We start from the raw sequence: 71,811 nt of genomic DNA, 5'->3' as shown, positions 1-71,811 counted from the left end.
CTACTATTTTCATGTTAATTAATATAATTGAATAATAGCATGTTCCAAACATTTTAAAATTAGCAATCTAAACCATGAAATTTGGGTAAGTTCAACGTGATACGCTGCCTAAGTGGCCTCTTTCATGGAAAATTTATTTGGGTTTAATGGTAAAGTTTATTAGATTGTATATAGTTCGTCTTAATCCATGCAAAATAATAATCGCCCAAAGGAAGTTTACTATTTTGGCGGATTAGTGACGGTATAAGGTAATTAATATATGTAAAATAATTTTAGGAGTTACTTATGCATTCAATAGTCGGCCCTAAGGAAGGCTTATTGTTTTGCCAAGCCTAATTTTGTTTTACATATGTCGATTAGCCTTATGTGTTTAGAGGAAACCACTTACACGTTAAATGCTTGTCCAAAGACTTGAATTATAACGGTGTGTTAGGTTTCTCATTAAGGTCCCCTACTAAAGTTTTATAAATGTTTTCTATCTTGTCATTTGTCTACTTGATTATTAATTTTCATTTAGACTGATGAATGCATGATAATATTCAAGTTTATTATTGTCAATGCATTATAGTAGATGACATATATAGTAATGTGAGATATCTTTTGTGTTATGCTTCAGTGAATACATCTTCTATATCTGCCAATTTAACTAGTATTCCAGTTCTTACTGGTTCCAACTTTACAAAATGGAAAGAGCATGTTCTAATCGTTCTTGGATGTATGGATTTGGATTATGCATTACGTGTTGATGAGCCTGCTAACCTTAAGGCTGATAGTGGAGCTGAGGAAAAGGCTACCTACGAAAAGTGGGAGCGCTCCAATCGCCTTAGTCTTAGTATAATGAAGCACTCTATTTCTGAAACTTTTCGTGGTGCAATGCCTAAGGAAGAAAATGCCAAGAAATTCCTAAGCCAAGTTGCAGCCCGATTTGTTGCATCGGAAAAGGTGGAGGGCACGCTTCTTAGCAAACTTGTCACCATGCGGTATACTGGCAAAGGAAATGTTAGAGAGTACATTATGGAAATATCTAATCTTGTTGCCAAAATGAGGGCACTAAAGTTGGAGTTCTCTGATGATCTCCTTGTGCACCTCATTCTTATTTCTCTTCCTGCACAATTTGGTCCCTTTAAGATCAATTATAATACTCAAAGGGAGAAATGGACTCTTAATGAGCTCATTGCTCAGTGTGTGCAAGAAGAGGAAAGGCTGAAACAAGAGAAGACAGAAAGTGCTCACTTGGCCACTTCCTCTATTGGCAATTCAGGCACTAAGAAAAGAAAATGGAATAATAAGGGTAAAGGAACTGCAGATAATGCGACACCACAGGTGAATGCGAAAGATAAACAGGTTCAGGCTACTTTCTGTTACTTTTGTAAGAAACCTGCAGGTCACATTAAGAAAGAATGTCCAAAGTATATAAAGTGGAAAGCAAAGCAAGCAGGTAATGAATTTAGTTTTGTTTGTTCTGAATTAAATCTTGCCGAAGTACCTTCTAATTCTTGGTGGATAGATACGGGAGCAACTATTCACATTAGTGTTTCCATGCAGGGTTGTCTAAGGAGCCGCAAGCCAAGTGATACCGAAAGGTTCATTTACATGGGTGATGGCAATAAGGCATGTGTTGAGGCCATTGGAGTCTTTAGATTAAAATTAGAGTCTGGTTTTTATTTGGATTTAGATGAGACTGTTTATGTACCGTCTTTTAGACGGAATTTAATTTCTATTTCCTGTTTGGACAAATCCGGTTATACTTGTTCAGTTGGAAAAGGAATATTTAGTCTCTTTCAAAATTCAAATCTTATCGGACTGTGCTCTTTGATTGATAATCTATACAAGTTAGACTTGGATGCCTCTCACTTTAAGGTTAAATGAAACTTTGCATGTTAATAACTATGGTAACGGTTTAGATTAATTAATGAGAACTCCTCTACATTGTGGCACAAGCGTTTGGGTTATATCTCTAAACAGAGAATTGAAAGGCTTGTGTCAAATGGAGTTCTTAGTGCCCTTGATTTTTCAGACTTTAAAGTTTGTATTGAATGTATAAAGGGAAAACAAACAAATATAAGGAAGTTTGGTGCCAGCAGGAGTTCAAGTGTCTTAGACTTGATATATACCGATATTTGTGGTCCATTTCCTACGGCTTCTTGGAATGGTCAACGGTATTTTATCACGTTTACAGATAACTATTCTCGTTATAGGTATCTATACTTAATTCATGAAAAATCACAGTCACTGGATGTATTTAAGGCCTATAAAGCTGAAGTTGAAAATCAACATTCTAAGAAAATTAAAGCTATCAGATCCGACCGTGGAGGTGAATACTATGGTAGGTATGATGGAAAAGGCCAACATCCAGGACCATTTGCAAGATACTTGGAGGAATGTGGCATCGTTCCTCAATACACCATGCCAGGGACTCCACGTCAAAATGGTGTATCTGAGAGACGAAATCGGACTCTAAAGGACATGGTTAGGAGTATGATTTGTCATTCTACCTTACCAGAGTCTCTTTGGGGTGACGCCTTAAAGACTGCAGTATATATCCTTAACCGAGTACCTAGTAAAGCAGTAACTAAAACCCCATATGAATTATGGACTGGAAAGAAACCCAGTATAAGGCATTTACATATTTGGGGTTGTCCAGCTGAGGCTAGGCCATATAGGCCTAATGAAAGAAAACTGGACTCAAGAACAGTTAGTTGCTACTTTATTGGTTATTCGGAAAGGTCAAGGGGTTTCAAGTTTTATTGCCCCTCTTCCAATACCCTAATTGAGACGGATAATGCCAAATTTATTGAGGATGTTGAGGATAGTGGGAGCACACAACAAAGGAATATTGCTTTTGAAGAAGAGCATGTTGATATTCCTTTAATGGATATCCACAGAGATGAGTTGATCACACCTGTCATTAGGCAGGATGCGGTTGTAGATCAACCAAATATTCCTGAGTTAGCCCCTGCTATTATAGAAGAACCTCAACAAATTCAATTGGAAGTGCCAATAAGGAGATCAACTAGGGAGCGGAGAGCAGCTATTAATTCAGATGAATATATAGTCTATCTCCAAGAGCATGAGTTTGATATAGGAATGGAAAATGATCCTACTACTTTCATTCAAGCCAAACAAAGTGCTCACTTCTTAGATTGGATGAATGCCATGATAGAGGAGTTAAAGTCCATGAAAGACAATGACGTTTGGGATCTTGTCGAGTTGCCTAATGGAGTCAAACCCATTGCTAACAAATGGATTTTCAAAACCAAAAGAGACTCAAAAGGTAGCATTGACAGATATAAAGCACGTCTTGTTGCAAAAGGCTTTACTCAAAAGGCAGGCATTGACTATAAAGAGACTTTCTCTCCAGTTTCATCGAAAGACTCTTTTAGACTTATTATGGCACTTGTAGCTCATTATGATTTAGAGTTACACCAGATGGATGTTAAGACAGCTTTTCTGAATGGTGACATTCAGGAGACTATCTATATGAGGCAACCTCATGGTTTTGAGTCCAAAGGCTCTGAACATTTGGTTTGTAAATTAAAGAAATCCATCTATGGCTTAAAGCAGGCATCTCGTCAGTGGTATTTAAAGTTTGATCACATCATTTCCTCTTTTGGTTTTAAGGAAAATGATGTGGATCAATGTGTTTATCACAAGATCAGTGGGAGTAAATTTATTTTTCTAGTGCTATATGTTGATGACATCCTATTAGCGAGCAGTGACATAGGCCTTTTGCATGAAACCAAGCGATTTCTTTCAAGGAATTTTGAGATGAAAGATCTTGGTGAAGCATCTTTTTGTGCTAGGCATTGAAATTCATCGTGATAGATCACGCGTGGCATTCTAGGCTTATCACAAAAGGCTTATGTTGAAAGGGTGCTAAGTAGGTTTGGCATGCAAAACTATGCACTAGGTGATGCCCCCATTGCTAAGGGTGATAAATTGAGTTTGCTTCAATGTCCAAAGAACGATTTAGAGAAAGAACAAATGCAAGATATTCCTTATGCATCAATAGTAGGGAGTCTTATGTATGCTCAAGTTTGTGCTGGCCCGGATATTGCGTCGACGAGTTGGAATGCTAGGCGATACTTAAGTAATCCAGGGAATGGATCATTGGAAAGCAGCTAAAAAGGTGATGCGGTATTTGCAAAGGACAAAAGATTTTATGCTCACATACCGAAAAACCGATCATTTTGAGTTGATTGGGTATTCGGATTCGGATTTTGCTGGTTGTTTGGATAGTAGAAAATCCACGCCCTGGTTATGTTTTCATGTTAGCCGGAGGTCTTCAGATCATGGAAAAGTGTCAAACAAACACTAATAGCCTCCTCCACTATGGAAGCAGAATTTATTGCTTGTTTTGAAGCATCAAATCAAGTAAAGTGGTATAGAAATTTCACTTCTGGGCTTCAGGCAATGGGTTTCATTGAGAAACCATTAACGGTTTATTGTGATAATAAAGCCGCAGAACTTTATTCCAAGAACAACAAGAGTTCGTCAAAGTCTAGGCACATTGACATCAAGTTTCTTGTCGTGAAAGAGAGGGTTAAAGATCATCATATGACAATTGAGTATGTTAATACAAATCTTCAGATAGCTGATCCGCTAACTAAGGGCTTACCACCTAAGGCATTTAAGGAGCATGTAGCTCGTATGGGGGTGGTTAGTCCTTCTGATGTTTCCTTTTAGTGGGAGTTTGTATTAATTTTTTGTTTACTATTGATGATTATTTTTTGAAATAAAGTTATCTACTTATTCATTTATGGTTGCACATATAAAGTTTGATTAAGTAGAATAAAGAAATCATTATAAATCATAAGGTTGGACCAGTTGAAAATGAACATGTTCAGGGATCACATTACATGTTATTTTCATGCTACACATCCATACTTAATCTATGTCGTTGGAGATATTAGTATTGTGACCACAGATGGGTCTAGTCATGCTAAATGTGGCAAAGGCCGCTGTGATCCTATATTTTTATTTTCAATGGACCAGATTGTGTTTTTTGAGACGTCACTCATTATTTCGACAATAAAATTTTAGAGCTCTTAAGGTCAACATTGTTTAATATCAGGTTATGACCTATGTGGTACAAGTGGGAGATTGTTAGAACTTTTCTCTTTAAGGTGTACCTACATAGATCATACACATTACACAACTGTTAATTGTCGAACTACGTCCGAGTGACATTGAGAAGACTCACTAAACTGTGATCTTAAAGTAACATGACTGAGTCATTTACATGTCTCAAACCACACGTGTCAAGTCATGACACGTGTATAAAGTGAGTATGGGCTTAACGATATGTGCAGATTCTTTTTGGGCTTAAGCGTATTTCTATTATCATGATGGGCTATAATAGAAATACACCCATAATATATAAGTTGAGGTCCCCACCCCAAACCCGATTCTGATTCTCATAAGTTTTCCATCCACTGTGAGAGAACACAAGAATGGAAGACAACAACGTTCCGCTGCTGCTTATAAGACTTGCTTGATAACGCTATGGCTTCAGGTATGTCCTATTATTATTTAGTTTTCTTTATTGATTGACATGTATTCTGGGTATTAGAGAAATCCTCACAATTGGTCATAAATGGTGTTTAGTAACAGTTATAATCGTTACTTATATTTTTAGTAACACTTATATCCGTTACCTCTGGGGTGTTACACTCATTTAGGCAAAATTTAGTAACGGATATATTCGTTACGTATATTAATTGAGTAACGGATATATCCGTTACGTATATTAATTTAGTAACAGTTATATTCGTTGGTATTTATTTGTAACAGATAGTCAACTGTTGAATGTCCGCACAAATATTTCATTTCTAACGGATATAAGTGTTAGTGATGCTTGGGGCCCTTTCATTACTAACATCTAGCGTAACAGATATAACCGTTACTAAAAAACATTCTAGTGCAAAAAAAAATAAAAAATCTGGAGCCAAAACGTTTCCACCCTGTACAGAGCTACATCACATCAAATTATCCACCATCCATCTTACATACGAAAATAGTACATTACATTACAACTCAAGTAACAAGTGAATAAAAAAGAACCCTTACTCGGTTAACATTATATATAATTAAAGCCACCAATCTAAATCCCAATTTACAGACCAAAAACTTGTAAAAATTAATTAACCTAATCGTATCCATCCAAAGTTACAATAAGAATTGTAAGACAACATAACAGAAACTGAAATACACTAACAAGTTGACACAACTACCAGCTCGACAATTGAGAATATGCCAAGTACTAGTCAGAAGTAGCACCACCTTCTGCACCCTTACATCGTTGAATGTGTATACCTATTTTTACCAAAAAAAAATCGTCTTAATCTAATACTTCCCACATAAAAGAAGATACCACAAAAAGTTGAAGCCTAGAATGTAGTTTAATACTGCAAAATGACGTAACGGGCATATTATTACCTCAATGAAGGCACTAGGATGTGGACAGTTTCGTTTCCCTGATAATCTCAAAGTGTATTATGCAGCAATGCCGCAATATCAAGTGTACTGCTCGTATTGCTTTGAGAACATCTATGTCTGCATTCAAATTCCTATGTGCCAAAGAAGTGTCTAACCATCATAAAGTAATCAGTTGATTACTAACAAATAAAGATACAAGCAAGCAATTAAACTCATGCACCTAAGAAACAACCGAAATTCAGATGTCTAAACTTGTATTGTGAAAAATAAATTCCCTTGTCCGATCACGTAGTAAAGTTAACCTACACATAACCAAATCAATTTACTTGATTCACCCTCCCTAAAAGATCACATGGATTCAGCATGCATACCATGAGTCTGCCATGGTAGAAAATAAATTGGACAAAATGGTTCTCTTACCAAGGCTTAAAACAGAATCCAAAAAGCACTACCTCAATATTATCACACAATTCTTATAACACCTTAACAACACCTCATCCTTTACCACTATGATTTCCCATAACGTATTAGAAAGGTAGACCAACTACCACTCAAACACCATAGTGCTAATGAGTCATCTATTTTGCAAGTGAATTAAATGCAAAAAACAATATTTAAACACTACCAACAACCCATTTCCTTCATAAGAACAAATTTAGTCTGTAATAATTTCTTTCAGCAAGACAAGTAATTTCTTTTTTCTATTATATTAGAAAAAAGAGCACACAAAGAATTAACCTTCAAGGGTATTAAAAGAACTTCGCTACACACCCAAGATTTAAGCTAGAACAATACCTGAAGGTGAACTTGGATTTCATTCTTCTGAATCTGATGACTCGAAACTAAATTTTTGCCTTGCAGTCATATCAAAGAAATAATCATTGTTTCCCACACCCTTTAAAACAGAAGAAAATCAGTCAGTGTGACAATTCTTCATCTTTTTAAGGAATGATATAAACACTACTTCACTCTCCATTGAGAATATGTAGTAGGACAGAAAAAGGAAGGCTAAATATGAAATGAAATATAACTCGTACTTAAACCACCATGGATAGATCTCCGTGCGAGTGGTTATAACTTGAGATGGTGTAAAGTAATGAAACTTTTAGTGTCAATATACCCATGTGTTATTGCTCTGGCCTAACATGTTAATTAGGTATAAACAAAGATATCAATATTAGGGTGCAAGAATAAACATATGTTATTGTTCCGTAGTGTTATCACCTTTTACACAAGTTATCACATGCTAATAACACTTCAAAAAGGAAAAACATAAACACACACAGTGAATAAGGGAGTGATCAATCAAAAAGCAAGGAAATAAAGTTATAAAATATTCCATTCATTCTTGAAGGTTGGTAGACCTAATGACCACTTCCACATACAAATTCTAGATCAACATCCTGAAGTAAACTAAACGCCTACAACCAACAGTCCAACTCATATCAAACAAAAGCACCCCATTAAAGCACATAGCACTATATATCTAGAGACTCATTAAAGACAGCAAGTTTACTAGTGATATGATAGTAGTTCAGGTCAGTACTCTCCTTTCAACCATTTCACTGACCATTATAATTATATCTGAACCAATACCTTCAACACCCTAGTATAATTTTTAAAATAAATCCAAATAAAATTTTAAAAAAAAAATATATATATATATATATATTTTAGAATAAAAATCCATTAGTGATTAAAAAATGAATATGCAAATGAAAGATATGTACTATCCAAATTCAAAGTTTCAGTCATCTCCTATAAATATAATTAACTTTTTCAACAGAAAAACATTTTTTGCAGATTATGTCAAAAAGTAGAATCTGTTACGCCAAACAAAAACTAGTTAGGGTTTACCTATAAACCAACAAATCTCCTTTTTCAGTTCCTCTTGCGATTAAGAAAATCCAACACCTAGAATTGAAACCAAGAAATCGATAACATGTAAACGAAATTGAAAACGAGGAGAGAGGAGAGAGGAGAGACATATAAGCTTACCTAGTTGCCCTTAAGAACAAGACAGATCTCTCATTGCACTAAGAGGGAAAGCGTACTTATTTCCTTCTTCGTCGGCGAGGGTTTGACAAAGGAGACGGGATAGCGTTTGATATGATGGAGTAAAACCATGACAGAAATTTTTTATGGTGTAGTGCCTGTAATCACCAAAACAATTTTAGAGAACAAAAATTCTACATGAGCATGTGTATGCTCACTGCATAGAAAAACATGTCTGTGAACAAAGTCTATCCAGGGGTTATAAGTGTTTGTGGAACTGCTATATTTTAGATAGTATAAGTCTATAACAAGACATTGCATTTACTCTTAAGTACAATCCTCTTGCTTGAATGCTGGAAAGTCACTTGGGTTTTTGCCTAATTTTGTTTCGTTTACTCATGTATCAATTCCCACGCCATTGCATTTACTCTTAAGTAATCAGTTTGTTTCCAAAGATTAATAGTTAAAAAAACTCAAGAAGCTAGGAAAAGTATACCTTGTGTGGAGAAGGATCATCACCACTGATCCTTACAACTTGACTCTGCTTTTTTTGAACTTCGTGACGAAGTCTCTAAAAGCACAAGCCTGTATATGAAAATTGATCATTCTCTAGCAAAAATACAATAATTGCAAGACGCACGTTTTAAGTAGAAAGCACACACTAAAAGCCCTTTGATAAACACGATAAAATCATTATTAAAAATGAATGCATTTACATAACCTCAGTCTATCTTCGATCTACCACATATATAGGAGCGTGTCGGCTAGTGATGAACTAAAATATTTGTAACTAATATTTTTGGCCGAATACCAGTCTTATATAACAGAATGATAAGTTCTGATCAGTATATAATCTTTATATAATGAGATGAACAAAAAGCAAATAGATTAATACATTTTGTACAAAACAAATATACTAGAAAGAGAGAGAAAAATGTGATTTAAGTTACAAGTTGTCACATGAAAAATTATCAACCTTTTCAATCATAACAGACTCCAAAGAGTTGCTCTCATGAATCTGAAAATGTTTCCATAATTAAGTACTACTGCGGAATCACTAACCGACGAAGTATCCGAACCTGTAACAACGCCAAGAGAAATTCACAATGTCATTACACAGTCTACAAGTCTAACTAGTAAATGAGGGAAGAGATACAAACTCCATACCACTGGACGAATCCGAATCACTACAAGAACTGCCTCCGGAGTTACTCGATTCCTTCTCAATTTCCACTGGAGGGAAATTATGTGTTGGCATATCCTCACCAATGTCGATATCCTCCTCAACACAAACAGGTTCAATTTTCTTGGTCTTCTCAGAAGCTAAAGCTTCAGTCATCTCGCTAACCGGAGACTATACACTTTTTTGTTGAGCTATTTAGCAATACAGTAAAGGTTCAATGTCCCCGAAACTTTTCACTTCAAAAAAAAAGGGGAATAAACCAACCCATATCTGAAGATGGATTTCACTAAAAAAAAAGGAAAACTATTAAATTAATAAAAGAATTCATTTGATATTTTATTAGACAACCGAATCCCAAACCAACGAAATATCCCCAATGGGAGCACAAATTTAAATTCCAATGTTACAATTTTCACACAAAACTTATTTAGCCAAATTCATCAGGAAGACAATTAAATAAACCTAATTTGGAGCACAATGAAAACAAAAAAAATCGGAAATTCGCTAGCTAGGGTTTGGGTAAAAGAGAAAGAAAACAGATCAAGAGATTGAGAGAGAAATCGTACCTGGTTCATTTCCATCTTCGTCCGCGAGGGTTTGACAGAGGAGACGGGGAATTGTGTTTGATGGAGGCTTGAACACTTGAGAGAGACGAGCATGGGAAATCATCGGGCAAAAGTGCAAAACTGTTTTATTTAATTGTATTATTTTCCGTTAGTTTCGTGTATACCCTTCTGGATGTTTTTTTAGTTGTTTCCTAACGGACATAATTGTCACAAAACATTAAAACTATTTTGTAATAATAATTGGAAAAAAAATAGAATTATACTAACGGATACCAGAGAATCTAACAGTTATGTCCGTTAGAAAGGTAGTAACGGATATATGTGTTACAAATGAATATTTTGCTTCATTAGAAAATGGCCCTTATGGTGTACCATTAAGGAATATTAAGCACGCGTTAAGCATAAGCAGAGGAATATTTTCATATCATCGACCTCCAAGATCGATTCGTAAGCAGCTCGCTTCATGTAGGTGGTACACTTCAGCTCGCACCCAATTATATCAAGTCGGATGGACGACCTCAATCAGAACGCTTCGAATGATGACAACATCCCTTATCCAGAGGCAATCATCACCATAGCCATACATGTACTTCCAATCACCGTGATATATGAACTACTGCACTCACTCTCAATCATCACACAATTCCTACCAAAACTAACCTAACACTCATTCACAATCTCCACCCTACATATTTACATGTTAGTGGACGTGTCTCATGGATCAACACCCCCTGATGCCTATAAATACCACCTACATGAACTACGTGAGACCTGATTCTTCTCTCTCCCCAGAATCAAGAGAAGATACGTAGGCAGCTCGCTCATCAGCAAACTCGGTCTTTCCTTAACCCAATCCCATTCTCCTTCCTCCCTTTTATGTAAAGGAAAACTAAAACACGCCTTTACAAACGATTTTCAAGAACACCCCAACACTTGATAGAAATTTTCAATTATTTTTTTGGTGTGTAAATCATACTGAAATATTAGTACTTTCAAAACTATAAGAATTTTAGATTTTCCAACATTTAGATAAGCAAGCCATGGCTAGAAATTTGTAGAAGTAGAGAATAATAACTTGGTTGTTATGCCGAAATCATGAACGTGCAAAAAGTCCAAACACAAAAGGAATATATCGATTTTTTTTTAGTTTGGCTTATATTTATGAGGATGAATATAGTGAGATTAGTGAATATGGGGAAAACAATGGATGGGGGCTTTCTTTCATTGAAAAAGAAGAAGAAGTAGGTGGTTTGAGTTTTCTTAATATTTTTTTGTTATACTTTTCTCTATGTCTGTTTTATTATCCGGAGTTAGGTAGTGGGTACTTTGAAACATAGTACAAAATATCGTGATATATCGCGATATTTGTTGATATTTATCTAGATTTTAGAGAAAGATATATAAATATCACGATATGTTCAGAGATATATACGACTACAAATATCGACGATATTTTACCGATATTTGGAGATATTTTACGATATTTGGGGATATTTGGCGATATTTTGTGTATGTAACAATTTTATTTAATATTTACCATTATATTTCAAATAAATATAAATAATGTATTATGATATATCAAGAAATATCCATAATATCCATAATATTTGTCGATATTTTGAATATATCTACGATATTTGCATGTGAAACAATGTCAAATATCCCCAAAGAGGAGGATATATCCACAATACATATCGAGAAATTGAGTATCGATAAATACCCATATCCTGATATTTTGTACTATGCTTTGAAATACATATACGTGGGCAGTGAAAAAACAGGTCACATCTCGAGATATAACCCAAATATCCACTTTGACGGTTGATAAAATATGCGCTCTAAATGGGGCCCGAGAGAACAATCTCTCCTCATCAGGACTCTTAGACTAATAACGAGCTCTTTGGCAAATAAATGAAACTACTATTCTAATACAATATTAAACCTTTCTAGACTATTGAGAAAAAAACAAAAAAAATCACCTATGTAAATATGACTTTCAGCTATGGTTTTCAGTGACGCATGCAAGGCGACAACAGTTAGTTAATCTATTACTTCATTTGTTTAACAACGGCGTTAGTTAAAAAACGGTAAATTCTTATCAGTAAGGGCATCACCAATGCAGAGCTTTAAAACCTAAGACCACGTCAGTTTTTGGAGGGCAATAAAGAGTAGTGAAAACTCTATATTAATGGTTGTTCCAACGGAGAAAACAAACCCTCCTTTATAACACATGAAATTAGACAAGAAAAAACATAAGTGAAGTCACGTGACTTAAGTAAAGTCATGTACACAATTTTTATTAAAGGTTTGGGCTTCGGGTCTTTCAAAACATTTGTAAGAATGAGGACAATTATCAAGACTGATAAATATGGAGGCCCATTTAGGGGCAGCACTGGAAACTGTTTTTTGTTTAGGTCCGTTAAATTTGAAGAAAACAGCCCGTATCCGAGCCCCATTGGTGATGCCCTAAGCACCCAGTAGTGACTACTGAGCATAATAATGCCTCGTAATCAGTTAATCACCCACTATTCTCTGTGAGTCACACTATAAACTTAATTACCCAACGAAATCACAGTAGAGAAAATGCAGCGCACTACACCATAACAGGCTATTTGCAACGGCAAAAAAGCGTTGCTAATAATTTTCGCAACGCTTTTTAAATATTGCAAATATGACGTGGGTAAAGTGTTGGAAATTTTTGCAACGCTTAATAAGCGTTGCAAATAGAAATTTCCAACGGTTATTAACCGTTGCAAACAGAACTTTCCAATGCTTATTATAACTATTTCGTACACAAATTGATAACCTTTGCAACGGTTTTTTTTTTCACAAACGCTTTTTAAGCGTTAGTAATTTGTTAAAAATATTACTAACGGTTTTTAACCGTTGCAAAGTTGTTAGTTAATTTAAAATTCATTTGTAACGGTTATAAACCGTTGCTAATGGGTTGCTGATAAAAAAAAAATCTCATATTTTGTAGCGAGAATCATTAAAGTATGCAGCACACTTTGCCAACAAACTCTTCTTTTCTTCCATACTTTTCCCCTTTATACTCATTTTTCCCATTAAAGTAAATAGAATTGTAAGACAATACTTCAGGCAAAACAGTGGCTCATATAATAACAAAAACTTGCCAAATGGGAGTCTGCACATGTTTAATAGGTCAAAATTAATGACAAATCAATGGATCAAAACACTATAACATATATAGCCTTTACATGCAACTGTGGTTCAACTTCAGATAAGAACAATCTCTTTAAGTAATGCCTTCAATCAATTGTAGATGAGAAATCCAACAGAGACATACACGAGGAAGACAGGATAGAGTGCAAGGGCTTTTCTCCCAGGGCTTACAGCTGAACTCATGAATGGATAAGCAGCCCAAGAGCTCTAGGCCAAAGCCACTGATGCTACAACCATCTTTACTATCACATTTCCCTTCAGCATGCAGATTATGGCTCCAACATCGAGAGAGAACAAGCAGTAACCAAGAAGGCTAATACTCACGAAAAAGATTATGTGCCCACCCCGAAAAGATAAACAATGTATAACCTAAGCACTTGGTATATATAGATAAGCAAACGTGGATTTGATAATTCTACAATTGTGGTTCATAAGAATAATCACGGGTCAATGGAGCAAATCATTTCTAACCGTGACACCCACATTGAGAGACATGGTCTCCAGAAATAGAACCCGCCCTTTTTGGCGGTTGAGAACAAATGTATTCCCAATCTCTCCTTCCGAGAATTCTTTCACCATATGTCATATAGATTAGATGAGAAAACCTTGTATTCATAACAAAAGAAATAAAAGCCCGATAAAGTTCTTTTGGATTGTTGCACTCCATTACCGGATACCCAATTGGTCTTAAGTTGGTTTAATGGCAAAAAGAAAAAAAATCATACAAGAAATTACCATACATAAAACACACTAACCTGGAAGAGAAAAGATGCATACCAAAAGTAAAACATTCAACGCCAAGATTATGGCACCCGCCGCAAGGAGTGCAAATGCCACAAAGAAAAACCTCAATTTGGTAAGAGGTCAACAAAAACACATTAGTCAACTTTTAACACAGATTTGTGATCTTAGAAAAAACTATATAAAGGAAAATCCAAAAGTCAATCTCACCCATTAATTACTTAGAGAGACCCATTTAATTCCATATACGGTTGTTGTGTTTACTACCGAGGTTCTTTATGCATAACATAGCATCACAAGCATTTGATCTTTAAAACAAGTGAGAGTTGATTTGCCTTTTTCTAAACTTTCACAAAGATTGATGGACAATCATTATATCTAGAAAACATTCGGTAGGACTTCTCATGGCTTGAAGCACATAAGAAGATCAGGGACGAGTATCTTCACAAATGTAAGTCTAATTGGACAAGTACGGGATCCATAAGCACACATAATCTCATGGACACAAGTTAATTCCTAATCGTCTCCCACCACATATATCAAGACTACCATATCATATATAATCATAGAATTGCCGAGAAATTGCAACAGACATTTGGTTAAAACTTAAAACTCAACGTCCAGCAGTAAGTTATACCGTCAAACAAAATGCTTTGTTCCAGCCCAGGTAGCAAGCAAATACATCAATACTTAAAATTAGCTAGATTCTTAAACCAAAGCATCCCAGACCGGCCCTATATACAACCAAAGGAGGCCCTAAACAGAAAACTAGAAACAGAACAAGAAAACCATGGATACATACAAAACACAGTTTATGGTATTTTTCACTTTATGACGGGTTTGCAAGTCAGCACCCAAGTCCCCAATCACATCCTGAACAGAATGATGTTGCTGGACTCTAACAGAGGCATGGTCAAAACTCACTGGTTTTCTTAAACCAACAGCAGGTGCAATGCTAGGAGTACTAGCTGCAGTTGGTGTAGCACTAGGGGAACTCGGTTCACTACTGAGTCAGGTAGTAGTACTAGAGTCAAGACTAGGTGAAGTTTCTCTTAAAAGGGTTCACATTAAAAATCTCATCTGCAATGCAATTATTCCATAGGAGCAGGCAAGCAAGTATCATTGACAACAACATTAATGGACTCCATAATTGACTTCATACGCCAATTGTAGACTCTAATGGTACGACTATTTGTAGAATAACCATGTAAAATAGCTTTGTCCTCAGGTGTCAAATTTCAAAGAGATTCTCTCGATCTCGACAAACATAAAGGATTCCCAAAGACACGAAAGTATTTTACATTGGTTTCCTACCAAACCCCGATTCATAGGTTGTATGCAAAGTGAAAACTCTATTTATAATGTAACAAGTAGTGTGAAGTGTAAACAGCCTCATTTTTGTTTCTTCATAGGTTGTATGCAAAGTGAAAACTCTATTTATAATGTAACAAGTATCATAGGTTGTATGCAAAGTGAAAACTCTATTTATAGTGTAACAAGTAGTGTGAAGTGTAAACAGCCTCATTTTTGTTTCAACTGACATCATTTTTGTTTCGGTAGAAATGACAAAGAGCTTGCATCGAATATTGTTGGTCTAATACATATTGTTGCATCCAATATTTTTGGTCTGATACATATTGTTGCATCCTGCATTCTTATTATTTAGTAGTACAAACAAGTGGTAGAACATGTGTAACACCATGACCCCTCACCCAAGGAGCCACGACGATATATGTATACGTTGTGGATTGGTTGTGGATTGAACGAAGGAAAAGAAACAAAAGCAGGGGAAATGACATACCTAAAACAGCATCTTTTCCAAGCCAGATAATATTAATATTCAAATCCTTGTAAATACCATGACATCTAACCATGGGACTCCTTTTGGAAACATGAACAAAACATACATGATTAAGATAAGTTATTATTATAATTCTCATTATAAAACTTTAATTAATACCAGGAAACATCATCAAATTAATACGTCATATTTTTAATCGATAAATTATTGGGGGCGCACAGATACACACAAGCACAAGTGATAGCAAAAAGAAAAAAAGAAAGAAATAACTCACACTGAATCGATGTCTTCTGATAACTAGAATTTGGTTACGAGTGGAAGTGCTTCAGTTTGCATAGCTACCATATCAAAATATTCAGTTAATAATAATAATAAGAAATATAACCTACAAAATAATAGTATAGTAAAAAACAAATGTAGTACCGATGAAGTCTATGTGATATATAATGAAGTCTATGTGATATATTGGTACAGAAACAACAACTAGTGAAGAGTACCATACCTTTAGTGTCACACTGTTGGATGCCTTCCGAAAGCCCATAACAAGTTTTCCCTCAGGGTCTAGCCTGCTGAATGTTACTGAAAAGGAAAATACAATGGATAAAGGGTCATATGTAACAGTTACTACGAAGACTGATGAACTAAATTTCAATAAAACATTAAAAATGAATGCCCGTGCATATCACGACTTTAGTAAAATGACATAATCAGGAAAAAAAATTGAGGTTAAAGTCACATGCTAAATATCAATATCACCAGCTTGTAACTGCATGGATTGTATGCATGGTGTCACACCTTCTAATACATACATTCTGCTGTTGTTATTTGGCCAAAATCAAAACTGGAACACCCATTCTTTCCCCTTTACATCTTGAATCCTTAAAAGAAGGCCTTCTGGCTGAGAAATAGGAGGAAAATATGCCTGCAAAACCAAACAGAAAAGAGAACTTCTCACTAAGAAAGAACTCAGAAATATTGGCAGCATATGGGCTTGTGCCTGACAAGAAGCCAACAAAGAGTAACTAGATGCTGCGCAATATCGATATCTGAAATCTAAGAACAATGGTTGCATCAAAGGCAGTCCTTTGTCATCGTTTATTTAATCGAGAAAGGAGTGACAAATATATATAGTTCACCAAAACCTATTCCAGTCAAAAATGGTCAACAGACAACAACAACGATAACGACAACCTGTTTATGATTTACTATTAGATTTTCTTCGATGTAAACCAAATTTTCCGCATCTTTGGCCCTAGACCGTTCACCCGTCCAAATTGAGACAAAATTACACCAAATAATTATTTTGTCATAGTAGGCACCCCAAATGTACAACCCATTCCAAATGTGGACCTACACAATGAATTGTTGGATACTAGTATTGTGTGCCCTCGTGCTAGAATCGACACATCTCTTCATTAAACACTACAACCTTTTGGACCATCTATTGCAACAACACAAAATAGGTAGGAACTTACCTCAAAGACATGCTTTTCGGAAGAACCAAACGGCCAATTCGAGAATGAACTCGAGATTAATATCCGGGCACAAGCAATTGGTTTCATAAGGTCGTGAGATTAATATCCTAAAAATAGTATCAGGACCTTCTTGCTTGTTTCTTGGAGCTCCCCAACAAGAACTAACTTCGTCCAAAATGAGATAAACCTTTACAGAGAAAATAAAAATTAGATAAACCATGACGAGACAAAAGAGCAAGTGAAAGAAAAGGTACCGTGTGGAAGTTAAAGACCAAATCTAGCTCATGAGGACGTTCTTTGAAGAAATGATCCAAAATCTCGAAAAAAAATGAATGCACTCTAAGTAAGCCATTTCATTATCGGTAATGTCAACACACATGGAGAAGAAGAGTCCAAAGATATCTCCGGTAGATAACCTTGTGTGTGCTAAACTGGCAAGGCCATGACATGAATTAATAAATAATAAACAATAATAAAATTGAAAGTAATAAGTCGGTAGAAAGAAACCTCGACAAAGTTTGTGAACTTGGGATCGCGATTAACAACCAGACGATGAACCTCGTATTCGACTTTGTGCTTTTCAGAAAGAGGAGGGGTTGAAGGAGAGAAAGAGGAACAAGGGTCACCAGCAAAGATAAGAAAACCCTAACCTAGTGGCTGTGAGAGAGAAAGAGAGGTTTTCTATATAGCGAGCGCGATTTCTTTTTTGTTTCCCTTCTTTCGAAATTTCAATGTTCTTTTGGTTTTTTTGGATTTGTAACACTTCTCAAACGATTTCTAAGCGTTAGCAATTAATTATGGAAATTCACCAAAATAAAGTAACGCTTTACAACATTACTAATGCTTATATAGCGTTGGCAACTTACGGTAAATAACCGTTGCAAAGCAAAAAAGATGCATGTTGCAAATAACCTATTATAGTGTAGTGGCGGGGAACTTTTGGGGTACTGTTGGAACCCCTCTACTTCCTCCCACTTTCTCCTCTTTTTTCCTTAGGTCTCTTCTCTCTAGATTCGCTGAAAAGTCCTCACTCTCTCTCTCCCACTGTTCTTTTTATACCCCTGGCCTTCTATCATAGTCGTCCACCTGTTCACTCATCCCACGCCCACTCTTCTTCCATGTGTAGGGTTTCTATCGTGTACCCGCGAGTCCGCGGGCCGATCCTATGCTCGTGAACTCTCCGCATATCTTACCTCGAGCCCATCCTTCTGCTGATCCTTTAGACCCCGGCTTCCCCTACCACAGCCTACCTCAGGCCAATATTACCTTGATCCTTTATATCACATATCCTACCACTACAGATGCCCCTTCTCAACTCTGTGGTCTTATATAGGCCTGGGGTCGAGAATTCTCCTCACTTATTTGCCTCAGCAACCAGCCTCCTTTTTCTGACTATATTCGTCGATATGTGTGTGCTGCAGTGAGTACTCATCACGTGCGTCTTTTCATTACCTCCTCGTACTCTGAGCCTCCACGTGTCACACATCCGTTGAACCACCTGCCAACTCTTCGGTTTCTTCACCCTAGGGATTTTACCCTTTTACCCTTCCCATACTTAAAATCCTGCTCATTTCTTCTTCCTCACTCACTTCACTTTGTTTTTCTCTCATTTTTCTTCTCTCCTTCTTCAACAACTCCTCCTTTTCCCACACATTCGATCCACTGAGACCCTTGGTGATTGCTCCGGTTCGACTCTTCTCTATTGGGATTCTGATTCAAGTTTGTCATTTCCCTTCCCTTTTTGGTTTAGTGTTTATCTTTAAATCCTTTTTTCCCTTTACATAGCAACTGTTTGAATCTTCCCTTTACTTCAAACTGTTCCTCCTCCTCTCTCGATATCGGCGTCCGACTCCGAGGACTCCTCTTCTTCCCGATCTACAGAGGTGGCCTCGCCACCTCCAGTGGTCGCTGCTGCAATCCCGTCCACATCTATGCGATTCATCCTTCAGTTACCGCCCCTTCCCCGAAGTTGCAGACCTAATTTGAATGCGATTAGGGCTGCCTACGGAATACCCGCTGACATCACCATAGAACATGTGCCATCTGTCACTCATTACCCTCATCTGGTTCCCTGATGGCCGGGGTCTCTTGTAGTTATTGTCGGTCAGATTGTCGCTGGGCTGCAACTTCCCCTCACATTGTTAGACGTTGAGGTGTGCAATCATTTCAACATCCCCCCTTGCCAAGGCATTGGGAACTTCTGGAGGTTAATATATGCCGCGAATTACTATAATAGGTCCGGGGATCCCAAACTGTCATGCTGCAATATTGTCTCCAACTATTTCATAAAGACCGATTACAAAAATGTCGATTAATGGGGTGCCAATCTTTACGCGGTCCTAAAAAAAGAAGTCATTTTTCCTTCGCATCACTATTTCTGACAAACTGTGGCATCACTACCCGCTGTATGTATCGGGGAATTTCTTGTCCGCGGACCTCCCCTCAGGACTGACACTTAATCACCTTGCTTTCCAATTTAGTGGTGAGTCTGGTTGTAGCCTCCTTCTGTTCTTGCAATTAACCCACGTTATTAACAATTTTATTGATGTCTCCTCATGCAGGTTGGTGCCCTGATTCCAAGTCTCGCATATACTCAGGAGTCACCACTCTCGTCTTTGAAAGACTCCGCAGTCTAGGATCGGCCCAAGCTGCCTTTCTAAACCTCCATCCGTCCACGGGTACCCCACTGTTAGAAGTGCCCGCACTCCACAACATCGCGGGCTTCTCCACGCCTTTTTATCGTCCACCCCCTCCCAAAGAGAGGAAACCTCGAGCATCGCCTCCTCCCCAAGAAACGCTCCCGCCTCCACACTCCTCGTCGCCGCCCTATCCGCGACTCCTGAAATTCTTCCACCGCTCTTGCACCAAGTGACCCTCTTTCCCCATCCGCTCCAGAACCCTTTTCTTCTTACAGATCCATTTCTACCTGGGAAGATCAACATACCCCTCCACTCTCTCCCTCCGCAAACATGGATATCACAAAAATGAAGCTGTTTGACAGCGATGATGATGATGATGAAGTAATGGAAGTCTCGCCTACCGAAGTGGCGGCTTCCGCGGAGGGGCCTCCCACCAAAAGACCGAGGATATCTGAATCCGCAGAACTTGCCCCTACAACTCTGGCACTTGACTCTGCGGCCCCTACAGTGCCCGCCTGTCGGCCTGGTAAAGAGCATGCCCTCCCTTCCGGCAAAGAGATTGCCCCTGAAGAGTTCACCCCTACTTTCAAAGTTCGCAACCGTAAGGTTAATGTCGTGGACTCTGCCCTTGAAAATCTTGTTGTGGCCTCCTCCCTCTTCTATGGTTCTCACCTCCCAAAAGATATGGTCTACGCAGAAGGAGGAACCTTTGAACAACACCGGACTTCCCTTTACACCAACTGGGAGAAGGTATCAGTTCTTATCTCCGCTCTTGTTCTCTCATTTTTCTCCTCTGACTTGTTGTCCTTCTCGTTTTCAGGTGAGCCTTGACATCTCCTACATGATCCGCGGTCTATTTGGCGCTCGGGCCAAGGTGGATTCCCTGGAGAAGGAATCCAGTGGTCCCAACGGACTAAGAGCCACTTGTGCCCATCTCCAGTGAGATATAGAAGCTGTGGAACTAGCCAAAAACCAGGCCCAAGATGAGCTAAAGACTGCGGAAACCAACCTCCAACAAAATATGGATGGGGTCAATGATCGCTTGAGTTACCAACGTGCAATTCTCCTCCTATAGCACCAATCCAATCTGGATGCTCTTGCTCTGCAGCATCAGGGAAGTATTGTGGCACTTTTAGACCAGTACAAGGTGGACATGGTCACTCTCCAAAACTGCTTTAAAGCTCTGGCAGACAAGAGGGTGGCCAAGAAAATACAAGAAGAACATGATTGGCTTCTCAAGGAGGGTCGTCTTCTGCCCGAGAAGCCGCCCACCCCTGCTGAGAAGTCCACAGAAGGGAACCTTGAAGCTGCAGTGGGAACCGAAGTGTTGGGATCCACCGTGGAAGACAACACCACGGAAGCTGTCACTACTAATGACGAGATCTCTGCTGCGGTTCCCACCTCTATGGAGCCGCCCCCGAAACATTTTGAGACTCAGATTGAGGATTTCTTATCTTGGTTTTATTACTATGTATGCTCGTTCGTGCAAATTCTGTACTCCTTTTGTTATGACTTTGACATTGTGGATGTTTTCTTTCAAGTACTAGTGTTACATCCTTCAATACTTTCATTTTTTATTAATTAAGTATTGATGCTCTTTGGAATCTGTTTGCTCTTCCACTCGTACTTTACTTTGCACAATAGCACATGCATCCTACAAGATAATATAAGAACCCCTCTCTTGTCCTCTACTCATGCTTTCTGGTTGTCCCTCTTCTCGTTATTTTGCACAACTCTATGCACTGGGGCCTTTCCCCCCAAGAACTCACTGGGGCCTCTCCCTCTGCCCCACAGATTGACTTGGATATCATGTCTGCTATGGTCTTTTCCCACCCGCCATCTCCCAACGGCTGAGGAACCTGCTGGGGCAACTCACCTTGCCCCCAAGTTTGATTCGGACTTCATATCCGTGAAGGGGGCTCCCCGTTTCTCCCCCGCTATCTGCCCCAAGTTAGATTCGGACCTCATGCGGTGATGAGCACCCCAACTCACATTGCCCCCAATTTTGATTCGGACGTCATATCCACGAAGGGCTCTCCCTGGCTGTCTCGATGGCTGATAAGTCGGCTGGGGGCAACTCATATTGCCCCCAAGTTTGATTCGGACCTCATAATCGCGAAGGGTTCCCATTTGTCTCGTTGGTGATGGCCGGACCGGGGCAACTCACCTTGCCCCCAAGTTTGATTCGGACCTCATGTCTGCGAAGGGCTCTTCACCCCCCCCCCCCTGCTATCTCTCGTTGGCCGATGAGCCCTTAAAAAATTGCTACATCAGTTTCTCAAAAATTTCGTTGTATTATATATTTGCAAACAGCTCAAGTCCCTTGCACTGGACCTGTATTACATTTAAGTGTAAAACCTTTTCAACATTCTCACATTCCCAGGCCTCTCTACCAATTTTCCTTCCATTGTTCGCAGCTTGTAGGTGCCAGCCCCTCCGACATCCACCACTATGTAGGGTCCCTCCCAATTTGGGCCCAACTTCCCGTCCTTTGCTCTCTTGGTACTCAGTGTCACTTTGCGTAGCACGGAGTCTCCTACTCGGAACTGTTGCTACTTCAGCCTCTTGTTATACTGCCTTTGCAAGCATTTGTGGTACCCCTCTAGCCTGACACGCGCGGAGTCTCTCATCTCCTCTACCAAATTCAAGTCCCTAGATAGTATGCCCCAGTTCAAACCCTCTTCCACCACCTTAGTTCGTGTCATGGAAGCCACCATTTCCGACGGGATCACTGCCTCTATGCCGTAAGCTGGCAAGAACGGAGTCTCTTTGGTGGTAGTTCGCAGTGTAGTTCGGTAAGCCCAGAGCACATGATCACTCAATTCATCAGCCCACGCCCCTTTCTGATCTTCCAGTTTTCTCTTGAGATTGTCCATTATGGTCTTGTTGGATGATTCTGCTTGTCCATTGCCCTCTGGATTGTAAGGAGTAGAAAATCCTTGTTTCACATTGTATGCCTGTAGGAAATCTTTCACCTTTGATCCCGTGAACTGTGTCCCATTGTCTGCTATGATGGAGTGCGGCAGCCAAACCTACATATGATGTTTTCCCATAGAAATTTAATCACCTGCTACAAGGCCACGACCTCTATTCATTTGGTGAAATAATCTATAGCAGCTAGCATGAATCTCCTTTTGTCGCTGACCATAGGTAGAGGACCCACTATATCCATGGCCCACATGGCGAATGACCACAGACTTGATACATTGTGCAGCGGCTCGACGGGCGTGAATATCAATTGAGAAAACCTCTGACATTATCCACATTTTTTAGCAAACTCCACCACGTCCCTCTTCATATGGGGCCAAAAGTAACCCTGGGCTAAAAGCCGGTGCGCTGTGGTTCTTCCCGCTGAATGGCTTCTGCAATCTCCCCCATGCAACTATGCTAGTACCTCATGTGCCAGATTCAGCCCCAGGCATTTCAACAGTGGTCCATTGAAATTCTTTCGGTACAGCTCCTTCTAACAATGTATATCTCCACGACGTCTGTTCCAATCTTCTCCTCTCTTTCTTATCATCTACCTCTCCTCCGGACAGATAGTGCTTAATAGGGTCCATCCATCCTCCTACCCCTTCCTCGGCTTGGCATACCTCTCCCGCCTCCTCGATGCTCGGCTTCTCCAACCTCCTTACCCTTATCGTTCTTTCTTCGAACCCCGGTATTGCGGCCGCCACATAAGCTAGGGCGCCTGCGTGTCTGTTCTCACCACGACCCAAATGTACGAACCTGACCATTTTGAACTTCTCAGCTTTTCTGTGTACAACCTCCAAATATCTCGACATTCGCGCACATCTCACGACGAATCCTCCATTTGCCTGACATACTACCAAATTCGAGTGTGAATACACCGTCAACTCATCCACCCCCAAATCCTCTGCCATTCCCAACCCTGCTATCACAACCTCATATTCGGACTCATTGTTGGTTGCCGCAAACCCCAGCTTTATAGTTAATTCTATTCTGTCGTTGTCTGGAGTAACCAATACAACCCCTATTTCGTTGCACATATCTGTGGAGGACCCATCCGTGAATACTCTCCATCCGTTCCTTTTATCCCATGGATCTAGCAAGTCCGACTCCCCCTCATGTTCTGGTTCCATGACCATCTCCTCCCCCCAAGTTGGATCCTCCGCTGGGAACTCCGCCACTGTCTGTGCTTTCTCCGCGGTCCTTATCTGATATTGAATTTCATAAGCACTTAGCATCACTACTCATTTAAGCATTCTTCCGGACTTCTCTGCTTTCAGTGCTTCCTTGAGGGGCAGGTTTGTTACCACCACTACTGAGTGTGCTTCAAAATAGGGTTTCAACTTCAATGCCAAGAATATGAACGCCAAAGCGTACTTCTCAACTCTACTATACCAGGTCTCTGCATCCAACAAAGTTTTGCTATGGAAATACACCGATTTTTCTAATCAACCACTCCTACGAGGATTGAGCTTACTGCGTACTCTGTAACCCCCAGATACAAGTACAATTTCTCCCCCTGTTCTGGCCGCGACAACAAAGGAGCCTTGCCCAAATATCTCTTCAGCTCTTGAAACGCCTCCTCGCACTCTTTTGTCCATAAGAAATCGGGTGTACTTCTTAGTAATCGATATAGCGGCCTACACTTACCTGAGGACTTTGAAATGAATCTATTCAAGGTCGTGACTCTTCCCGCTAGCCGTTGTACTTCCTTAACGTTCTGCGGCGATGGCATCTCCACCAAGGATCTTATCTGTTCGGGGTTGGCTTCTATTCCCCGGTGAGTAACAATGTAACCCAGGAACTTCCCCGTGGTCACCCCAAACGTGCACTTCTCTGGATTTAATTTCAAATTGTGCCTCTGCAGTATTCCGAATGTCTCTCTTAGACCCTCTAAATGCTCCTCCTCCGACATACTCTTTTCCACCATGTCATCTATGTATATTTCAATTCCCTTTCGAATTTTGCTTTCAAACATTTTTTCTCCCAACCGCTAGAAGGTATCCCCGGCGTTCTTCAATCCAAACGACATCCTCGTAAAACAATATGTACCGCCTTCCACCACAAAGGCCATATTCTCCTGATCTGGCCCGTACATTGCGACTTGATTGTATCCCATAGATGCATCCATGAATGAAAATATTTTGAATCCCGCTGTTCTATCTACCAATTCATCTACTCGCGACATGGGATAACTGTCTTTGGGGCACTCTAAGTTAACATCTATAAAATCAACACACATACGGACCTTGCTATTCTTTTTCGGTACCGCGACGACGTTGGACAACCAGTATAAGAATTCCACTTCTCGTATTATTCCAGCTCCTTTCAACCTCGCGACCTTCTCGCAAATTCCCTCAGCATACTTCGGCCTAACGCTTCGCATTTTTTGTCTTACAGGCTTAGCATCTTCCTTCATGTGCAAACGGTGACATGCGAATCCTGGGTCTAATCCAGTGACATCCTCAATTACCCAAGCAAAGACATCCTTGTTTTCGGACAAGAACTGAGCCAACTTACTCTTCCCCTCCTCCGGCAAATTAGACCCTACTGATGTGAACTTCTCTTCCTCTCCCTCCCCTAAATTCACTATTTCGATCTCATCGAGGGTCTTCGGTCCCACCAACGACTCCGCCTCCCCTCTAGAGGCGCACTGTAATTGCTATGCTTGTCTCTTCCTAGGGTTTGTCGTCTCTCCTTCTGACCTGCCAACCAAACACTTCACTGTACCCTGATGACTATTCTTGGCCGTTACCTGATCCCCGCAGACTTCATACATCCCAGTTGTGGTGGGAAATTGTATCACCTGGTAGTATGTTGATGGTATCGCTTTCATCTCGTGGATCCAGCGCCTTTCTAGAATTGCGTTGTATTGCGAGTTAGAATCTACTACCATAAATCAGGTGAAGACCGTCACCGGACCCATTGTAACGGGTAATAGGAGTTCCCCCATGGGCTCCGTAATACTCCCATTGAATCCATATAAGTTGGATCACGGAGGTCTCAGCTGCTCCGGATCAATTCGCATTTCCTCCAAAGCTCCTCTGAACAACAAGTCCACGACACTACCGTAAATCAATCAACACCCTCTTAACCATGTAATTGCCTATCACTACTGTAATGACTAATGCGTCTTCATGGGGAGAATCAACAGCTCAGAGATCCGCACTGCTGAATACAATCCTATCTCCTCCTTCCGCCAACCATGACTTTGGTCACGGATTGTTTGCTACCTCATGGATCTGCTGGATGCTCGCGGTTCTCCTTATCTTTTCTCTATGAGCATTGTGACTCAACACCTCCCCGCTAAAAATCACATTAATGGTTCCCAGTATTCTGCCCAGGGGCAGCACTTGCTTCTCATTCTGCGCGCCCCTCACAATCTCTCTCATCATCCCTTTCTCTACCAACCTCTGAACCAACCATTTTAATGCGTAACAGTCATTAGTCTCATGATTTCGTACCTAGTGATATGCGCAGTATGCCTTATCTGGTATTTCTATCGGTGTGCTCCGCGGTCCTTCATATGCCTACAGGTTCTTAATCAAGGGCAAGATCTCACTCAATGACCTATTCAGCAGTGTCTACTCCATCTCGCGGTATGACTTTCTCTCCCTATTCTCTCTTCTGAATTCTGATCCCCTCTCGGTTTCTTTCAGACCGTGAGGAGTATCCACGATACCCACCACCCCTTTTTTCGGACGTCTCTGTTCTCCGGTGTTCCCCGCCTTTCTCCAAAGATAGCACTGTCTTCCCTGACCTCCTGGAATATTTTTGCATGGTGTCCTCATACCTTATATATTTCTCCACCCGAGGATACAGCTCGTGCAAGGTCGCGATCTCATTCTTAGCCACAGACTGATGTACTCTTATTCCCGGTCACAGACCTCTTTCAAACTCTATTATTGTGGTTCTCTTATCCATGTTTTCCACCTTCAACGTCTCTGCTTTGAATCTGCACAAGTAGTCCCTTACTGACTCCGCGGATCTTTGCCTAACATTGAATAAAGTCGCTATGTCCATCACTCGCCTTTTCTGATGTATGAAATGGTCTATGAATGCTTGCTCCATCTCCTGGAAATTATTGATGCTTCTAGCCGGCAATCTGTAGTACCAGTCCGACGCCCCTCCTTTAAGGCTAGCTGGGAACATCATACACCGCATCCCATCATACCGAGCCTCTTACCAAAGAGGCATCTGCTGTCGGAAATGGTGAATGTGATCTGCTGGGTCTCCTTTGCCATCATATCTCTCAAACTGGGGCTGGTTGAAATGCTTCGGAACCTTTGAAGCCCAGATGGCGTCCGCTAACAGATTACGGTTCAGACCAGCCACCATTTGGCTAGCCGCTCCTCCGCGACCTTTCGCCTGCTGAAGATTCGCCTCCCTATCATTGTTTATCATCTCCTGGACTTGTTCCATCGTCAAACCGGTCACCGGGTTTTCGACGAGATCTGGCGCACCTGCTTTGTTGTCAGACTCCTCACTTACTTCTTCCTCCGCCATTTCTTTTTCTCTTCTCAGTGCATCGTTCTCCTCTCACAACCTTATAATCTCCTCTTGCATAAGTCGCGTTTCTTCTGCTGCTGACCCCACTATTGTCTCCTCTGCTCGATTTCCCTCTTCATCACTCACCACCTTCGGCGCCGGCTCCTGCACTACTATCCTTTTTGGTCTACCCACCCATCTCTTCGCTCCTGTTGCCATCTTTGAGTTGCTTTGATCTGTTCCCCACAGACGGCGCCAAATATTGGAACCCCTCTACTTCCTCCCACTTTCTCCTTTTTTTTTCCCCTTAGGTCTCTCTCTCTCTCTCTCTCTCTCTCTCTCTCTCTCTTCTTTTTATACCCCTGCCCTTCTATCATAGTCGTCCACCTGTTCCCTCATCCCACGCTCACTCTTTTTCCACGCGTAGGGTTTCTACCGTGTACCCACGAGTCCGCAGACCGATCCTGTGCTCGTGAACTCTCCACATATCTTACCTCGGGCCCATCCTTCTGCTGATCCTCTGCACCCTAGCTTCCCCTACCACAGCCTACCTCGGGCCAATATTACCCCGATCCTTTATATCACAGATCCTACCACTACATTGTAATGTATGTATATAGGAATATAGGATCCAAGGAAGTTCCAGAGATTAGTTAACTTACAACAAATTAGCTAATTAATCAAGTTTGAAAAATTCCGTAAAAAAACATACACACAAGCTGGTTTATGTAATGTAATGTGTCGGTCTAGGCCTCTCAAAAGTGGAAGTATTAGCACGCAAGCTTGCAATTTCTATTGCGTATGGAGAATAATAAGATCTTGAAGATTTTGGATCAAGTCTTAACTAAAAAGAGACGCGCATTTGAATGTGCTTAGTGAGATGTCATTGCCTTATCCATTTCTAGATGTATCTTTTATGTTTTAATTAAAAATTAAATAATGAAAGCTTTCTTTCATACCTTATATAATAAAAATATAATTAGCTAATTCTTTCATAAACTATTTCAAATCAAATTCTTCTCCGTGATATAATAAAAATACACTATAATATTCATAACAAGTATGTGAACCGTGCTACGCATCGGTTTTTTTCAAATATTTAAATATGTCGCTCTAACATCTTTAAAAAATAATATAAAAACATTAGGAAGGGTTGATTATAATTTCAGTGACATGAATGAGGTTTTCTAAATTATTTTAAATAATATGAAAACTAATTCTAATTTCAGTGAGGTGAGAGAGTTTTTTGTAAATTACTTAAAACGGAAGGAGCTGATTAGAATAATTGAGGGAGGTGTTTTAAATTGTAAAACATGAGAGATTAGAAATAGCCTATTCGGTTGAGAAGTGTGGTTCCTGATAACCCGACTATCATATAGTGTAGAGATGAAAGCACAATATGGAACAACTGGTACATGATTAGGGAGGGGTTCTAGGGACATATATTACAAAAATACATAAACAAACTCATAATTTTTATGGCATTTCTAAGTATTAGATTTGGCTAATTTTTTGTACATATGATCTTCCAACGACTTTAAATATTGTCACAAAAAATTATTCAAATCCGAAACTTCTAACCCCATCAATTGTAGTCAACAAATTAAAATTTTTGGCTAATTATAGATCATTCATTTTCACCATTTTTTATACTATATTTAGCGAGTTTATAAATTTTTGATTATTTTGATTATTTGTAACAATGTTTAGAATAGTTAGGAAATCATATATCTACAAAAAAAATTAGCTTAATATAAAATTTATAAATGCCCTAACGATTGTTTTTATAAAATATGTCCTTAGAATCCTTCCCTCGTTGAAAATACTATTTGTGGTACTTCAATTTGGGTGCGTTAAGTACAAAAATATCGTACAGTCTTGGAATGTTAACAACACTTCAAAACTTATCCATTATTCAACTTGTCTAAGTAAGTTTCTGTCAAAGTTTGTTGATATAATTAAGTACTAAATTTTTTTGTGAAATCCAGTCCAAAACAGTTGAAGGATGAAAAACAGTTAACGTGAGGGAAGACAAGCTAAGTATATTAATTCGAGCATTCTCCCCACACAATTGTATCTGCTAGGTAATGAATTTTGATATCAAATATGGTCAATGAAGCGAATATCAAATTTTTTATACTATATATGCTGAAGAATTCTGAATTCGTTGTCAAAAAACAACCAGTAAGAAATTGAAATTTTATCGAAAAAAAACAAAAAAAAAGTAAGAAATTGAAATGACAAATACCTCAAATGCTCCTAATGGGCAATGGTAGTATGATTACTCTAAGGAACTATGTCAAAGTCAAATGTCGAAACCCAAACTGCTATAGATCTATCTGTAACTTAAATAATGTATTAGCTGCTTTAGCTGGCTAGTGTCGCCATTTTTGACGTGAGACCGCCTATGCGGCATATCCCCCCAGACCTGAAATCAACACTTCAAAGTTCAAACACAACCTAAAAACTATATAAAGAGTATTCCTACGCAAGGCCCAAAATTTCGATATCGGTTAATATATCGGTGTACCCAAAAACCGAGATATATCGGATATCTCGGTTTTTTTGTGACCAGTCCAAAGTTTCTAAAATATCGGATATCTCACCGATATATCTCGGATATCTCGCCGATATATTTCGGATATATCAGATATTTCGGAAATTTCAATATTAAGTTATTAACAATTGGTCAAAAAGTCAACTGATATATATCGATTATCTCGAAAATATCGATTATATCGGCGATATAAACTTTCATATCGGAAATTCCGATATATCTCGGAAAAAAAGGGGTTCAATATTATGTGGATATATGTCGGAAATATCGATATCGGTGTACCAATTTACCGAGATATATCGGCGAGATATAGGATATCTCGGCGATATTTTGGGCCATGCTCCTACGCAACTTCTTCTCACAATATTCCGTCAAAATGGCTTCTTCTCTTCAATTCATTCTCTTGTGCTCCATTTTTCTCTTCTCCAACTCCTTCTCCACTGCCCAACCTTCTTTTCGCCCACATGCACTGGTCCTTCCAGTCTCTAAAGATGCATCCACACTCCAATACGTAACACGTATCAGTCAAAGAACCCACCCCACTTGTTTCCATCAACGTAGTTGTGGATCTCGGTGGTCAATACTTATGGGTTGATTGCGATCGAAACTATGTGTCGTTGTCATATACCCCTGCACGTTGTAACTCAGCACAATGCTCTCTTGCTAGCTCTGGTGCGTGTGGTACATGCAATGGCCCTGCTAGACCAGGGTGCAACAACAACACTTGTAGTCTTTTTCCAGAAAATACCGTGACCCGCACCGCTACTGGCGGCGAAGTAGCCCAAGATGTTGTTTCTCTTCAAGCAACAAATGGTAAAAACCCTGGTCCCGTTGTTTCTATACCGCGTTTTCTCTTCACATGCGGGTCTACCTTTTTGTTAGAAGGACTAGCTAGTGGTGTTCAGGGTATGGCCGGACTAGGGCGTGGTCGTATTGGTTTACCATCACAATTTGCTGCTGCATTTAGTTTCAACAGAAAATTCGCAGTTTGCTTAACATCTACAACATCAGCAAATGGCGTTATTTTCTTTGGAAATAGCCCATATGTTATGCTTCCAAATATCGACATCTCAACATCACTTATCTACACCCCACTCCTCATCAACCCAGTTAGCACTGCCGGAGTATTTTCACAAGGTGAAAAATCAGTTGAGTACTTCATTGGGGTCAAGTCAATCAAAGTCAACGAAAAGTCAATCTCATTGAACACATCATTGCTTTCTATTAGTAGTGTTACGGTCTAGTTTGAACCTAATAGGCTTCATAGGTCCGGAGAACCTGATGGGCTTTGTAGGTCCGGAGGAATGAATGGGCTATTAGGACGAAGTCCAAAGAAGAGGAGTACGCAAAAACCATAGAGCAGAGGATATTGAGTAATTGGCTTGGCGGTGGATCTGTATGTGCCACGTAGTAGAGGACACGTGGGAGTAGCGCAATGGAAGGATGAAAACAAGATCAAGAGTTAAGCGTAGAGTGCGGAGGATCGAGTATAGCGGTGGATCTGTATGGACTATATAGTAGAGGACGCGTGGGAGTAGCACAATGGATGGATGAAAACAAGATCAAGGGTTGCCGTAGAGTCGCGGAGGATCGAGTATAGCGGTGGATCTGTATGGACTACATAGTAGAGGACACGTGGGAGTAGCACAATGGATGGATGAAAGCAAGATCAAGGGTTAAGCGTAGAGTGCGGGGGACCGAGTATAAGAGAGAAGGAAAAACCTAATAGAAGGGGAGGAAAAAACAGAGAGGGAGTGAACAGCCAAGAAAAAGGAGAGGAAGAACTAGGTTAAGAAATTAGGTCATAATATTGGCGCCGTCCGAGGGGACTGAACCCACGACCACGAGGTTGAAACCGTAGAGGTAGGAGAAGGTTGGACATCACCGAAAGGAAAACAATAAGAGAAACGAAGATAGAGGTCGTGGCGGCAGACGGAGGAGAGAGGGTAGTCCAGACAAAATTGGTAGGAGGAGAAATAGATCTGACTGTGGTGGAAAGAATGAAAGAGATGGAGGTTTGTTTGATAGAAGAAAATGAAAGGTTTAGAGGAGTGAAGGGAGTGACGAAGATGAGAAGAGAGGAAAAGCAGCAAGTACAACACATGCTAGAAAGAGAAAAAGAGTCGGGGAGCGGCGAACCAGACAGTAGCGGGGTTGAGACATAACCTAGTAGTAGCGGTGGTGAGAGCGGTGGAGGTACCCAAAAACTTTGTTCACCTTAGTTCGACATATTTGATGGAAAGGAGGATCCAGTGCACCACCTCCAACATATTCAATTTGCCAGCAGTTGGGACGGTGGTAAGATAAGAAGTTTGATTGGTTGTGGTGTATATTTTTTCCGGCAAGTCTTAAAGAAGGAACTTCCAATTGGTTTTACCGTTTGCCGGCGGAGGGCATAAAGAGCTTCAATGATCTGGAGAAGGCATTTGTTACTCATTACATCCGATCCATTAGAAAAAAAAAGATGGGTGGACGTTTCGGCATTGTTTTGTGTGAAATAGGAGGACGGTGAAGCATTGAGAGACTATGTCAACAGGTTCAACGCAGAAGATATGGAGGTAGAATACCTAGACTAGAAGACCGCGGTAATAGCAGTTAGAAATGGAGTGCGTCAATGGAGTGAAGCAGCGCGATATGTCTATAATCGGTGAGGAAGGGATATCGGTTTGGCGAGTCGTACCCAAAATAAGTTGGAGAAGTACATATGATGGGAGGACTATATATCATGGACTAGTAAGAAAATGGGGAGAAGGTCGGCCTTTACCCATGATGAAGCGGTGGTGGTAATAACTCTCCTAGTAGGAACTTTCTTACCAAACAAATTTTAATTGATTGTAGTAGCTTAGTGGATTTATTGGTTCAGAAGTGCCTAGATGAAATGCATACATAGACCTTGGCCTTAAGAAATGCTAAAAGTAATTTATTTGGCTTTAACAAAATTATGATTGAACCCCTGGGGATAGAATTGCTAGTGTTTGTAGGCCCGATTATCGTGGTGACCACGGTTGTCGTAGTAGAGTCCACGCCCAAAGATTCAAGTGCAATAGAAGTCGCCCCATCTACTTACTACAAAGTGGTGAGATCTCCCACAAATCCAAAATGGGAGGTAACGATATTAAATGGGACAAGTCTGCATGCATAAGCAAGTTACCTTGCCACGCGATGAGCGATGTTTTGAAAGGCAGTTGAGGGTCGAGGGAGCAATACTACCCCAATTATGCTTCATGTAAACTGTGGACGACACTGGCCGATGAATACAAAATCTAGAGCAGTGGAATCGAACTGAATGAAGAAATAATAAGGAGAGAACACCGCTGGAAGCCAATGAAAGACAAAGTGGGGTCCAAACCGAGAAGGAACATACCCAATGAATTTTGCGTAGGGGCTAATGGAGCATATATACAAATTGAATTATCCAGACGGAGCAAATACGTGGTTAGATCCCCTATTACAATAGGGACTTATGAAATCAAGAGAGACCAATCCGCAGCACAAGCAAGTTATTTCGCTACAGTGAAAGATATATATGGTGAAAAGAAATGGTGGGGCAGAAAAGTTCTAAACCCCAAGAGAAAGCATATCAATTATAGATAGGGATGTCCACGGATAAGCCTCATCCGCGGACCAAATCTAACTGTGGAGGAGGTACAAATGGTCAATTTGATCGAGGGTAATGAAGTGGAACTTATTGATGTGGGAACATTGTTAGCATGATCTATCATGGAAGAAGAAACTAGTAAAATTATCAGAATCAAATAATGCAATTGATATAGTGTTTTGTAAATGATATGTAATGAAAATGATATTTTCTTTTTCATAACATAAATCTTTTTACTTGTTCTCCAAAGGAAAAGGGGGCAGATAATAGTTGTCCCTGGACTTGGCATGGTGCACCAGTCCGAATCAAAGATATAGGGGCGGAGGTCCCTGGATGCGGCATGGTACGCCAGTCCGAATCAAAGACTCGGGGGCAGATAATAGTTGTCCCCGGACTTGGCATGCGCCGATCCGAATCAAAGATATAGGCGGAGGTCCCCGGATGTGGCATGGTACGCCAATCCGAATCAAAGACTTGGGGCGGAGGTCCCTGGACACGGCATGGTACGCCAGTCCGAATCAAAGACTCGGGGGCAGATAATAGTTGCCCCCGGACTTGGCATGGTACGCTAGTCTGAATCAAAATTGAAGAGCGAATATTAGCTCGTAAACAAAACACTGCCCAAGCCGGTTGAAAACACAACTATAGTCAAATAGTAATAGCCCTAATTGATACAAAAGGAGATACAATTACAAACAATGTGCGGTAAAGAGGTTTACAGTCACTACTACAAAAATGCAATAAGATAGCGTTTATTTAATAGCACTTATAAAAAAACGCTATGCTTTTATTGGGATAGCGTTTACTTATCGAGCGCTATCAAAATTTTACACTGACCCAACTTACAATTGCGTTTGGATGAGTAGCGCTACATAATTGATTGCGTTTTGGGCCAATTGCTATCTTCTATTGCCAGAGGGCCCCATTTAAGCCCGCTAAAAATGAAAAACCCAGCCAATTTTTAGCTTGCGCCCTTCTTTTTGACTCAATTTTTCTTCTTTCGAATTAAGAACTGAAAAGGAAAACAGCCACCACTGTTTTCTCTCTAATCCAAACCCTCCAATCACCCCACCACCACATTTATCTCCACCGACCCATCAATTCATTCCTTCTCTTCATCTCAAAACAAAGCCAAAAAGTTTTATCGGATAAACCCAATCGTCAAAAGTCGGAGAAAAGGTTGCTAAGAAAAGCTAAAAAAAACAGATTATAATGTACGTACTCATCTTCTCTTTCATAAAAAAAACCCCATGTTTTCATTTCCATCTTTATTTTTAACAAATAAAAATTCTGTCTTTTGAATTTTTTGTTAAAAATTATGTCTTTTGTTAAAGTTTTTGAATTTTAGTTCCATTTCAGTCTTAGTTATTTTGTCTTTATTTCAATTTTACTTCAATTGTTTTATTTTTCTTGTTTTTTATCTTGGGTGTTCAGGTGAATTGAGTTTGAAGAAATTAAGCCAAACAACGTGAACATCTCAAGCCTGAATATTTTGGTAAGTTCATCAAATTCATCCATCTTCTCATATTTGATTCTAAAATTATATGTTATTGTACAAAGTCAAACTCCAACTTAGTCGCCCTCGATGATTATTTGTGAATTTGGGTTTTGTGTTGTATGAAGTGTTAAATTGCTTTAGTGAATTATGAACTGTAGTGTTTGTTATTGGTTTGTATATTTGATATTTTTAATTAATCATGAATTGGCACTACAAAAGAAACGACTTTACCCGACCGACGAAAACCCGACGCAAGACCGCCGGAAAATGCTCGATCGGCATAGGCTTCGGCGGTTCAAATTAGTCGAGAATAGGCCATCGGCGTTGATAACCTTTGTCGATGAACATTCTAACAGTTTTAGACACTACTTCTAGGATCTCTCGATAGGAGTCATATAAAGATGTAGTGGATTAAGTGATGGATGCATAGGAGTCTCACTTCCCATACCATAACGTGGGTGTCTCATCGTTGAAACAAAAAGGTCGAAGCTCAACAAACAAACCAGCTTTTAAGAAACAGATAACCGACAACCAATTACATATTATTACCGATATGGAGTTGAAACAACAATATTATCCCTAATATTTTTGAAAATGTTGCCGTGAAACTTTGTAGAGGTTTTCAAGGAAAAGGGGGACTAAGCAGTTCAAAAATTGAAAGCAACAAATTACCGTGGAATTCTAAATGAAAAAAGAAGATTGAACAATAGCAAATGGCCCTATTATCTCGCCAGTTGATAAAAAATAACCATACAAGAGCCACAAATTATCGGTTGAAGGTATAGAATTGTTCAACCGCCACAATGACTACTGAATCTGCCAGAATACGCTTTGGGGATGACAAATGTTGCAGCTAAAGTATGAAATCAAGTTAGAGAACCATCAAAAATATGGCGAAAATGAACGGATAGTGAAACCTCAGATACAATGCACTTGAAAGCATATATGTAATAGAGTTTCAAAGGAAAGTAAAGAGGGTTATATCCATTTGCATGCATTCCATCTTCCGGGAATACCCCTTCCTTCTATTGCTATTGCTCGGACCTATTCCTACTCATTCCCTTTCAGAGGTGGTCACTTCCAGTAATAGAGGTTGCAGATGTCCCTTTGGGGGTGAATGTCGGAATAGTAGCCCCCAAAGACCGAGAGAGGTCCGAAGTTTTGAGGGTGGAAGTCCGCCTTCTTTCCTTAATGGCTTGTGATAGGAAGGGAATCAATTCAATTACTGAGTTAGATTTTGAGACATTTGTACATTTTGCAGCAGCTTTTTAGTTGCATTTTTGCATCTATGTGTAGGAAGCCCGACCCACGGTATGGATCCAATAGGGGATTCGGATTCCTTCTCTAAATCTTGGTATCCGGGGCTCACGACCGGTCCAATGGCTAAAGCTCTGCAGCTTTTGAGGGAAGGAAAGGATAAGAATAATAATAAAAGATCCTCCAGATTGATATTGAGTTCAGATCCCAAGTTGACTACCCCTCTCCTTGCTCCCTTGCCCTTCCACTAGAGAAGCCCCGTTTGCTCCGTAGTTTCTTTGTCAAGAGAGTAATGGCTCCCTCTTTGAGTGCTATCGGCGATGGATTTACCAAACAAAAGAGTCTCAATTGAGCCGCGAACAAGACGACGCTTCGCTATATCTATCATGAACTGGTTTCACTTTTTTCTTTAGCTTCACACAAACAAAGAAATGGGTTCTGTCGGGGCTAGCTATCCATTGATTCAGGCTAGAGCATCGGCCTGTGGGCAAAGCGAAGTCTCGGATCCAGGAACGGATGGCCCCAACCAATGAACAAGAGCACCCCAAGACCGAAGTTTACGAGGTCAAGGGAAGGGTCGATGGATCCAATGGCTCCGGTTCGGGGATCTAAGTAAGCTGCCTCGATCGAAGTTTCCTGCGTGGATTCTTCTCCTGCGCCCCTTAGTCACTCTCTTTAGCTGATCTCGTAACAAAGTGCCTCTCTTGCAGACCCAGCTCTTTGTTTAGGTCAGGTAAGGACAAGAAGGAACCACCGCGGGAAGGAATGCAAGAGTTGATGACGAACGGAACCTATAAAATGAAGGAGCAGACTTCTTCGTGGTTTGGCCTCTCCTAGAAACAATATCGCACTAATAGCACTCTCCCTAGCTGCTTCTTGACTGGTGCTTAGCTGCCTTCTAGGCTAGGCCCTCGCTCTCTAAAGGTCGTTCCCACTTTGCCGCAGGATCGCTCAAACTCTAGCTTCCGGTGCTTGAAGTAGGAGTGGCATGTTTGGACAAAGGGGGGAGGCTTCCACTTTCTTGTAGAGTGACCTTTTTCTTAGCGGTATCAACGCGTAACTTAAGGCGGATAACGCTCCAACGGGAAGGTCTGTCCTCCAACACCTATAGGTACCTTTGCGTGATAGAGAAGCTTTGTTCGGGGTGAGTTCAATAGACCACGGGGGCTTAAGGATGCCCAAAGTTACATGACGGCGATCTTTTTAGAAGAACTTCTCTTCTTTATTTAGGTCAGGGTACCGGAGGGGGAGATTCGCGCAGAGTCCGGAGAGCAAAGTAGAGGGATTGGCGGCTACTCCGGCACCGGCCCCACTCTAGGGAACAGGATTTCTCTTGAATTCTTTGGAAGTCTCTTAGTGATCTAAGCTGATGATAGCTAGCTCTCCCCACCCATTTTGAAACCGAGAGCCATCTGAGGAAAAGCCTCCACGACGCGCTTTAGAGGAAGTCGGCTAGAGTAGAGTGAAAGGCCCAACGCGCGGTAATGGAAGCAACCGGCCCCTCTTCCGAAAAACTACGGAGAGAATGAAACTTAAAAGGGGTGAAATTCGATTTTCTAGTCCTTTTCTTGCCCTAACCTAGCCCACTCAAAAAACCTAAAGGATTTATTTTAAAACCCACTAGAAAAACCTCGAGGATATTTTATAAATAAAAATGGTAGAAAAAAAGAAAAGGCTGAGTCGGGACAAAACAGCCCAATGATAAGAAAAAAAAATGATCAAAGATGGGTGTAATCATAGTAAAAAAGCGAATATTGATTGAGTCAAGCTCGTGAAAGCGATATCTAATCTAATAGGGGCAGGTACAAAACCGATGATCCATTAATGAATTGTAGAGATCTAGTCGGTATCCATTGAGTAAAGAAGACGCAGTGAATCAACTCCATTCTTAATACGTGATTCCAGAGAAACCCACTCCATTCTTTTCTTTCCTTGGATAGCATGAATGAAACGTTCGCTTTGATGAGTACCATCCATCTTTCTTTTCGGAGTTGAATGGAAAGCCCGCCCCAATACTGGCGAAGACATTCCTTGAAGGGTCACCACTTCCTATGTGCTTTAGATCGCCGGTTCTCGCGAATTTGAACTAGGGATTTGACACCCTAGTGTCCACTACTTGTATATAGGCTTCCTACTAACTCCAGCACTGACACGGGAGACACACGACCCGTTCTTTGGAAACCCCAAACTTCCATCGATTTTACTTGGATTCCGACACGTGCCACTGGCGAGCCACCCTTCCTGAAAGAAAGGCAACTTTGACAATCTCCAAACAGCAACTTCACTTCCTCTACGCCCGCGCTTGGTTCTCATGCACTAGGTGCACCCGGTCGATTCCAGCGATGGAGGCGCGTTCCTATCCTAAGAGGTTACCTTCTATCTCGCATCCTAAACAGAGCGAGGTTAGGGGTCACTCCTTCGGCAGAGCCCATCTAACGGCATCGTGGTCTACTGCAATTACTCAGAGGGAAGTCACCGCGGTTAAGGTACAACGACTTGACCCGGGTGAACTAGTTCCTTTCTTTTGCCAAGCAACGAGAATTGACTGTTTCAAAATCGCCGACACCAGCAGCTCCCTTCAGTATGGGACCCTAATGAATCTAAAGGGCTAAGCCGCTAACGCCGCCGCTAAAAAGAAAGACCTCCCAAAGAAGAGGGTAGGGCTCATGCTTTTCATGAGATCACTTTAATATTAGCAAGCAAGCAGAACATTTAACAGAGAAAAGATCTACGTTTCTACTGTGAGAGTTTTAAGACGAGAATAAAATATGATGATAATAATAATGACGATGATGATAATAATAAAAACGAAAACATACAATTAGAAGACCACTAGCACCAGAGAGCTAAGTTTGCACTAAATTAAGAATACTTCTCTCAACCAAAAGTTTGTATTACTACAAAAGGTCAAAACCCCCCATTCATCTTGCGAAAAGAGAAACTATCCAACACAAAATAGAACCAGTTGAAGCCTGACCACATTAAGCATCACTAACTAGATGGCTGCAAAAATAGTTTTGACATTGATGTAAACGATTTTGGTGAATGACATATACGGAAGCACACACCAGTAAAACAAAGGTTAGAAGATGTCCAATTCATCAGCTTGGCCTAATTGTCCTGAGATCATGGTATTATGCATCTTCCAGAGGTCGACTAAACACCAGATATATATTGGTCACAGACCAGGCGGTCCAGGCCAGTATCACCATAAGTGGATGCAAAGTATCAGAATGAAGTTTCTTTTGTTAATTCCTACATATATAATAAGTACCTGTATCCACAACAGTAGGTCTATCACCAGAAGTGAAGTTGTCAGATTCCTTGAAGGAAATATCTCCAGGTGCGTTGATGTCAAACAGATGCACCTGCCGATCATCAAAAATGAAAGTGTCTAAAATTCATCAAACTACATGCCCTAGTTATCAAAGGGCCTAAATGACACCATGGTAGCATAATTTAAGCTGACTTATCAAAATTAATTCAAATACCTTCCTGTGCTCAGCCAGTAGTTCTCCATCTGTTCCAAATATACAGCTGGTATTATACAACCTTCCACCACATTGTTCAGGTATAGATCCACCAACTATAGTGATCCCTTTATTATGTGCAACTTCCGATAGCATCTTGAATGATGGTGATACATTTTTGTCCCTAAAATCCTCAGTAAAATTTAAGAAATTATCACTTGCATAAGGGCCAGTTCACTTTCAGGTTCCACATTTCCTACATTTTAAACTCCCACATGAAGCAATGATGTAGAAAACTACCATGCATATGTAAATACTAAATACTCTTGTGAATCACACATTAGTTTGCTGCTTGGTATTTGGAAGAGATACGCCTACCGTTAACAACTCTCGTAGAACCGTTGGGTACCCATTGAGATTGCCCGATAGATGGTCGATTATACCCGGCCGGACATAATGTGTTGGGAACTTCCTACGCACGGAACGTCGAGTATTCTTTATGGCCTCGGTCGGGTAAACTCGTTTTTTTGGTAGTGTGGGGTGTTTGTACGTTATGTTGAATCATTTGTAATTAGTGAATTATGAATTGGGGTTATGTAATTTTATGCCAAAATTATTAGTAATTAGATAACACGCTGAAACATGCATAATTAAACTAGTTTATATATTTTTTTTTCTTGAGAAAAGGAATAGAAAATTTCATCATTTGGTCGTGTCTGCATGTTTATTGCTTGTCTCTATTGCCAATAATTTATAGCCTATATGAATGATTCCTGAATTTCAATTTTTCAGTTTTTGATTGTAGCTTTCTTTTATTTTGGTTGTACTAATAACTAGTACTATTGGTGGTTCATGTTTACTTAATCTATGGTTCAATTGTTCTTTGGTTCAAGTTTTGATCGTTGATTTATGTGATAATGTGTTCTAGTTTCAAAGAATGTAGTTTAGCGTCTTTGATGTAGGTGTAGGTTAAATAACTATGGAAGTGGTTTAGCGACTTAACTCTTTTGCTTATGTCGGATCAGATTTGAAGTTAGGAAGTGGTAGCATAATGATGGATAAAGCTTGGGTCCATCAAGAGGTTCAAAAAAGTCCTTATATTGCCTTTCATAAAATTTGACATATATTTACCACATTTAGTAATTTCTTTTTGTTTTTCTTCTATTTTGTTTGGTTTTGTTTTTTTGTTTTTTTTTTTATAGAAATGAAGTAGAGTATAGAAAAGCGGCCGAGAACTTTGTGGAACTTGCTAAAACTAGATTTGGAGAAAAGAAATTGAGATGTCCTTGCAAAGTATGTCAGAATTTTCGCCGTGGAGATGATAACAAGGTCGCCGAACACTTGGTGATAAATGGTATGGATATGACGATACTACTTGGTTTTGCACGGGAGCCACTAGATGCAAAGGTAACTCGGTATAGAAACCACAGAGACACATGAATTATGTGAAGTGCATTTGAGCATGACGATGCTTTTCGAAGGCAGGGATTACCAAGAGAGAATGGGTGCAGAGTTTGAAGAGTTCTTTGAAAATGCTGAACTCCCTCTATATCCAGTTGCACCAAATACACAAAGTTGGCAGCAACAGTTGTTGTCTTGTACAAGCTTAAAGTTACGCATGGTGTTTTAGGATAGTTTTTGATGGGCTTCTAAAAGGGTATTGCAAGATATGTTACCAGCGGGGAACACCATTCCCGACTCCTCATACTCGCGGACTCGTTAATCAAAGAGTTTCAACTCGAAGAGAAAAAGATACACGCTTGTGTTAACGATTGTTATCTTTTTAGGGATGAGAAAATTGACGAGTGTCCAAAATGCAATTCTTCGCGATGGTTTGTGGATGAGAAGACCAATGAGATTAAGAAAGGTGTTCCCCAAGAAAGGTGTTAAGGTATTTTCCTATAATACCAAGGTTTAAAAGAATGTTTCAATTGCCAAAGATGGCTGAACATTTAAGGTGGCATCACAACAACAAGAGTATAGATGGTAACATGCGACACCCAGTAGATTCTGAGGCATGGCAAGAAGTTGACAAGAAATGGCCATTGTTCTCAGCAGAGCCACGCAACCTTAGACTTGGTCTTGTCACTGATGGAGTTAACCCATTTAGTAATCTTAGTTCAACGCATAGTTGCTGGCCAGTCATGTTGTGTACATACAATCTCCCGCCATGGCTATGCATGAGAAAGGAACATTTGATGCTAGCATTACTGATTCCTGGAAAAAAGCAACCTGGAAATGAAATCGACGTATATCTACAACCACTTATCGATGATTTAATGGAGTTGTGGAATAAAGGAGTGGAGGTTTATGATGCATTTACTAAGACTATCTTCAACCTAAAGGCAGTACTAATGTGGACTGTGAATGATTTTCCCGCCCTTGGGAACTTAGCCGGTTGCACAACAAAGGGTAAAACTGCATGCCCTACTTGTGGTGTTAATACAAATTCAATGTGGTTGCCCTTTAGTGGTAAAACAGTTTACATGGATCATAGATGTTTCCTCCCGCCAAATCACTCATTTCGAAAGAAAAGAAGATGGTTCAATGGAAAGCATGAATATCGGGAGAAACCTAAAGTTATGTCTGGTTCAGAAATTAAGGTTGTGGTGGACAAAATAGAAAATGACTTCGGAAAAGATGAAAACAAAACGAAGAAGAGGAAGAGGGAAGAACATGTTCTAATGTGGAAGAAGAGGTCAATATTTTTTGATTTGCCTTATTGGGAGGTAATGTTTTATACTTTCCACACACACACACACACACACATATATATATATATATATATATATATATATATATATATATATATATATATTTTGAAGTAATTATCTAGAAGCCTAGGTTGACCACTCTGAACTCTATGCCCTAAGATGTCTATAACAACTCTGTCACTACATACTATCCATGCTTGTGCTGAAAATATAGAATGTACCATTGTAGAATTGTACTTGTCAATTAAATTAAGTGCTCAAACCTCTACTCCATACTACCCGAGGTTGAACCAAACCCAAGTATGCTCTAGTTATGTGCCGGGCAAGATATTTTAACAAGACCCGGCTGAATTACTAAAGGCCTTAGGAGTTTTAAATAATTTTAAGACACATATTCGATTAACTGTTTTTGATACTATTTAGGTGGAATCGATTTCGACTAGTGTGGAAATAGTCCAAGGGGAGTAAGGGCCATAGGCTACTGACTGATGGCGATTCAGGTTCACTAAAATGAACTGATATTTTGGCCTAACTAGAAATGTATGACCTTATGACACTTGCATTATCATGACCCCCTTTGTACCCTCTAGAATATCTTGCTTGCCCCCATTGCACTCTCTAGAGTGTAATCGCGATGCCCCCATACTCGGTGGTCCTCCACCCTCTTAGATACCCTAGGTAAGCCAACTTTTTATTTTTTTAAGCAATATTAATTTTTTGAATTTTTCAAGATAATCCTTGCGTCACAATGTGGACGTAATGCACCAAGAGAAAAATGTGTGCGAAAGCATTATTGCCACATTATTTAATGTGAAGAACAAATCAAAGGACCATCTTAAGTCTCGCCAAGATTTGCAACAGTTGGGAATTAGGCATGAATTGCATCCAGAAGTTCGTGGCAAATGTAACTTATCTTCCACCGGCACCACACACACTATCGAAAGTTGAAAAAAGGATTTTTTGCAAGAGATTACAAGATTTAAAGCTACCTTATGGCTATAGCTCAAATATCGGGAGGGTTATATCAGGGGATGAGTTCAAGATTTCAGGTCTCAAGTCCCATGATTTCCATGTTTTAATGCAACAATTGTTGTCTGTTGCGTTAAGGGGGCTTCTTCCGAAAGGACCGAGGACTGCAATTTTTCACTTATGTGCCTTTTACAATGAATTATGCAAAAAGTCGTTAATACGGAGAGACTAAAAATCTCGAGAGAGACGCGTTGCAGAGACTTTGTGCATGTTAGAAAGGTTCTTCCCTCCATCCTTCTTTGATATTATGATCCATTTAACAATTCATTTAGCACAAGAAGCACGGCTTGGTGGACCAGTTCATTTGCGTTGGATGTATGCTTTTGAAAGGTGAATTTATACTCATTCATAAAACGTTAATGATTATATTCCACTACTTGTTTCTTAATTACTATTGATGTTATTTCTTGTCTTTAGATACATGAAAGAGTTGAAAGGATATGTCAGAAACTTTGCAAGACCTGAGGGTTCCATTGCAAAGTGCTATCTTGCGGAAGAGGGCATGAGATTTTGTAGTGAATTTATGAAACAAACCGTTGAGATAAGTACTCGCCGAAGTAAAAATGATAGTTTTGCAAGTGATGCAATACTTGATGGCAGGCCGAATTCTAGAGGAGTCTCGATTAGATTAAGTAAAGAAAGATTACATGCTGCCCATCTATATGTGCTGTTCAATACAGCTGTAGTCGAGCCATATTTTGAGTGAGTATGGTAATAATTATTGAAATTTAGAGTTTTGAAAAAGACGCACCTTTAATTTTCTTTTACCATTTTTCTTTGGTTAGAAAGCATATGGATGAGCTACGGAAGCAAAACAAACAACTCTCAAGAAATAGAAATTTGTTGTGGAAGAGACATGTAGAAAAGTTTTACGAATGGCTACATTGAGAAGGTTCTACTTGTGACTTTTGTGTATTTGTTACCCTTTTTACATATGTAGATAATAATCGCGGATACTTATGTATGAATTTGGACAGATTGTAGAGGACACTAGTGAGAATATCTCTCGAGACATTAAAGTGGATTGCCAATGGACCGAGGAAGTTAGCAATGTCAGATTCTTCATTTATTGTCAAAGGTCAACGTTACCACAAGAAAAGTGCTGAGAAGTCCAACCAAAATAGTGGTGTTTCACTTGAGTCAACAACTATGTGTAGATCTAGTTCAAAGGACGTAAAACCAAGTCATGAACAATGTTTCTTACTATGGGGTCATCAAAGATATAATTTTGCTCGACTACATTGGCTTCCAAGTGCCTGTTTTTTTTGTGATTGGGCAAATGTAGGAAATGGTGTCAAGGTGGAAGATGGATTTACTTTGGTTAACCTCCATCAAGGACAACGCCTCGAAAAGAACCATTCATTTTAGCATCACAAGTTTAAACAGTCTTTTATTCAAGGGACAACAATGATTCCAATTGGTATGTTGTATTACAATCCCCACCAAGAGGGCCATGACTTGGATATGTATGAGGAGAATGTCGATATATTCTCGGGACCACTAGATGTTTCGAGAATTGACAAGAACATTGATGATGAAGATGGTACCTATGTTAGAAAAGACCGTGAGGGAGACTATGTGTAGTGCATGTACTTTTCGGCAATTTAGTAAAACATTTTTGTATTAATATTTTCGCTATGAGTTCCGGGTTGTTTAGTTCTCGTAGTTTTTCCTATTAATATTAGTATTTGATTTGTTTGGCACTTCGGGTTGTTTGTTCATCTTAGTATGAGTATTGGTTGTTTGTTTTATTAATATGTGTTGTGATTTGTTTTGGTACTCTCTCCCGTCTTGTTCATATCAATTTTGTGTCTTGATGTTTTTCGCCACATTATGCATCGTTGACATTTCAGGATTTTGACAATGACGTAAAGACACTTCACTTCAAACAAAATGTCGAAAGCGGAGGTAAGACTTTTTGTTGATAATGTTTGTGTATACACATGTTTCTCATTTAACAGAATTTTTGTTGGCATGTTGACAGAGTTCAAAACAAGCTAAGAAAAGGAAACTTAATGAAAGACTAGCTATTGTAGTTGCTCTTAGGAATACATCAAATGCTGGGATACGCATATCAAATAGAAGTGATGGTAGTCTACCACACTCAGCCTCTCAAGCCAATGAGTCCCACTTGTCAAAGAAAAAATTGTGTACCTTAGAGAAGTCTAACTCTAAGAAGAATAAGGTAAGCACACCTATCTTCCTCTCCTTTTCTTCCTTATGCAACTGGGCACTAAAGCCATACTAGTCCTAGTTAGTTTGGCACATGTCTGAGTCTCCATGAATAGCCGCTAACTAGTAGTTAGTGCTTCCCCGGATCTTTGCTATATTCACGGCTTTTCGTAAGTATGTATGAGACTCCTAGTATAGGTCTAACTTACCCTATTGGCGGGTGCCTTTTAGGTAACTCTCAGACTGGTTATTTGCAGCACACACACACACTAGCATTCCCTAATATATGTAGTTGCACTTTAATCTTAATATATAACTGCTGCCTTTCACCTAATTCATTCCCAAGTTTAAGGGTGTTTTATGTTAACCTTTATGTTATATTCTTTAAATTCCGTGAGTATAAAGGGGAGCAACAACTAAACGATCTAAGATGGGTAAAATGCCCATCCGAGATACTAACGACTCAGATTCCATCGATGGGGACTTTAGCAAGGAAGAAGATGCCCATGATTTCAATGAGGGGCTACGACATAGTCCCAAATTCTTACTCTCGTGGCAATAGAGAGAACCCTTCTTCAAATGAATCTCACAAATCAAAAAAGACGGGGGGTTCTACAAAGTCTAAGGTGTTGTTTAATTATGTTTTGCTTAACATTTTTGTTTATATATGTTAGATTTTTGTGTTTCCTTTGTTAAGTATTGTTTATAATTTTCATTAATCTTTTGTTTTCCTTTAATGGGGTTTTATCACAGAGTTTCAAAAAAGTTGTTAAAAGATCTAGGACAAAAAGGAATTCTTCTCACGACTTAAGTGATAAAGATCTTGACGATGAAGATTATTGTAATGACGAGGATGGAAGTAAGACTACTACCAACCGAGCCAAGTTTAAGGGGCCATTGGTGAAGAAGAGAGTGAAGGAGATTCTAGTGATGAAGGTGATGCTATCGACTCTGATGATGCTATTGACTCGGATGCAGAACTTGAAAGTAGTAATCCTTCTTCTAAAGAATCTCACCTATCAAGCAAGACGCTAAGAGGTTCTCGTAGATCCAAGGTAATGGCGATCGATAGTGGATCTAAGTTAGCGGTGACCTTTAATGCTTAATGGGGCAGCCCAGAGTAGGAGAAAATTCAGAACATTTTTTCTTCTCATTTGGGAAATATTGCATCCGAGATGGTGCCACTAACTTTTAGTGATTGGAGAGTAATCAAAAAAGGGTACAAAGATCTGTATTGGCAATCAGTCTTGGTAAGAACGATTTTTTTTACTTTGCTTTTCAAGTAAATATATATAGTTATTATGATGTTCTTATTATATATGTTTAATTTGTTGATGGTGGGGTTGTCAAAACATTTCATGATTATTTCTTATTTCTTGTAGCAAAAATTTATCTTGGATGAAAGGGGCTAGAACTTATGCCCTCCAACAAATTGGAAGGTTGTGGCGGGCGATAAATCAAGATTGAGGGGAAAGATCAGAGTTTATAGAAAAAAGAAAAGGACATTGCACGCCTCCAGCCCAAGACCTGTGATGATGCGAGAATGGGAGATGTTTGTTAAACAAATGTCAAAGAGAAAGTTCATTGTGAGTTATTTTGGTGATACTTTGAATATACTCATATTGTGAAATGTGTTATTTAACTCTTTTGTATTGCAGCTGAAAAGTCAAAAGTTTCAAGAAATGAGGGAAAAGCAAGATCTCCCTCACACATGTAGTAGACAAGGCTATGCACGCCTAGAGTTCCGAATGGTAATTAACTATCAAATTTGTGCAACTTTGTTTTTGTGTATGTATCTTGATTGTGGATATTGTTATCATGTAGCAAAAAGAGAGTCCGAATCCCTCGTCTATAACTAGAGTTGATGTTTGGTGCAAAGGACACACTAAGAAAAATGGCAAACCATCAAATAGTAGAGTTCATGAACTAATGGTATGTTTAGTTATATTTTCTAACCGGAAGTATAGCCATAAATATCATCGATTTTGTTGAGCTAAGCTAATTTTTCTATTAACATACATATCAAATGTGATTGCTATAGAAAAAAATAAAAGAAATTAGAAATGCGGCAAAGATCGATTCTCATAACCACTCAATACAAAATGATGCTCTTTCACAAGTACTTGGACCCGATCGTTATGGTCGTGTGAGAGGTAAAGGAGCATGAGTAACTCCTTCAAAAGTAGGTGTGGTGTCACAAAACAAAGAGTTGGTCACCCAACTCGAGGGAGAAGGTACTAACGGTTGAGAAGGATATGGCTCAAATGACCAATTTGGTGAATACTCAAAATGAACTTATAAGAAACTTAATTGCTTCTCTGAATATTCAAAAGGCAAGTGACAGATGTACAAGTATTGTACAATAGCTTATTTGATATTTGTTGTCTTGCTAGAGTACTTGAACTGACAATCTTAATATATTTTTCTAGGATGAAAGTCGACAAGTTGTGCTGAGCAAGTGATACAGTCAACTATTGCTTCAATTACTTCACTTTCGCAGGTATTTTTTTTAGAATCTCTAAAGCAAAGTACTGTAGATTCTTAATTAGTAGACTAACAACTAACCAATGGTTATGGTTATTTGGTTAGGGTCAAGGCATAGGCAAGTGGTGATCGGGGATACAAACTACTCTTCCACAGGTAAAATATTTCTTTTTTGCAAGCAAGGGTAACTAGCTTTTTGGCTTACTTGGTCTTCTTTAAATTTTTTTGAGTTAAAAAGGCCATTATGCAAGAGGGTCGTAAGATCGAGTTAGTGTGCTTAAGGTGTTGGTGAGATTATATTAGGTCTATATTTGGTAGCCTTTTTCAGTTTACGGCTACTTGTGTACCATTAGGGAACTTACCTCTGTAAAAACTTCTAGACTCACCAATACCTACTTCATATTTTTAATTGGATGTATAGCTCCTGAGCTGCCAAGGAGAAAATTGCAGTGTTTTCTCTGTTACCACTTGATCTCTCGAACCTTTCGACAGGTCCGATATTTCTCTGGCCATTTTTATTAAATCTTTCACAAGCTTATAACAAAATGAAAACCAATAGCAGCTAGCCCGTTAATGCGGAGCGAGTGAGATAGGCTGGAGAAAGGCCAACGAGTGGCGGGTGTAATGAGTGACGAGGCTGACGGAAGATGGGGGAGCTTACATTAGGCAAAAATCTTTCCTTTCTCTGAATCGTTCCTAAGTTAGTCGTGCTGGAAGGGGAGCGCGGCTAGATTTGAATTCTTTTTCTCCTCACGTAACAGGTGAAGGCACAGAGTCACTCACTTGTTGTTTGGGGCAACAGGAACGGCTGGGGCTTTCCCTTTGCCTTTGCCAAGGAACAAAAAGTATCCAGATACCCCTGACACTCGGTGTTTTTTAGCCTAAAGATACGCCTTCTGGAGCCCTTTTTGGGATAGAAAAAACTTTTGCAATTTCTTTTTCCGAGGAATAGCCCTAGTCTGATGGTGAGGGGACTCAGGCTTCTCGGACTTTGACTCCTACATCCGATCTGCTTTGTTCGATCTCTTCAGTTAGCTCTACTATATTCTCTTTTTTTTTTGCTGGTCTAATGTTAAATCAAATAGAGAGTACATCGAACACCAACCCAATCTCGACAAAAACAAGTACGTTTACCTTCCTTCCCTCGGCCCTTGGTGCCATCGCTAATTAATCGAGCCCCGACCTTCGAACCTCCCATTCCTAATAATATAGCTGGTCAATCACTTCCAACCTCTTGATTGCCTCTTAAATAAAAAATGGGGACTAACCCGGACCGGGCTCCAAAAATAAACCAAACCTAGCCCAACCTACTTAAACAACCCACAGGCTTGGCCCGGTCTGAAGGAAGAAGAAAGTAGACTAGACCTTGTAGAGAAGCGGGATAGGAAAGGTAGCCATCGGTCTCGCACACAAAGGTTCAAATAGCCTATTGGATTGCCTTATTTCAATCGATGTGGGAGTAAAGACTAGCATTACAGACTTCTCGCTCTTGTTAAATAAACAAAAATATCGGTAGAAAACAAGCCACTAAGGTCGCTAGTCGAGCTTGGTGTAACTTTTAGGTCAGCGGCCAACATCCAACTAAGCATTGATTTATTTACTATATCCCGTTTCCTTGATGCCCCACGCCGAAAGCAAACTGTGAGTAATGCGTGAAGGATGGGAGGTGTTTTCGGCCTTGAAAGAATCCAGATTCCTTTAGGAATCCAAATCACATGTTACACCCGGTTTAAAGAATCCAAGTTAACTCTGAAATAGGAATTTGTGTTGGTTACCAATGTGTCAAAACCTTAAGCGAGGTCAATTGAGTTCTATATATAAATACTCTTCAACAAGAATACCGAATTCGTTCTTGCTCATGGCTTCAACTTTTTAGGTTGTCTCTCCTCTTTCTTCTATTTCTTTCAACTTTTCCGGTTTCTCTGTTGAAGGAGTCACATCTAGTGATCATAATAATCGAGAAACACACGAGAACTTCGAGAAGATTGTTAAGGCTATATCGGATGGCGGTTCTGTGCTATGTCTCTCACCACGAGATGACTCTCCCCACCCTTATCTCCTCGCCTTTAAACAACAACAATGCAGAAACAAGTTACCATATTCTGTCATCCGGTGAAGCTTTCTTCTCTTTGAAATACCCACAACCACCTTTGACACTTCTCAAATACCATGTTTCACCCATGAAGATTGAGAAGGAGGATTTAGAATCAACACTCTCACATGGATCCAAGATTGATACCCTCCTTCATGGTCACCCCCTCGTCGTTAGTACACTAGAGCATGTCCAAAATAATGCTTCCATTAACAACGTCAAGATCAAGCAGTGGGACATATATAACGATGGACATGTAATCGTTCATGGTGTGGAGAACTTCTTTGACCCCGCCTATCAAACCATACTTTATCCGTGGTACGACATTTTCCAAAGCGGAAATAGCAGGATGTATGGAGCTTCAAGTTATGGGGTTTACGAGGATATAATCAGCTTTATAGATCGATACAGGAAGTTGATTTACATTGTTTTTGGTGTTGCCATCCTTTCAGTAGCTATGTGGTGCGTTGTGGAACTTGTGAATAGATGCAGGTTTGTGAGGCGTAGGAATCAGTCTGGATATTGGAGTATAGATCGAGTCATGTGATTATGAACACTTTCCGTATGTAAATTGAATCTTTAGATTATTGTAATGAATATAATAATGAAAAAAAAGATAGAATCTAAATAAAGGCGTATACGCGGGAAGGGGGGGCTTGCCTCATTACTTCCCACTGGGCGAGAGGTGCACCTAACCCACCTACCCACTCATCAATCACGCGCTCATTGACTTGCACCGATAGACCCTGTTGTATTGAATTAGGCCCTTTGATCGTTGTCAACTAATCTCTTCAATGTTCGATTCTACTCTATGTTAGAACATTTCTCTCGAATGCTATTTCGATCTAAGATTTGTTGGCGCAGGTGGAGACATTTCTTTGGCCCCTTCAAAAGGAAATGTGGGCAAGGTAGAGCCCAATCCCCTATTTCTATCTATTGATGAGACAACTATCTATTGCGGATCCATCGAAAAGAAATCGAAATGTATCGATTGAGTCTACATCGTGCGTAGAGTTTCCAACTTAGATTTCATGTAGTTCCGTCGGGACCAGCCAGATTCTCTTATCCATCGGTCCAATGTAATCGGGCTCATCTCATGGAGGAAAAGCCAAAAGTTGTGTTGTTTCGCCACCTCGACGCATTCCCTTCTCTCCCCCCAAAGATCGCCCCAATACGTAAAAGAAAGAGCACGGAGCCCCCGACTGTAGGTCCGCTTAACGTAAAGCAAGGAGTTGAGCCTGAATGGCGAACCGAAGTCACTTTCGAACCATACTTCCTACAGCTAACACGTGTCCACCCAATGGAACGAACGTGAGCTGCTATACGAATCCCTCACCGCCATCGGGGACCGAAAGTGGTAAGGCCATGATCTGCAGGGGAACGGATCACTCATTCTTCCATTGGGGACGTGTGCACGAACGACAACTCCAAACGCCACACATCCGCCTACCTACGGTTTAGGTGGCACCGGCCGAGATCCAAATTTTAAGGTCGGGAATCTCCCCGAGGCTTAGCTCTTCGTCTAGCAGCAAGAAAGAAAGGCAAGGAGATAAAACGAATACCATTATTATCTAGCCTGCTCTTCTCTTATAGAACATATTCACCCTTCTTTTAAACACTAGCAACTCGTTCTTTCCAAAGATGAAAGTCGATATATTACGACCAGCGCGGTTGTTTGGTTTCACATGACCAGTTGATTACAACAAGAATCTAGCTTGGATTGCTTTCTGGCCATGAGTGTTTTCTTGGGTGAAGTTGCAACGCTCTCTTGGACAGGCCAATGACCAAGGCTTGCTCTGAGAATTCCCATTGTTAATAAACATTAACATTATCTTGCTCATCGTGAGTCCCAGGGTGAACCCATAAAGTGAGTGGATCGGCGACTAGCATAGTACGAGGAGATATTCAGACGGAGAGGAAAACACAGCTTCCTTAATTCCTCTTTCGAGCTTCCTTTTCTTTCTCTAGGTCTTTTATTCTCTAAGGTAAGGGCAGTGAAAGAAAGCCATCTGCTATACTTCATGTAAGAAGTCTTCTGGAATAAGTGACTAGCCCTGAATTCCTTTGGTCCTTAGACTGATCCGCCACTTGGTTCTAAAGACAATCATCCATTATATAATATATGGATTCACCACTGAACGCATTGCTTGACTGGAGTCATCCCTAAGGGCCCGAAGGCCCAAGAATGAGTGAAGGTTGCATTCGCTGAGCCTTTTCAAACTATGATGCTTCGAGACCATACTCAACCAGGTCACCCAAAATGACATTTTTGTTGTGGCTTCTTCATTTATCTGTGGGGACTTAGGTGAGGGTCTGTTATGCTCAGTTAAATACCCCCGACTTTTGATCTTCAGCTTGATGTTTTTAAGGCATGGACACATACAGAATATCATGCTCTTTGTCTGCCAATGCATGCATGCACACCTTCATCAATGCTTAGTACTGGTTTTATTGTTGTTGGTTTTAATTGGATGTCTTCACCTGCTGCTACTGAGTTAGAGAGTACTATTATGGATTGGCTTAGAAAAATGCTAAAACTTCCCAAGTCTTTCCCCGCTTTCGGTAATGTATGGTGGGGTGTGTTGTAGGGGCTACTTGTGACGCCATTTTTTGCGCGACAAGATTATTTGCACGCAGAACCTTAAACATGAGGGACATAGCAGGGATTTATTATACTTGGTCATTATACTGAATTTCTTTTTGTTTGGGTAGGGTCGAGGCATAGGGAGTAATGATGATCAGGGTATACGAACTACAACAACTTCTCTTCCACAGGTAAAATATTTCTTTTTACAAGGGGTAACTTATGGCTTATTCAATGCTCATTTGTAATTAGACAGTATCAAATGGTTGTTCTGCATGTATTGTTGACGTAATTAGAGTTTAAGAATATATGCTTGTCTTTGCGATCTATTTGGGATGGCAGCTGGGACCGGACTGACTTTAGCTATTTCGATTTTGTCATAGTTAGAGTTGGATTTGAGCTTCAGTGACCTAGGCAGTAAATTTAGTGCTTTGTGTCTGCTATCTAATGAACCCTGTTTCATTGCATTTCGATATCTGAGTTGTGAGTTATGTTTCGAAGTGGATTGTTCCAACTGAACTTCCTACACTTATGCTTAATAAAATGCGAAGTTTTAAATAATGAATCACTATGTTGACTGATTTCGAACAATGTTCTATTTGTCTTGAAACAAATGCTCGGAAGTCAGGTGAGTAATAACCATACTAATAATTCATTACCATGTTTCCTACTTGTAAGCTTATTAGAATGTATACAACATTTTTTTATAGTAACTACCTACTTTTGATTCTGCACTGATTACCTAAATTCTTAGTTATTATATTTGTGGCTTCCTTTTTTTTGGGTAGGGTCAAGGAGAGGAGTCATGGGCTTACGATGCAAGTTGATGAATTGGATGGCTCAATGATGATTTAGTTGCTAAAGGACATTGGGAGACTAACGATCCTTTTAAACCGGTGCATGGTATACCTCTTGGAGATAATGCCTCTAAAGTTTGGGTAGATGAAGTTGTGAAGTCAAAATCACGTCTTTGGAGAGAAAATTCTGAATTGCAAACAATGGGAGATGCTAAAGGAACCGCAGAATTGCATGGCCCATACAAAGACGCCGTCATATTTATCGATGATCACCACGTGAAGTAGGTCGGGATTAGGATGTTTATTTTGTCTAATTTTGTGAAACTTGAATCGCGTTTTAAGTCATTTTTGTCCTTGTACAGTACACACTTGAATCGCATTTTAAGTCATTTTTGTCCTTGTACAGTACACACTTGAATCGCGTTTTAAGTCATTTTGTCCTTATACACGCATTACACAATTTGAATCGCGTTTTAAGTCATTTTGTCCTTGTACAATACACAATGAAATTGTATATTTTGGGTATTACTTAATGAATGAAGTTATTATTGATTATCGTGTGTATGTATTTTATAGACATTGTTATATCCGTGGATTTTGCGAGGTTTAGTTGTTACAACATTTTAGTAGCAATGATTAATAGTATCGTGTGAAAATGTAATTGTGTACGTGTTTAAAAAAAAATTGATTGTGATTAGGAAAAGCTTGGATCGCTCAACTTAAAATGTTATAGAACCGATAGATAAAGAGAAAACGCTTATTAATAAATAGATGGCTAAGAAAAAAAACGCTATAAATATAATAGCGTTTGTCATAATAAACGCTATCGGTAGGAAATCGCGCTAAAGCAAAAACGCAATAAATATAATAGCGTTTGTCATAATAAACGTTATTGATATTTAATAGCGCTAAGATAAAACGCTATAAATATGATAGCGTTTTTGAAGAAACGCTATAAATATGATAGCGTTTTTGAAGAAACGCTATAAATTCAATAGCGTTTTTTCCAAAAACGCTATCAATAAAAGCATAGCATCGTCATTAATAGCGTTTTGGAAAACGCTATGGACACCAACCATAGCGTTTTTTGCATGCTATCCTAGGCCTTTTCTGCAGTAGTGAGTAAAAGATGGCTCAAGTATATTGTGAAGACAAATTGATTCAAAAAGAAAAGTATGATAAAAGCTTAGTGAGTAGTTTTAAATCGGTACTAGTTAAGAAACGATATGTGCACATACAAGAGAATGACAATCACAACAATTTGGTTGCAGTATGCCACAATTTTCTTAACATAAAATTATCGAAAAAGTGATATGGTGTCTTGCAAATGAGATATAAGAAAAATGATATTATCTAGATTATGCTTTACAGGGGGCGAATAATAGTTATCCCCGGACTAGGCATGGTGCGCCGGTCCGAATCAAAGTTGGGGGCAGATATTAGTTATCCCCAAATTAATTAGGCATGGTACGCCAATTAGAATCAAAGATGGGGGCAGATATTAGTTGTCCCCGGACTAGGCATGGTGCGCCGGTCCGAATCAAAACTGAAGGCTTGGCATAGTACGCCAATTCATGCAAAATAAACTGAGGAGATATTACGCTAAACATGACTTGTAACTTAGAAACACAACCAGGGGCAAACAGTTGTAGTCCCTCTCAAGTAAATTGATTCAGCAAGAATAATACATGTCATCTGATATGAATAACTTGATAAGATTATATTTGGCAAAAGATATGAATAAATGCAATTATATGAAAATAGTACGCTGCCATTCTGTATCACAGAATCGCCGCGGTACTAGGGGGCAGAGGTGGATTGTAATATCAGTACCATCCACCGCACTCTAACATTAGAAAATATCCCCAGATGATATGATTTGAACATTGTCATCTGGTCAAGAAAATATGGGCTGGACTGCTAGATAGCTCCATGTGATGCTCCTATAGTCATATGGTCATAGTGATCTCACGTAACTCGTTGAAACAATTTCGAACCATTGCCTACTGAACAAGGCATTGCATGTGTTGATTATGTCAAAACTAGTTTGCGGTGGCATACTTGACACATAGAGTCTTATTGACTAAAGGGCATGAGGCATAGCAATGGATTACAAATGTGGGGATCACCGGTTTAGGGTGTAAGTCGAGAACTGAACATTGGCCACCTCACGAAGTTCGCAGATATGCTCCAATAACGGGACAACTTTGGGAGCGACTCTTCATATCGATGAATCAACACGAGGCCAAATACAACGGAGTGAGTAGTGAACAAAAATGAAATAATTGAGACGATAAACTAATATCGGACACTCACTATCAATGCAAAATTTGGAGTACCACAATGGGACGCGGGGTTTGGCTTCCACATACTACAAGTTCCCCAACAGATACAAAGGAAAGAATTCCCTATTTGTATATGGGTGATATGGGTTATATCTAGATTCAAAATGAATGACTTCTTACAAAGCAGTGTAGTATGGGTGATACCGCGGACCTATCTCTTGGATAGTAGACTAGCTGATAGAGCGAGTTGGTTATGGGTGATATCACAGACCTATCCGTTGGATAATAGACTAGTTGATAGAGCAAAGTGGGCATGGGTGATACCGCGGGTCTATCCTTCGGATAGTTGACAGAGTGAGTTGGATATGGGTACGTGATACTGCGGACCTATCCCTTGGATAGTAAAACTAGTGGACAGAGTGAATTGGGTACGGGTGATACCACAGACCTTCGGATAGTTGATAGAGCGAGTTGGATATGGGTGATACCACAGACCTATCCCTTGGATAGTAGACTAGTTGACAGAGCGAGTTGTGTATTGTTGATACCGCAGACCTATATATACAATTCTTTCAATTAAACTTACTAGATTGAGTTAAAAGATCTTTAGTGAGTTTTCTATGTTACTCTTTATGCACAATTGCACTTCCTGGTGCGTACAACACATTATTTGAACAATGTTAGGTATCAATATACACAACATTCAAAATACAACGAAAGTCGAGATGCAAACTCCATAATACGAGGAAAGTCGAGAATTCAAGAAACTTGTCTTGTAAAATGGAGTACAATTTTTAACTCTTAATGATATGAAACTCTAAATAAATAGCAAGTTTATGAATAAATTGTGGTAGTAAAATTACTCCACGTCTAGAGTATCGTCTACAACCCCGGGAGTTGATTCTTCCTCAATGGTTTTTTCGGTAACGTTAAAGGAATCCGCAACAATTTTCTCTTGGGTGTCGACCATAGGAGAATCCGGCTTAACTAAAGGGTAAGTGGCTGATCTTCGGGGACAATATGGCGGAATGGAGACAATATGGCGAATAGTTGCCAAGGAAGTTTCTCCCATAGCAATTTCGGGAATGGATGAGGTTCTGCCCACACGAGCCACCTTTTGGCATACCGCAGTGGCTCAGTTGGAACCGCGAACACAGTGGAACTGGGGGCATCGGGGTCTGCGGACCTAAGTTTCTTTTGGATGTTGATGATTTCAATTTAACTAGTAGTAGAATAGTCGATCTATATGCCAACATGACATAATTTTTGTACACTAGTAGTAGTATACAACCAAAGCTTTCGTCCAGGCATGGACTATTGCACTGGTGCACATACTATCACCCCAACACCAGCCTTGATTGGGCTCCATTGGCTATACCGCGCTGAATACTCTGCAGTTCAAATAACTACTGTTGAGTCGTCCATAAATCCATTGGCAGTTGATTCCGCCATGGTGCAAGGGCTTACCTCAAAAGGTCTCGGGGTGTACTGTATATAGGGATTAAAGTCCACTAATTTATGTTGAAATATTTTTTCATTGCTGTGCGATGTAGTCTTCTTAGAAAGGATGATCATTTAGCAGTTCTTCTTTTTGCGATATGGAGTCTCATCTAGAAAATATAAATGATAAGCTCATGTCCTCTAAACAAAAATCATAAAGTCGATCAAGAGGAATAAAATCAAGTATAGATTCCTCTGCACCACATCTGTTCCTACAGAGGACGAGTTCTTGGCACCGCGGACTTATAGTCCGCAGCTCCAAGAGGGGGCAACTGTTACGGTCTAGTTTGAACATAATAGGCTTCATAGGTCCGGAGAACCTGATGGGCTTTGTAGGTCCGGAGGAATGAATGGGCTATTAGGACGAAGTCCAAAGAGGAGGAGAACCTTAAAAACCATAGAAAGAGAGGATATTGAGTAATTGGCTTGGCGGTGGATCTGTATGTGCCACGTAGTAGAGGACACGTGGGAGTAGCGCAATAGAAGGATGAAAACAAGATCAAGAGTTAAGCGTAGAGTGCGGAGGATCGAGTATAGCGGTGGATCTGTATGGACTATATAGTAGAGGACACGTGGGAGTAGCACAATGGATGGATGAAAACAAGATCAAGGGTTAAGCGTAGAGTGCGGAGGATCGAGTATAGCGGTGGATCTGTATGGACTACATAGTAGAGGACACGTGGGAGTAGCACAATGGATGGATGAAAGCAAGATCAAGGGTTAAGCGCAGAGTGCGGGGGACCGAGTATAAGAGAGAAGGAAAAACCTAATAGAAGGGGAGGAAAAAACAGAGAGGGAGTGAACAGCCAAGAAAAAGGAGAGGAAGAACTAGGTTAAGAAATTAGTTCATAACAAGTAGTAATGGAATTGGTGGAACCAAGATCAGCACAATTAATCCTTACACAGTTTTGGAGACTTCTATCTATAATGCATTAACTGGTGCGTTTGTTAAAGAAGCCAATCTCACTAGAGTTGCATCTATTGCACCATTCGGGTTCTGTTTTGACTCAAAGAATGTGGGGAGTACAAGAGTAGGACCAGCAGTTCCAAGTATTGATCTAGTGTTGCAAAGTGAAAGTGTGTATTGGAGGATATTTGGTGCCAATTCAATGGTGCCAGTGAGAGAAAATGTGTTGTGTTTGGGATTCGTTGATGGTGGTTTGAATTCAAGGACTTCATTTGTTATTGGGGGCTACCAATTGGAGAACAATCTGCTGCAGTTTGATCTAGCCACTTCTAGACTTGGGTTCAGTTCTTCACTTCTGTTTAGGCAAACTACATGCTCCAACTTCAATTTCACATCAAATGTTTAAATAAACTGATTTCATTGTAATGTAAGATGTATACTTTATACTTTATAGTGTGAATAAGTAGGCCTGATCACTTGTGATGGCCTGGTTAAATATATAATAACTCAATTTTGACTTTTCATGTTTGTGATTGATAGTGTTAAAATGGATAGATAGAAAAAAAAAAAAGATTGATAGTGTTAATATCTTTTGTAGTTGATTTGTATATTGTGATGATAGTTGATTTGTATATATACTAGTGTTTGCCCGTGTCGTACGACACAGACATGCGCGCCTTTGGCGCTCTCGACACGCATCCGCCTCCCGTATGGCACAGATACACGCGCCTTCGGCGCCCCCAACGCACATCCCCCAAGATGCGGCATAAATCGTGCACGCCCGGGCGCCATCGACGCAAGATCCGCCCGATGCGACCGCGGATACATGCGCGCCGGTGCCCCGACGCCATCCGCCCGATGCGACCACGGATACACGCTCCTTCGGCGCCCCCGATGCGCATCTGCCCCCCATACGACACAAACACGCCGCGCGCCCGGCGGCGACGCGACATCCGCCCTCGATAAAGATACGGATACGGCGCCCGCCATCATCGCACATCCACATCCGCCCCGGTAGGGCACATATACGTGTGCCTTCGGCTTCGGTGCCCCCGACGCACATCCGCCCCCCCCCCTCTACTCATGTTTCCAAAGCCCAACATTCCATAAAAGTTCAGCCCAAAAACAGTCCACACTTTTTTTGGGTGGGGTGGGTGAGGTGAGAAATTTTTTTAAACTCACCCAAAAAAACTTACTAACTCACCCCAGAAAAAGCAATCTAGTAGCTATGGTGAGGGGGTGGAACGACCAAATATCACCTTATGAGGTGGAATTTGTCGTCCCACTCCTCCCTTCTTTGTTATATTGACTAGCTAATGCCCGTGTCTTCGACACGGATTTCATAAAGTTATTGTGTCATTTTATTATAATTTGCATTAACACTTAAAATAACATGCCTAAATCAATTAAAATTATATAGCAAGAACAACATAAATGGTGTTGCAGCAAAGCTACATCCCCATACCCCATAACTACTACTTGAGCACTACACGGAAGAGAGGCAATGAAAATCATAGAAAGATCACTAATAGCAATGCCTATCAGGTTTGTTACCCACAAAAAAGACAGATCTCGAAATTCACTTCGGCATGGATTGTACTTGAAATATCTTTATATAATTTACATCTATGTTTTAAAAAAGAGAGGAAAGGATAGCACTTAAATGGTTTTGAAGCATTAGATAAGTTCATCCAACAAATTAAAATATACAATAGATAAGGAAGTCAATCCTCGATTGTTTTTGCTTTACGTGGTCTTTATGTGGTCTTTATGTAGAAATTCAAAAGGTATGTTTCCCAAAAGTTTTTTCAGTAACCCAAAGTAAGATAAATATTCTAAGCCGGAACCTAAGTATCGCATAATTACACTTCAATATATATATATATATATATATATATATATATATATATATATATATATATATATATATATATATATATATATATATATATATATATATCCCTTTTCCTTTTGTTGTTAGGTATACTATAATTATATTAATATCAAAAGGACGTACAAAATTGTTAGGGAGGGTGGTAGCAACAATCTACTCCACTCCCTGAATTATCTACAGTCCAAGGAGTCATTCTGGAGAACTATGTCGTTGTTGCATTTGCCGATACCCTGGCTTCTGCATACTGAAGTCAACATAACTTTTGCATAGTTCTTGCTACCTTAAGCCATATGAATTCCTGCAAGGGCGCAAGGCAGTTTTCCCTTGCATTGTTTGTCTTTTAAAACTGGCCTCACACCAACCTGGCGCACTCCTCCATTTCAACTAAATTCAGTTGTTCTTCCTTGAAGGTGTATCCATCTGCATTCTCTAGCTAGAGTAAATTGCCAAGGATAACAACAAAATGTGGGAAAATCACTTCAATCAGTTCTCACTTTTGAACTCAAGATTTTATTCCAAAAGAACATGGAGCAGGTGCGAAAATAAACTACAAAGCAAAATCTCTAAAAAAGAAGAAGTTGCAATTGCAAGTAAGAATAAGGATTGTGTGGGCAACTACCATCCTCTTTCTAGCACTTGATTCCATAGTTTATTCCCCTTTCAAGAAACAAACAGATTTTTCAGGAATTTTATTTAAAAGTTCTCTTCCATGTCTTGCTTTTAACCATTAAATAACCATTTTTGTTTTGCCACTAAACCTACTTGCCTTTTGTTTAAGTTAAAAGTGCATACACAGTTATAAAGTTAAATCAAGTATCCTCCAACATAACCAATATAGTAAAGAGGAAGTGAATGTGAGGATACCACACACTTTTAATTGTTATGATCCTAGAAGAGGGTGGAAATATAAAAGAAAACCAATTCATAAAGCATTGCTCAGTACTAATTCCCTATCCTATATTCATAAAATAAAGCATTTCCACCAAACCCAAACTCACCTAAAGTAGACTTGTCAGAACCAATTATTTCACATTCCAACAATGTTTCCTCTTCTCATCTCCCTCTAAGCATTTTGTTTGACAAAATCTACAAATCTAACTACAAAATAACCAACGTCAAACTGTCGTTTACAATGTCCTAGCGAAGGAACTTAAAAGCTATAAAAGCGTGCACTAACAATGTAAATATTACAATTGTTAGTTAGGCATAGTTTAATCACGATTTTTAATTTTTGAAAAACAAATACTATAAATCATTTCCATTACCTTAGTATCTAGCAATCAAAAGTCTTTGCTAATGATCTCATTCTTTTTCTTCAAGTTAATTGCTTCCACATTATCCTTGTAATACGAACCCTTACTTTCTAGTGGTCTTTTCCTGAGCAAAGTTTAGAAGGGTCTTGGTAATCATACATTGCCATTTCAAATTGTACCTGTAAGATATTAAAAAATATTGATAAAAAGACTTAATAAAAGAAGGTGTTGCTGTTGATTAAATTATGCAAATGCTAAGCATAAATGGCTGACACAAGAGCAGCGAAGTTTTTCTATATTTAGTATGCTTCATGTGAGTTACATGACATATGAAAACCTAAGACCTGCAGAACGATTCCATGTTCTCCAAGAACGGCATGGAGGTCTGCTCATACATTTGGTTGCACTGAGTTAGATCTTCTAATTTCAGTTGAGGCACTCAATCTCCAAACACTTGAATGATAGTCCATCTATCCCACAAAATGTACGTGTTGGGCAATCTGAATAAGCATTGTGCATTTATTTAGAGTGCCAATACAAAATTTCCATAATCCATGGTAGAACTCAAAGTGTAGCAGTAGCCAGTAGGCACACTCAGTTTCATGAAAGAAACACAATTAAGCATATATGAAACATAGATTTTTAAGCTAAAAGTACTATGTCCATAAGTAAGCAACCAAGATTTAATAGAAAAAATGACCCTATAAAAGAAAACAAAGAAGAAATTGTAAAAATTGCATCAAACTAACAGATAAGAAAATGCCATAATATACCTGAATTATTTACTTGAAAAGAGCACTAATCGAAAAGGAAGGGTATCATGAAGGTTGTGTCAATTAGGCAAGTTATTGCCATATATATAAAAGTATGCATAAGTCGGTCACTGTGGAAACCATTAGGTGTGGCGAAGATGAATTCCATGCTATTTATAATCTATGAGTAGCGATGAAACATAATGGGCCGAAGCAACTAAACATCTATTATTACCTTATCTGCGGACACCAAAACCCCTTGGTTTAAAGAGGTGGATATGCTCTTTTCTTAGATAAATTATGTTCTTAACTAAAAGATAGCACTGCATATAAAGCACTCAGATATCTAACCGTAGAATTGGTTTGCTAAAAATCAAAAAAAATAAAGTTCGGACAGCTCTTATTCTCAACATTTGTTCAGATTTCTGATACCTATCTAGGGGTAGTACGCTATGGACATAAAAAACTTAGATATTTAGCAATGATATTAATAGCATGATACTTGATTTTGAAGACTAAAGTTCAGCCATTCTACCCATCTGTTGATCTTAGTAAAAGGACATGCGTTAATGATTTCAAGAGCATTAAAGCCTTTACATGATACCAAAACAAATGGAAAAGTTTACACATCAGATGAAGTTGCACATCCAATTGAATCTCAGTTGGTCAAGAAAAACAAAAAGAAAGAGAAAAGTTTACACATCACCTGAAATGAAAATTTTCATTTGATAAGTGTTCTCTAAACAAAGACAAAGAAATTGTTAAAATAGAAACTGAATGAGAGGAGGGAAAAAGTACGTGAATATTGCTTTTCTATTTGTAGTTTGATATCTTCCAAACTATATAATTAAGAATGACAAATATTGTAACGCATGACATGGTCAGGAGGCAATATGATAAAAATGAAAGATAAGATGATACACTGACCTACTTTTATAGTCGATAACATCCTGGGTATCTAAATCTATGTAGACCTACAACATAGTATTTAGACATGATATATGCATTATTTTGTTTAGTGGAGTAAAAAATAACATACCAATAATATAAAGGTGGAGTAAATATATACCTTGGCTAATCCGCATAACTTGTATGGCGTACAACACATCTTATTTTCATCTTATTGACTTTTGATTTTTGGGTAGGGTGTCCACTTGTGCTGTGGTAAGCCTACCTTGAATGTAAAGAGTAGTTTCAGGACCAAAACTTAGTAAATTTGAATAATAACGAACTGTGGCTAGACATTATATAATAGCCAAGTTCATCAAGTGACTTGATTCCCTCAATCATGGCTGAAAAATGAGTTGAATGGTGAAAATAATTAATGAAGGATGTCTACGAAGGTTGATGCCATTAACTATTAACCATGATCAAGACTTCATAACTTCCCAATGTAAACAATAACAAAGACCGTATCATGAGTTCCTGACTCGACCTTTTCCTATCTATTATTGCTATCTTCAAAAGAACAAAAAAGAAAAAGCAAATAAAACACACTATGTTGGATTTAAGGGAAAACATGAGTTGCCATTATCCATATGGAACAATTATTTAGAATTTAATAGTGTAACTAATGGCTTTGCCGATCAAATTTATCTCAAGGACCGCAAAAGAAAAAATAGCATGAATGTAACAAATTGAGACAATTTAGAGATTAAATGCTAACTTCAATGGTTTGACCTAAATTCAAACCCCACATTCTATCCTAAAACATATATAAAAAACAACTAAAAATTATAGAAAGAAGATGAGAAGGAAAAAAAATTGTATTTACGATCTTGCGGTATTACAGAGGCAATACTTAATTAGTCATTATATCAATAACATACTTTTGGATCCTTAGAATATATATATATATATATATATATATATATATATATATATATATATATACACACACACACACACGTCACCTTTAATGGATTTCAATATATCAAATGCTAATTGATACCCAATATTTCAGATTTATTCAATATAAATAGGTGAATTAATTATTATATATGTTATCGTTTTTGTATATAAATCTGTTTTTTCATGCTTTTGATTGCACTTACTATAAATCTAAAGATGAAAAGAATACAACATCAATTAATTGATCACCATATTCAGATTTGATTTTCGAATTTTACTATTGTTATTTCCATGTATGAGGTCTAGCTAGAGTAATGGTCTCTAATCAAATATTCTGTTCTGAATGCATTTAGTTCATCATGAATAAAACCAATTGTTCTTTGTAAGTACCAAAAGGACAAAAGGTTCAAGTATAATCAATAACCAAATTGGGTCACCTGAAGTTGACCAGCGTGTCCCATGCAACCTTACGTTGGGAGGGCATGAACCTAATGAAAAGTCCAGCAGCTCACTTTCCTACAGAAAAAGTATTTCGCTCAATACACTTGTACTGTAGTATTAGTCGGATCACAAATTGGTAATAGTAACAACACAACATAAATATGATGGACTTACAATTAATCTTGGCTTTTCGATGTTTTATCGTTTTTACGCACCACAAGGTCAGTCAATCGGACTAAATAAGCATTATTTAAGAAACATCCATAGTGATTCCAATTCCTCTTTTTAGTTTCTTCCCTACAACGGGAAAAAGTCTTGCATATCCAAATTCTAAAGCACAAAAACATATAGCTTCCGAGCAAATGTTGACACAATTGAATGCTTCATTAATCTGTTATTTGAAGTAATAAGTATTAAGAACCGGCTTGGTCCATTGATATAAAATATCAATATTACAATGCCAATGCTCCATCCCGTGCTACTACAAGGTCTTGCACCTTGAGAAATTCACACTTCTTTCAAAATGAGATCCTAAGTGGTTCTGTTAGCCCTCTAGAGTACACTTGTTTCGAGCTCATATTCTATTTTGTGTACTTACATTTTTCCTTACTGGTAAAACTGAATGTTTCTGAAAAAGCATAAGCAATCAATTGATCGAAATTCAGAGTACCATGAAAGTGTGTGAGTGCGGGTGTGTAAAGCGGGCAAGCAAGCGAGAGAAAGAAAGATGTATAAGAGTCTCACCTCAACTATAGAAGAAAACTTTTAACCTCTAAAGTTGGGTTTTATGGTGAAGTAATGCGCTTTTCGACAGCAACACAACACCTTCTTTCGTCTTCAAACCAACTACACAAAAGACACATAAAAATCAAAGTTTGACACAACAATGAAAATAAAGTGTGTTACCTTGATTGCGCTCCATCCATTGATCAGTAAAATGTAAGAAATCTTTTAACCTTTTTTCAATCTTTTGAATGTTAGTAATAAAAAACAAAATCGAAGTGGAAGAAGATGGGTGTAAAACCCAGAGAGGAGTGGAAGTAGCGGTGGGGAAAAAAAATAGACTCTTGTTATTTGGAATAAGAAGATATATGATTTAATACCTGTAAAATTAGATCAAACCCAAAGCTGGATAGATAAGAAATTTTCACGCTAATTGCTTGCTTCTTCACTGAGGGGTGGGGGAGACCGAGAGAGAACGAATGGGTCTTCACAATTATGACTCCCAAACTGAGAGGTTGAGGGAGAGAGAACCCAAGAGGTTTTCACCATTAAGTCCTAATTAACTTTTTAATTTCCGAAAGGTCTTCAGTTTTCCCGATTAATATGCCAATCCTACCCACGCCGTCCCAACCATTGATTTATCCACCCTTAGATTGAATCCGGCCATGAGTCAGAAACAAATGAAAAAGAAATTCTACAATATCTTAAAGTACCTTCATTTTGTACCCATTTTCGAGGACTTTAAGCTGTTCTAAATCTTCTTCTAGTTGCAATGGAGTTGGTGGAAGCTCTAGATATATCCTTGAGAACTTTGTATCGTAGCTCTGGAAAAATAATACAACAATAGGAAGAAACATATGAGTGCATAGTATTAATACCTGAGTTATGCTATAATACTTTTAGGAAATGCTACCCACAAAAGATATAAAAACCATACCTGGATACCTAGATGTAGTAAATATGGGAAGTTTGAATTAACTTTCCTGACCTGATGATTAAGTAAATGGTTAATACATGTAATTTTGCATAGCTGAGAAGATATTTAAGGTTAAATTTGAACTGACATAGACAACACATCTCACATTGCTTAGGTAGTGCAATGACAGTTCAAGAACGTTGTCCGAAACTTTTTAATCAACAGATTGGCCTGGTCTTGCTCATTCTCAGTGAGGCATTGATACAAAAGCTCATACATAAATATAGGAAGAAACAACAAAATGCAAGTTAACACTCCATAAGTGAGCAATCCGGAAGCAAAAAATATATTCAAGTTAGTTTTCTAGCAGCTTGAACTGAGACTAAACAATCCATAAGTGACGCCTACTGAAGCATTCCATTTCATTAAGCTTTGGACCCCAGTCCATATTTGTTGGTTAGGCAGTTATGATTTGTTGAGCTGCCATTCTCCAGTTGCAGCTGGAGATGCATATACCATTGTTGGCTGGATGATTTCAAAATATTAATCTATACATTTCAAAATTATAGGATCTGTGAGGCGCTTAACTTAGTCATGCTAATTGTGTGTTTTAATAATGTCCGTGCACATATCTCAACCCTGACTATATTCGAGACTTCAGTCTTTGAATTTGTATAGAACTTGAATGGCAGGTCTTAAACTTAGTCATACCTTGAATGGCAGGTCTTAGTTTAGTTCTCCGTGATCTTCACTTTCATCAACATCTGCGAACCCCCGACCGGAAACTATAATAGCAAAACAACTCAAATCATATAAAATAACCAATAACAATTCATGATAGAGAAGAGCGGATAATGTTTTGTTCATCAGAAGAAGAGTTCTTCACAACACATACCGATAGAGGAAAGAGAGAAGGCTTACCTGAGTCAAGCTTCCAATAAGAACTGATCAGAAGAGATGTTTTCCACCTCTTGGAGAGAGAGAGGAATTGGAAAGATTGGAGACCAAAGGATTTTGGAAAGAAAAATGCTAGAGCGAATGACAGTACAACAACACGATGTGAGGAAGAAGAAGAGGTAAGAGGCGAAAGGTTTTATTCTGTTTAATTTCATAATTAAAACTTCTAATTAATTTCTAACCATCTCTCTCATATTGTGGCACATTTGGGACCATCAATTTATCCACCCTTAGATTGAATCCCAGCCGCGAGTCAGAAAGCAGCTCTGTTTTGTTAAGTTGATTTCTATAAGAATGTTAATTTTGATTTTGGAAGTTAATCGATTTTGCCAGTTGGGATAAATACTGAAAAACATGTCAAGTCCCTTGAGGTTAGGACAGAGTCATAAGTGTGTCAAGAACAATTATCACAAGTCACGATGGACATTGCTTGAAGATATGGTATAGACTGCTTGAAAGAAGTTTGCGAACTCAATTATCTAAGAGTCACAAATTGGATTGGACAGCCTCTAGCCCAAGCCCAAACAGCAAAGTCCAAAAGAAAGCCCAGTACATCTCCACCTAAATTGTGAAAATCGGGAAAACCTTTTCAACTGGTATCATCTCTCTCGCCTACTCACTCACAAAAAAACCCAAAATCAAAAACCAAAAACCGTACATTTTCTCACCAATTCAAGTTTGGACAATTCACTTTGAGTTTGGGCAACCACCGTCTGCTCTCATCTAATTTGAGTTTGGGCAACACTCGTCTACTATAGGTATTTTGTAAATCAATGAGCTCACAAGTCTGCTTAACTATTTATCTTCTATTTTTATTGATATCTCCACCCTTTTAAATAGGTGTGAAGAACTAAAATACTAAAAACTAGCTTGTAGGCCCGTGCATACACTCCGGTTCTTTTGAAAACAATTATATTTTTTTTTAGAAAATTGGGATTACCATTTTAGTCGCTAACCCGTTTTAATTTTCTAACAAATTGTTTTAAAAAAAGTTTTAATTAAGTTTTAAAAACCTGTTTTTTCAATTGGGAGAGAGATCATGTTTTAATAGGAGAATAATTCCCGTTTTAATTAGATATGCTAGATTTTTCCTTTTCAATACGGGAGGAATTCTCATTTTAATAGGAGAATGATTCCCGCTTTAATTAGAAGTGCTAGAATTTGTTTTAATAGGAAAATAATTCCCGTTATAATATGAGAGGAATTCCCATTGTAAAAAAAGATTCCTGTTTTTCAAATAGGAGAAAGATTCCCATTTTAATAGGAGATGACGTGAAATTTTAATAGAGCTCGAAAAATACCCCTTGTGGGAGCTTTAATATTAAGATATAGATAAGGAAACACTTATCGCTTACGACTAGGGGTGACTTCAGATCGGATCGGATCGGATTAACCTCCTTCGGAATTTTTCCGAATTTTTTTCGGAACCTAATATGCTAGCCAAATCCGATCCAATTTTTTTTCAGATTCAAAATATATTTCCAATTTCAGAACTTTTGGAAATTTCGGAATAACTCGGAAATTTCGGAATACTTGGTAAATTTTCAAAGATCTCTTTACTTTCAATTATATTTGGAATACCATACGCCAATGTTCATTGTAGGAAGAGAAAACTATGTCCACAACACCAATGTATGTACCAACAGCAATACGCACTTGTTTACTGAGAAACCCCATTTTCATTCAAACAAGTGATCCAAGAAAAAATGAGAAAAAAAACCTGCAACCACCAACAGCAAGCATTGCATTCTAGCTGTTGAGGTCTGGGTATTTGTAATGTTTCAATCTTTTTTCGTGTGCTGAAATTGAAGCGTGAAGTGTCTGCATGAATAATGGATTTTGGTCTTGGACTCTATGTAGCTTTACATAACATTCTATCTATTGGAATTTGGCTTTTGGATTGGTCTGGAAGTCATTGTATGACTCAATGACATTTTTTTTCATATTATTATTGTTATGGTAGACGGTGTAATGATAATGGAGTGGTCCAATTCAAGTGGAGAAGTAGCAGCTAGGTTATGTTTTTGTTTTTGTTTTTGGAAGTAAAAAACTAGAAAATGAATGAACGGTCGAGATCTGGTTGAGATCTAATCAAGTGGATAGTGAGAGAAGTACATATTTTCGGAATAAATTGGCAAAAATATCGGAAATTTCAGATCGGCTATATATCGGAACTTTCGGATCGGATATCGGATCGGATCGGTTTTTAGAGTTATATCCAAATCCAATCCAAATTTTTTTCGGAATTTTCGGAAATCGGAAAATCGGCCCATGAAAACTACACCCAGAGCCAGACCAATTTCGGGTCGGATTTCGGAAAAATCGGAAATTCGGCAAAAAGAGACACCCCTACTTACGACTAACATGGACTCTATTCAAATAACAAACCACTCTCCAACTGAAAAATCACTTCCTACTAACATTTACTCGCCCACTACTAACTCCCACTGCTAAGAATTACTACTAACCAGTCCTACACGTCACATATAACAACTCCTTCCCCCTTAAAATTGCCCTTGTCCTCAAGGGCACTACGAATAGCAAGGAATTTTAGCCACTTTCATTGTTCTCCATGGCAATGTCTCCATCTGCCTCTTCATTGAACACCAAAATCAAGAATAATTTTTTACAACGATGCCCCAGAAAAAACTTTTCGATGCAATTGAAACATAGCCCTTTTGAACGTCGCTCTTGTAATTCGTTTGCAATTAATTGCTTCACTGGAATTGTTAGTGAAGTGCTAGCAGCCTTGCCGCTGGAATCAATGTGAACTCTATCACGAGCTTCGAACAGACGAGCCAATCCTATTGCTTTAGATAATGAATTTGGTCTTGCAGCATGAACATCGGTTCTAATTGAAGGACATAACCCATTAACAAAGCAACTCACTTGTCGTTCCTGTGGAAGATGTCCAACCTTTGCAAGCAGTTGCTCAAATTGATTTTGATATTCTCGTATAGATCCAACTTGTTGTAGTTTAGCCAAGTCACCGAAAAAATCGCTAAATGGGTTCGGACCATAGCAAATAAACACGGCTTGTTCGAATTCTTCCCATGTTATGACGGTCATCTCCTGTTTCAAAATTTGGTAGCACAATTGAGCAGGACCCTCGAAATGGAAAACTGCCAATGGCACATGTTCCTCCATAGGAATGTGGTTCATATGAAAAAACTCTTTCACCCTGTATAGCCAATTACTTGGGTTGTCTTCACCATTGTAACGCAGAAAGTCCAACTTCACAAGCTTAGGCGCATATATGAAGTGTTTGAACCACCATTCCGCCCAATGGAAACTGTAGCTGATAGTTGAGAAGTTTCTCCACCTTATTTAGCATATTGAAAAGACATCTTGTCGATACGAACATTGAGTTTTTCACACATTTCAGTCATTCAGTTCAAGAGATCTGATTGCCCAGTTGAGAGCTTCTCCATAGCTTGTTCCAAGTGCTCTACACGCTAGTCTATGCTTGAGCTCTGATACCACTTTGGTACGTACTCGTTAGTACCAATTGTGTGAAACAACAAATAAAATGACAAAAGTAAGAAATAAGGTTGATGGAGGAGCCTTAACCTTTGACCTCTATAGCTCACAAGTCTATTTAACTATTTATTTTCTTTTTTTATTGATAACTCTTCACCCTTTAAATATGTGTGAAGTTGATAAGAGCCCAAAACTGTAGTTTTAACCCCTTAATAATATTATATTTAGACCAATTATATTTATAATAAATAAGAGTTAGTACTATTTACGTACTTTTGTGTATTTCAGGTCTTGGAGTCAACTATATGAAGAAATATATCACTTTTGCAAGAGAAAAGAGCAAAAATTGGTTGCTAAGAAGTTATATGGTTAAAGCCCAAGTTTCAAGGAGAAAACGCCTTTTTAAAGCCCAGTCAAAGCTGAAAAGTCAAAGTCAACGCGAGCAGAAATAGAGCATAAAAGTCAATAGAACTTCCGCAGGCCATATATTTGAACTCAGACCTCGGAATTGGGCCTATTATATGTCAAAATGACCGACCCAAAAAGTGCTTTCTAATGGTCCAGGCTTTGATCCAATCAAAGGAGTAAAGGTGGATAAAAAGGTTGTTGCAGTAATTTCTAGTAGAGAAACTTTTTTTGGACTTAAGTAATTAGGTTTTGGGCTTGATTTAGTGGCCCAAAACATAGCTCCAAGGCCCATGCATGAAATTGTAAACCTAGCCCTCTCCTATATAAAGAGGACTAAGGCAAAACTCTAAGAGACTCCTACCTCTTCTCTTTAGTTTAACCTAGTTTATGTTTTATTAGTATAGCCACTATTAATACAATTCAAGTTATTTTAATACAATTATTCCTTTAATTATGTTTTCTTGTTCTCATTATTTATTCTTTGATAGTCTAATGAACCATAGCTAAACTTCCATTAGAGGGGTTTGATTGAAGCTTTGATGAAGACTTAATGTGTCAGTATAGAATTGTTATATTAAAGAGCTTCAAGTCTAGGGTTTTCTATTTAGCAATAAGTAAAATAAACCTAGACTATAGGGTAGTTCATTCACCATGAGAATGGGTTTCAACTTCCTCTCATACTAATTATTAGTTGTCTAGAGATACCATGAATA

General features: G+C 39.0%; 3 protein-coding genes, 6 long non-coding RNA genes and 1 pseudogene across 11 annotated transcripts; 5 read left to right on the top strand and 5 right to left on the bottom strand.

The window, feature by feature from the left end:
- Window positions 1-963: 963 nt before the first annotated feature.
- On the top strand, window positions 964-1,802 carry LOC147520032 (uncharacterized). Its single transcript, XM_086594908.1, has 2 exons — window positions 964-1,438; window positions 1,546-1,802. Exons 1-2 carry the CDS (start codon window positions 976-978, stop codon window positions 1,572-1,574), a joined length of 492 nt encoding a protein of 163 aa, XP_086451034.1. The 5' UTR covers window positions 964-975; the 3' UTR covers window positions 1,575-1,802.
- A 4,156-nt stretch (window positions 1,803-5,958) lies between these two features.
- LOC147520031 (uncharacterized) lies at window positions 5,959-9,018 on the bottom strand. 2 transcript variants are annotated; one of them, XR_015214356.1, is made up of 6 exons: window positions 8,930-9,018; window positions 8,437-8,591; window positions 8,296-8,352; window positions 7,234-7,333; window positions 6,439-6,588; window positions 5,959-6,315 (listed from the first exon to the last, which is right to left on the bottom strand). It is a non-coding gene; the product is annotated as an uncharacterized LOC147520031 (long non-coding RNA). The 2 variants fall into 2 exon arrangements; XR_015214355.1 differs by having other exon boundaries at window positions 5,964-6,315; window positions 6,439-6,569.
- A 364-nt stretch (window positions 9,019-9,382) lies between these two features.
- LOC147520030 (uncharacterized) lies at window positions 9,383-10,322 on the bottom strand. The gene is made up of 3 exons (XR_015214354.1): window positions 10,183-10,322; window positions 9,601-9,852; window positions 9,383-9,512 (listed from the first exon to the last, which is right to left on the bottom strand). It is a non-coding gene; the product is annotated as an uncharacterized LOC147520030 (long non-coding RNA).
- A 4,243-nt stretch (window positions 10,323-14,565) lies between these two features.
- LOC147520029 (uncharacterized) lies at window positions 14,566-16,964 on the bottom strand. 2 transcript variants are annotated; one of them, XR_015214352.1, is made up of 4 exons: window positions 16,703-16,964; window positions 16,410-16,486; window positions 16,182-16,245; window positions 14,566-15,987 (listed from the first exon to the last, which is right to left on the bottom strand). It is a non-coding gene; the product is annotated as an uncharacterized LOC147520029 (long non-coding RNA). The 2 variants fall into 2 exon arrangements; XR_015214353.1 differs by having other exon boundaries at window positions 16,717-16,964.
- A 5,609-nt stretch (window positions 16,965-22,573) lies between these two features.
- On the bottom strand, window positions 22,574-23,287 carry LOC147520028 (uncharacterized). Its single transcript, XM_086594228.1, has 2 exons — window positions 23,089-23,287; window positions 22,574-23,025 (listed from the first exon to the last, which is right to left on the bottom strand). Exons 1-2 carry the CDS (start codon window positions 23,285-23,287, stop codon window positions 22,574-22,576), a joined length of 651 nt encoding a protein of 216 aa, XP_086450354.1.
- Window positions 23,288-23,416: 129 nt separating this feature from the next.
- Window positions 23,417-24,969, bottom strand: LOC147520027 (uncharacterized). The gene is made up of 3 exons (XM_086594227.1): window positions 24,642-24,969; window positions 24,299-24,393; window positions 23,417-24,199 (listed from the first exon to the last, which is right to left on the bottom strand). The coding sequence occupies exons 1-3, from the start codon at window positions 24,967-24,969 to the stop codon at window positions 23,417-23,419; spliced, it is 1,206 nt and encodes a 401-aa protein (XP_086450353.1).
- Window positions 24,970-30,412: 5,443 nt separating this feature from the next.
- On the top strand, window positions 30,413-31,280 carry LOC147520026 (putative aspartic proteinase GIP2 pseudogene; annotated as a pseudogene).
- A 3,375-nt stretch (window positions 31,281-34,655) lies between these two features.
- On the top strand, window positions 34,656-45,781 carry LOC147520024 (uncharacterized). Its single transcript, XR_015212401.1, has 4 exons — window positions 34,656-34,848; window positions 35,069-35,129; window positions 45,456-45,510; window positions 45,587-45,781. It is a non-coding gene; the product is annotated as an uncharacterized LOC147520024 (long non-coding RNA).
- On the top strand, window positions 43,793-44,485 carry LOC147520025 (uncharacterized). The gene is made up of 3 exons (XR_015212403.1): window positions 43,793-43,932; window positions 44,020-44,304; window positions 44,388-44,485. It is a non-coding gene; the product is annotated as an uncharacterized LOC147520025 (long non-coding RNA).
- Window positions 45,782-47,315: 1,534 nt separating the features above from the next.
- On the top strand, window positions 47,316-47,694 carry LOC147520023 (uncharacterized). The gene is made up of 3 exons (XR_015212402.1): window positions 47,316-47,360; window positions 47,433-47,525; window positions 47,599-47,694. It is a non-coding gene; the product is annotated as an uncharacterized LOC147520023 (long non-coding RNA).
- The last annotated feature ends 24,117 nt before the right edge of the window (window positions 47,695-71,811 follow it).

This window comes from Coptis chinensis, chromosome 2 (genome assembly GCF_015680905.1).
Source record: "Coptis chinensis isolate HL-2020 chromosome 2, ASM1568090v1, whole genome shotgun sequence".
NCBI lineage: Eukaryota > Viridiplantae > Streptophyta > Magnoliopsida > Ranunculales > Ranunculaceae > Coptis > Coptis chinensis.
The sequence above is the reverse complement of the archived record's forward strand: the minus strand, read 5'-3'. Positions and strand labels throughout refer to the sequence as shown.

Bases quoted from the DNA above. Each gene is read 5' to 3' on its own strand.
- LOC147520027 (XM_086594227.1), bottom strand. From the start codon at position 24,969: ATGTTTGAAAGCAAAATTCGAAAGGGAATTGAAATATACATAGATGAC. The intron at 24,394-24,641 runs GTAAGTGTAGGC...TGTTGGATGCAG, and splicing joins ATTCATTTCAAAGTCCTCAG to AGACCTGGTATAGTAGAGTT. The intron at 24,200-24,298 runs GTAACAAACCTG...ATTCAATATCAG, and splicing joins AAGCACACTCAGTAGTGGTG to ATAAGGACCGCGGAGAAAGC.
- LOC147520028 (XM_086594228.1), bottom strand. From the start codon at position 23,287: ATGTGGATAATGTCAGAGGTTTTCTCAATTGATATTCACGCCCGTCGA. The intron at 23,026-23,088 runs GTGATTAAATTT...CCATCATAGCAG, and splicing joins AGGTCGTGGCCTTGTAGCAG to ACAATGGGACACAGTTCACG.
- LOC147520032 (XM_086594908.1), top strand. From the start codon at position 976: ATGCGGTATACTGGCAAAGGAAATGTTAGAGAGTACATTATGGAAATA. The intron at 1,439-1,545 runs GTAATGAATTTA...GTTTCCATGCAG, and splicing joins GTGGAAAGCAAAGCAAGCAG to GGTTGTCTAAGGAGCCGCAA.